Source organism: Mercurialis annua, linkage group LG8, assembly GCF_937616625.2.
Source record: "Mercurialis annua linkage group LG8, ddMerAnnu1.2, whole genome shotgun sequence".
In the NCBI taxonomy this organism is placed as follows: domain Eukaryota; kingdom Viridiplantae; phylum Streptophyta; class Magnoliopsida; order Malpighiales; family Euphorbiaceae; genus Mercurialis; species Mercurialis annua.
In genome coordinates, this window is record NC_065577.1 from 42,224,325 (window position 1) to 42,296,413 (window position 72,089).

The 72,089-nt window shown below is 31.8% G+C and overlaps 7 protein-coding genes and 1 non-coding gene across 9 annotated transcripts; 5 read left to right on the forward strand and 3 right to left on the reverse strand.

Moving 5' to 3' along the window:
• Positions 1-833: 833 nt before the first annotated feature.
• LOC126659924 (alcohol acyltransferase 9) lies at positions 834-2,278 on the reverse strand. Its single transcript, XM_050353255.1, has one exon. The coding sequence runs from the start codon at positions 2,249-2,251 to the stop codon at positions 947-949; it is 1,305 nt and encodes a 434-aa protein (XP_050209212.1). The 5' UTR covers positions 2,252-2,278; the 3' UTR covers positions 834-946.
• A 24,449-nt stretch (positions 2,279-26,727) lies between these two features.
• Positions 26,728-30,177, forward strand: LOC126659927 (trihelix transcription factor ENAP2). Of its 2 annotated transcripts, none has more exons than XM_050353259.2 (2): positions 26,728-27,586; positions 28,028-28,547. In XM_050353259.2, exons 1-2 carry the CDS (start codon positions 26,893-26,895, stop codon positions 28,033-28,035), a joined length of 702 nt encoding a protein of 233 aa, XP_050209216.1. In that variant the 5' UTR covers positions 26,728-26,892; the 3' UTR covers positions 28,036-28,547. The 2 variants fall into 2 exon arrangements, with proteins under 2 accessions (XP_050209216.1, XP_050209215.1); XM_050353258.2 differs by lacking the exon at positions 28,028-28,547 and adding an exon at positions 29,819-30,177 and having other exon boundaries at positions 26,731-27,586.
• Positions 30,178-32,078: 1,901 nt separating this feature from the next.
• Positions 32,079-33,046, reverse strand: LOC126659930 (LOB domain-containing protein 21-like). The gene has a single exon (XM_050353261.2). It carries the CDS (start codon positions 32,935-32,937, stop codon positions 32,419-32,421), a length of 519 nt encoding a protein of 172 aa, XP_050209218.1. The 5' UTR covers positions 32,938-33,046; the 3' UTR covers positions 32,079-32,418.
• Positions 33,047-33,961: 915 nt separating this feature from the next.
• Positions 33,962-34,035, forward strand: TRNAI-AAU (transfer RNA isoleucine (anticodon AAU)). The gene has a single exon. It is a non-coding gene; the product is annotated as a tRNA-Ile (tRNA).
• An 8,056-nt stretch (positions 34,036-42,091) lies between these two features.
• Positions 42,092-44,233, forward strand: LOC126659918 (U-box domain-containing protein 1-like). Its single transcript, XM_050353246.1, has one exon. It carries the CDS (start codon positions 42,092-42,094, stop codon positions 44,165-44,167), a length of 2,076 nt encoding a protein of 691 aa, XP_050209203.1. The 3' UTR covers positions 44,168-44,233.
• Positions 44,234-44,686: 453 nt separating this feature from the next.
• On the reverse strand, positions 44,687-52,448 carry LOC126659917 (UTP--glucose-1-phosphate uridylyltransferase 3, chloroplastic). Its single transcript, XM_050353245.2, has 17 exons — positions 51,580-52,448; positions 50,707-50,887; positions 50,476-50,625; positions 50,167-50,328; positions 49,911-50,083; positions 49,756-49,822; positions 49,071-49,237; positions 48,536-48,694; positions 47,735-47,826; positions 47,555-47,649; positions 47,025-47,102; positions 46,743-46,838; positions 46,352-46,426; positions 46,181-46,272; positions 45,937-46,099; positions 45,511-45,571; positions 44,687-45,086 (listed from the first exon to the last, which is right to left on the reverse strand). The coding sequence occupies exons 1-17, from the start codon at positions 52,293-52,295 to the stop codon at positions 44,974-44,976; spliced, it is 2,640 nt and encodes an 879-aa protein (XP_050209202.1). The 5' UTR covers positions 52,296-52,448; the 3' UTR covers positions 44,687-44,973.
• Positions 52,449-57,425: 4,977 nt separating this feature from the next.
• LOC126659925 (GDSL esterase/lipase At2g40250-like) lies at positions 57,426-60,107 on the forward strand. The gene is made up of 3 exons (XM_050353256.2): positions 57,426-58,108; positions 58,841-59,120; positions 59,857-60,107. The coding sequence occupies exons 1-3, from the start codon at positions 57,485-57,487 to the stop codon at positions 60,048-60,050; spliced, it is 1,098 nt and encodes a 365-aa protein (XP_050209213.1). The 5' UTR covers positions 57,426-57,484; the 3' UTR covers positions 60,051-60,107.
• A 1,793-nt stretch (positions 60,108-61,900) lies between these two features.
• On the forward strand, positions 61,901-64,332 carry LOC126659926 (GDSL esterase/lipase At2g40250-like). The gene is made up of 3 exons (XM_050353257.1): positions 61,901-62,558; positions 63,412-63,670; positions 64,053-64,332. The coding sequence occupies exons 1-3, from the start codon at positions 61,929-61,931 to the stop codon at positions 64,244-64,246; spliced, it is 1,083 nt and encodes a 360-aa protein (XP_050209214.1). The 5' UTR covers positions 61,901-61,928; the 3' UTR covers positions 64,247-64,332.
• The last annotated feature ends 7,757 nt before the right edge of the window (positions 64,333-72,089 follow it).

Below are 72,089 nucleotides of genomic sequence, written 5' to 3' on the forward strand. Positions count from 1 at the left end.
TTAATGAATTTTTCTACTTGCATATACACGTTAACGTAAAAAAATTAATTTAAAAGATCCAATTCTTTTAGATGTTTGATATTCCTCCCCAATTCATTTTAAAGATTAAGAAAATACTAAAATGCAAAAGTAAAATATTTAAAATAAACATTTATTTAGTACTTATTATAAAATTATTATAATTTATTTATTAAATATGCATTAGTCTATTTAATAGTTATACTTTAATTTAAATAAGAAAACCGAAGCAACGCGAGAGATTCGTACTAGTATTTTATAAAAAGACATGTACATATTGCAAAATAAAATTTTAATAATATTAAATTTGCACATTTTGCCAAAATATACAATGTAAGCTAAAATTTACAATGCTAAAATAGACAACAAATATAAAATATACTTTGAATCTTTAGCTTTGATCAACATATTTTTTTATTAACTTAATTTAGTGTAAAAATATGTAAATCTTTGAATTTCTCCCTTCTCATTGTAATGAAATAATATAATTAAACAAGACATGGTCCTTGAATTTATAATTCGAATTCAAATAACTCAGTCATAATTATTTTGATCAATTAAAAATATTATTATCTATAGTTAGGTTAGTTGAAGAAAAATTGTAGAATATAAATTAGTTTAATGATTACTATGATCTGATTTTATCTTTAATTGATTTAAAAAATAAAAATACCATTTTTAATTGACTTAAAAATAGAGCGTATTGTCGTAGTTGGATCAAAACCGCTAGTGATTTATTTGATTTGGAAATTGGAATTATATAGTTAGGGACTAGAATTGACTCTTAACTCAATTAAATAAACACAAAATTATAATTGAGTATGGAGAAAAGATTTGTAATGTTTTTTTCATAGAAAAAAAGGTTAAAAGTCAATGTGATATTACATCTCAACCGATGAGACAAAACTATTTTTCTTATCAAGTAATCCTAAGAGTATGAACTGTTGACTAAATTCTCATATTTGTCAACTCCACTTGCAGGAACAGCTACCATTACTTTAACATCAGCCGTCCGATCAAACACAGGCAAAATCAGACAGTATCTATCACAGCAAGTAGGTCCCACATGAATTGGTCTTCCTATACCAAAGTCAACTCTCTCTAACCCTAATCTTGACCATTGTGATATTATCAAAACACCAACTGAGTCGGGACTCGTTCTTGACACTGATTCAATCACTGATCTTATGTACTCATTATCTACCCTTTCTTTTGCTTTCTTTATCAGTAATGCTGCATGCCCTAATCCTTTCTCTGTTAATTCTTTAACGGTTGTCTGTGCACATCCGAGCACGAATGCATTGCCGTAGTAACCGTCGGGGAGACTCGGTTTGACTCGGTTACGGACATTTATGCTGAAGAGAAGCTTTAAGATTTGGTTTGATGGTAAGTTTAATGCCCCAGCCCAACTTCTCCATACATGAGCTGATATCACTTCAAAAGAAGTGAATGTTGACTCGTGATGAGTTGATGACATAGCGAGTTTTTTCAACTCATTTTGTCTTCTTTTATCAATTATAATAGTAGTGGGACTGAGTTTTTCATTTGTAAACCGAGTCAAGAACCCACAAAGATCGGGAACTCGGTTAAACTCGGGATGACTCTGTGATGAAAAAGATGGATAACTTACTGGATCAAGAAGATGTCGATCCCAAACGGGTTTAGGTTTTAAACCAGTGATAACTCGTTCTTGATCTTGACTCATAGCAAGAGAAGCAAACGAGTTAAGAAACTCAGCACTACCAATCCCATCACACACACAATGATTAAAACAAACACCCAACGTGGCACCACCATCATTAAGCCACGTAAGCTGGACTACAAGAAGTGGGGCCCCTTGAAGGACATCTGCCACGTGGAAGGACAAAAGTTTTTTCCATTGTTCAACGTAACTCGGAGCTTTATCAAAATCATTGATAGTAATATTATCAGAAATAGCTTCAATAAAAAGTGCACCTTGGGCTCGACATATTACTTCAAGACTCGAGCCATCTGGTTTAGCCCTAACTCGACCGGCTAGCGGATAATAGGGCACCAAGATATTAGCCAATGCCGATTTGACTCGAGCCGTGATCGAGCCATGGTCTAGCCCTGGGCTAGGTTTGTAAACGAAGAGATATTCTATGGTGAAACGTAGAAAAAGCTGAGAATCAAGAGCTGAGAGAGTTAAGAAACGAGTTGGAGTTGAGTTTGATGGCTTAATAACGGTAACTTCTTTCACATGAATTGCCATTATTTTGGTTTTGGGAGTTATGCAAGAAGAAGAAAGGGTTTTGGTTGTTTATATATAGGCACAAGTACAAGAAAACAAATAGGTTACTATCATTGTTTTAATAACCAAATCCGACCGTCCGGTTGGACCACAAAATCAAAAGTTAGTTCGATTCGGTTCTTCTTTAAAAAAACTTAATCTCTTACACCAAAAATACTGTAAAAATAAAAAACTATTAAACTGATATAAACCATATAAATCTTCTTGTGTTTTATTTAGTTGTTAGGTGTGAATTATTTATTAATTTTTCATTCATTTACTATCTAAACTTTTTTATATTTAAATCAAAGACAAAATGATTTCATATATTCAAAATTTTGATCATTTGAATAAATATATTTTTGACAAAATTTGAACAATATATTCCGTCAATTTATAAGATAGGATAGTTATATTTAAATTACAGCTCAATTAAAATATGAAATTTTTGCTCATTATAGAAAGACTAATCGAATAAATCTACATAAACAATTCACGTCAGATCAAATACGTATTGATATATTTGACCATATATATTGATTCAACCACCGCGGTTTGATTTAAAATATTGATTACTATTATTGGCTTGTTAATGAATTGGTTTTAATTATTAATTTTAGGCAAAGAGACCATGTGAAGGTGTAATATAATAGAAATAGGTAGATAGATTGATAGATGTATCCTTCTTTTTTCTGCCTAATATCAATGTAAAAGATTTGTGCCAAGATTCTCCGGGCATCACTTTATGGAAAAATTAATATCAAAACAAAATGTTAACAGCTTGGCTTGCTTTCTGTCTCTTTGGCAAGATTTATAGCCATGATTGGGCGGAGCAAAAGTACAGGATGGACGGTCGCTCCTAATAACCGGTGGTTACCGATTATTTTTTGATATATTTATTTTTTAATTATTTTATTTCATCGCTCTTATAATTAATTAGTAAATATCTTTATTTTTTTTATTTTTATTCTACCATCGATAATAATTTTAGAAAAAAATAGATTGTCAGATAATATATATATATATATATATATAAATATAAATATTTGGATTATTTGTATATAAAATTTCAATATCTCATATTTTGGCATCTTTTAGCATCGTTTTTTTTATTAAATGATGTTGTTTTGAGGATTTTAATGACCGTAACAACATCATTTTAATGATTTTGGAATGTAAAATGCTAAAAAGAACAAAAAAAAAGCTTTTTCTATTACTAAGTTTTACATGATGTGTCCAAACCGCTACAAATGTAAAAAGTCAAAGTTTTGTATGAAAGACATCCTAATATATTTTCTTTTTTTCTTTTCTATAAAAATGGTATTATGCACTATACTATCAATGATTTATATATTTTCAAGATAGAGAGAAAAATAATATTTAATGTGGAAAAATAAAAATTAATAAAAGAATTTTTAAATTAAATCAAATTATTAATCAAAACTTCTTCTTTTTTAAATTTTTTCTTTCAAATTTACTATAAGAGTTGAATGAGTTTGATGGACATGTATGGGGATACCTTTTTAATTCTTGTCTTTGCTTTAGTATCAATCTTAGCTAAAAAGAGGAAAATTGATTGATAAATAATACTTTAATCAACAACATAATTATTAGCTATATTATTGTTTTTTAAATCTTTTAATCGGGTTAATTTATAATTACAGTGCATACATAGTGTATCAAGAAGATGAGAACCTTTTGGGGGTTGGGTAGGGCATACATATATTTGTAATGTTTCCTTTTAGGAATTCTTATAATCAATAATTAATAATTATTGTTTTGTTAATTTGACATTTAGTGGACCCAAATATTTAGAAAGACAAAAGTTGATTTGTTATTATTTAGATCATGAAGATGCGTAGTCCTTTATTTGTTGGTTTCATAACACCAAAAAAGCGCTTAATTCATCACAACGCTTTTATACTACTAATATTTTTTATTTCATTTTAGTGTTTGATAAATAATTATATTTAAATAACTTTTTAAGTAATTATTTTAAATATTTATAATCTTTATGTGGGTAATTATAAAAAAACACATGTTTGACATAAAACAACAGTATTTTATGTTTAAAAAGATTTTATATGTACAAATAAATAATTAAATGACTATCTAAATACTAACTATTTATAAAGTCAAATGAAACAAAAATATTAGATAAAAACGGTTAATGTTACCATATATTATAATTTTTTGCTTTTTTCCGATTTAAACACAAACTATAAAATGTCTCAACTAATAATATCATATTCATTTTATGGCATATATAGAATAAATGTCTAAAACGATGTTGTTTTGGTCCAAAAATGATGTCATTTTAATGAAAAACAAAACATATATTGCATACCAAATTATAGGATAAAAAATTTAAAATTTGTGTTAGTAGATGAGACTTAATTATCATAATTAATTTGTGCTTAAACTGAAAAATAATAATAATACAAAAGTGTTTAGCTAAAAGAAAGTGGACCCTTTTTGGATCCATAATTCGGTTGAACCATTAATTACGGTTGGCTCTTCTTCTGTCTTTATTTTAGACTATTTGATCGGTATAGTTGGCCACATAGTATTATGTTAAATTTAAATATATAAATAAGTTTTAGTATTGTCAATTTTGGAAGTTATCCAAACCATCTCAATTTGACTAACTTACTAAAAATCTATTTAACTTTTTAAAATTAATCTAACGGCTAAAAATAATCATCCACACTATTCACATGATTCCGTCTCTAAAATTTAGAAGAATGTATGTTCATATATTCTCCATATGATTTTGTTTTGAACATATAATATTATATATGATTACAATAATACCTTTTATAAAATAATCATCAATGTTTTACTTATTAACTTCTAATAATTAATTGTTTTTTCTATCTATCAGCTACATAAACAATTATTAAATAAATTAATTAGATAATTTCAAGTTGTTGGAAAAAAATAGAAATTCAATTATAAATATAACAAATAAAATATCAGTGATTGTTTTATTAAGAATATATTTAGCTGTTTTTCAAATTCAAACTTTTATATATTTTATCAATTACGATTAAATTTTTCAATTTTTATAAAAATAAGACTATTTTTTTATATAAACTAAATTTTAGTCATAGTTGCAACAAATTTTTTTCAAAGGTCATGATGTAAAAATTAAAAATGTAATCATAATTGATAAAAATTAAAAAATTAGTTTTAAAAAATAATTTATAATTTAGTTATTACAACCAATGAGTTATTATTTAAATGATATACGCACTGGACAATAAATTGTTAGATAGTGAGTTTAAATTCTGCTAAAAGCACTTTTCCTCGTCAATTATATATATTGTATATATAAAAAAATTAGTTATTGCAATTTTTTAAACCCTATATATGATACATATACAAATTTATAATTACTAATTTCATTTGCTCATCTTTTTTGACATTAACAACTATTCGTCAGCATTATGAACCTTGTTGATTCTTGTTGTAGGTCTATATATTCTTGGAAAACATATAAATTATATCTTGTTGATTCGCCTAACCATTTGACTCATTTATAGTATTTCATTTCTAGGCAGATATGTTTTGTGATGTATATATAGTGAAAAAGGGTTTGATGATAATTTATAGAATTAATTAGGCCATTGTAATAGATTTTGATAATTTGATCTGGAATTTTCATTAACTTTATTAATCATTGTGTTTTACAATTTATACTAAGAAATCAATGACACTTGTCATCTTCTTACTTGATACAAAGAAATAAAGTAACAGCTGAAGGCAACGGCTATATTCATTAACAATCTGTTAACTAACTTATAACCAATTAACCCTTTCTATTCTTCTTCTTCTTAATGAATCTGAACTTCATTTAATACCCCCCTCAAGCTGGAAAATATATATCATGTATTCCCAGCTTGGAAAGAAAACTGAGAAAAGTAGAAATGGGTAAAGGCTTTGTAAAAATATCTGCTAACTGTTGAGAGGAAGAAACTGGGAATAGATGAATCAAACCACTCTGTATCTTCTGTCTGACAAGGTGACAATCCACTTCTATGTGTTTAGTTCGTTCATGGAATACAGGGTTGTGGGCTATGTGACAAGCTGACTGGTTATCACAATAGACTAAGGCTGGTGTAGCTTCTGTTATTTTAAAATCTGTAAGTAAGTAGCTCAGCCATTGAATTTCACAGGAAACATTTGCAAGAGCCCTGTATTCTGCCTCTGAACTTGACTTTGAAACAGTCACTTGTTTCTTTGTTTTCCATGAAACCAAAGAGTCCCCAATAAAAACACAGAAACCAGTTATAGACCTTCTTGTGTCTGGGCAAGTTGCCCAATCTGAATCAGAAAATGCCTTCATCTTTAAGGTAGTTTCTGCTGGAAAAAATAGACCCTGGCCTGGAGACTTTTTCAAGTACCTTAAGACTCTTCCAATTGCAGCATAATGAACTTGAGATGGACAATCCAAAAATTGTGATAGTTGCTGGACTGGAAAAGATATATCAGGCCTTGTGCTACATAAGTAAATTAGTTTTCCCACTAGTCTCCTGTAAGCTGTAACATCTTTGTAAGGATTTGTTGAGTCTTTTACTAATCTGGTTTCAGCAGTCATTGGTGTTGAAGCAGGTTTAGCTCCCAAAAAATCTGTTTCCTTGAGTAAATCCATTATGTATTTTCTTTGACACAAATTGATCCCCTTCCTTGATCTTGCTACTTCAAGTCCTAAGAAATATTTTAAATTTCCAAGGTCTTTTATCTTGAACTCTTTATCTAAGTATGCTTTTACTGCTTCAATCTCAATGATATCATCTCCTGTCAATATAACATCATCTACATATACTAATAAAGCTGTAAAAGACTTGTTAGTTTGTTTTGTAAATAAAGATGAATCTGAACTTGACTGAATAAAATCCTGAGAAAGCAATGCATCAGTTAATTTCACATTCCATTGCCTACTAGTCTGTTTTAGGCCATATAATGATTTTGTCAATCTACAAACTAAACTAGGATCAGAAACAGAAAGACCTAGTGGAAGTTTCATGTAAACTTCCTCATGTAAGTCACCATGTAAAAAAGCATTATTTATGTCTAATTGTTTTAAAAACCAATTTTTAGCAGAAGCAATAGTTAACAAAACTCTAATTGTAGTCATTTTTGCTACTGGTGAGAAGGTGTCCATGTAATCTATGCCATTTTGTTGTGTATATCCTTTTGCAACTAACCTAGCCTTATGTCTTTCCACTGTTCCATTGCTATTATATTTTGTCTTAAAAACCCATTTGCAGCCTATTGGTATTTTCCCTTCTGGTAAAGCGGTTAAATACCAAGTATTATTCATTTCTAAGGCATCTAACTCTTTTTGCATGGCTTCTTTCCAACAAGAATGCTGAACAGCATCATTATAAGTTTGAGGTTCTACATTCTGGTCCAAATTTAAAACAAAAGCCTTATGCAAACTATTTATACTATCAAAACTAGATACTTTAGAAATAACATGAGGTGTTGATTTACCAGAAACTTTAACTGATTGACAAACATAATCTTTGAAATGAACAGGTTCAGTAATTACTCTTGTTGACCTTCTTAAAGGAATAGTTGATACATCAGATACTATTGCTACATCAGACTCTAATCTAGATACATTAGTTTCTGAATTTCCTGAGTTCACATCAGAACCTAAATTGGACAAATTAGTTTCATGATTCATATGCACAGTATCTAAGTCAATATTATAATCTTCACTAGGAACATCAATTGTTGTTGGTAAAACAACTTGACTAGACTGATTATGTAAAACAGATGTATCAAGATAAGGAAACAATAACTCATAAAACCTCACATGTCTAGATATGAAAACTTTTTTAGTTTGTAAATCAAATAACCTATAACCTTTAGTGTTTGCAGGAAATCCTAAAAAAATACATTGAATAGCTCTAGGTGAAAATTTATGTCTCTCATGATTAAGAGTTGATGCATATGCTAAGCAACCAAAAACCCTCAAATTACTAAAATCAGGCAATTTATTCATTAAAACTTCATATGGTGTTTTATCTTCAATAACAGGAGAAGGAACTCTATTAATAAGATACACAGCATGAGAAACACAATCTGACCAAAAACATATAGGCAAAGAAGCCTGAAATTTTAAAGCCCTAGCAACATTAAGAATATGCTGATGTTTCCTTTCAACTACAGCATTCTGTTCAGGTGTATATATACATGTTGTTTGATGAATAATACCTTTTGATTGATAAAAATCTGGCATACAAAATTCTAGACCATTATCAGACCTAATACATTTAACCTTAGATGCAAACTGAGTATCTACATAAGTAACAAAATTCTGCACAATAAATCTTGCCTCTGATTTTAATTTTAACAAGAACAACCAAGTATACCTGCTTTTGTCATCCACTATAGTCAAAAAATATTTATGACCATACATAGATATTATTCTAGATGGACCCCATATATCAATATGTATAAGGTCAAAGCAAGCATTCACAACAGAAGTACTGAGATTAAAAGGTATCTTTTTCTGCTTAGCCATATGACAAATTCCACAATGATCATTAAGTGGCAGCTTAATAGAAGAATCAATTGACTGTAAACATTTCAGTCTTGAATTTGCCAAATGACCTAATCTATAATGCCAAGTAAAATCACTACTAACAGTCTTAGTACAAGGTTTATCAATACAAAAATTGACAAATTTACTACTAGCAGCAGTTTGTGAGCAATCAGACAAGCAATCAGATTTAGTAAGTTGATAGAGTCCTTGCACCTTTTTAGCTAATCCAATCGTCTTCCAATTGATGTGATCCTGAATTATGCAAACATCTCTATGAAGAATTACACAATACTGATAATATGTTGTTAGCTTACTGGTTGATATTAGATTGAAAAAGAAATTAGGCACAAATAAAACATCATGCAGTATAAATTTTTTACTAAAAATAACAGTTCCTATATGTGTTACCTTTATCTTTTGTGAATTTGGCAATGTAACAAATATATCATTTACAGATTTATAAGAACTAAAATTATCCAATGAACAGGTTATATGATCAGTAGCACCTGAATCTACTATCCATTTTTCATTTATTAAACTTTTAACCATTGAACAAGCAGAAAAATGCAAACCTGAGTCTTCTGTTGCATTCTGTTGAGAAAAATTAGTAGACACTATATTCACTTTTGGTGAAGAGGAAGAAGCATTTTGTTGCAAGAGATTCATTAAAAGTTTATACTGATCTTGAGTAATAACTTTCTCACTGTCTTTCACTTCTTTGTTTTCCCTTTCATTTGCTTCAGCAACTCCATTATACATTTGCACATTATTCTCATAAGAACCATTATACTGCTGATCATTATAAGCCTGTAATCCATAATTCTGCTCATTTTGATTTCCAAAAACAACCTGATTACCAATCTGATCATTCTGATTTGTATTACTATTCGGAATTCCAAAATCATAACAGTCTTCTTGTGAATAATCAGCCATATATTCCCCCACTTGATTAACAAATGACTGTGGTCTCACTCTAGGCCTAAAACCTGGTGGATATCCATGCTTTTTGAAACAGATATCTATAGTATGTCCACTAGCACCACAAAAACTACACATTGGCTTATCATTAGCTGATGAATAAAACCTCTTTTGACCTGCCTGAGGACGAAAATTAGAATTCATAGGTGGCCTATTCCCATTATAAAAAGGTCTAACTGGATTGTAATTATTATAACCAGCCACTCTCCTCTGAAAACCAGCATTTGTCTGAGCAGCAAAAACTGTAGGTTCTATATTCTGTGCATTATTCAGTCCTAATCCTAGTTGTCTTTCTTGTTGTAAAACTTTAGAAAAAACCTTATTGATATTAGGCAATGGCTCCATCATCAAGATTTGAGTCCTAGTAACTGAATAACTATCATTTAACCCCTTAAGAAACCTGATAACATGATCATTATCTTGATGACTCTTAACTACTTTTAAAGCATCACAAGAACATTGAGGAACACAAGAACAAACAGGTATAACTCTCAGATTCATAAACTCATCCCACAAAATTTTCAATTGAGTAAAATAATCCGTGACTGATAAATTGTTTTGTTTAAAAGCATACATCTCTTCTTGCAAATCTGAAATCCTACATACATCACCTTGAGAAAACCTGTCATACAGATCTTTCCACACATCAAGCGCATTATCCATCCACAAGACACTCTGTGCAATCGAAGGAGATAAGGATCGCAAAATCCATGATAACACCATTGTATTACACCTCTCCCAAATTGGATAAATCTGATCTAATTTTGAAGGTACAGAAATAGTGCCATCAACAAATTTCAATTTGTTTTTAGAAAGAAGACACATTCTCATTGATCTAAACCATGAGCTATAGTTTTGACCATTCATCAATGGAGAAACCAAAACTAAAGAAGGATTTTCATTTGGATGCAAGTAATAAGGACTGGAAGTATCATTTTCAACAGTTACAAACGCCATTGTTGAGAAATGTTAAAGAAATTAGGGTTTTCAGAGAACAGAGAATAAGAAAATGAAGGAATAATCAAGAACAAGAATGATAGAAAAAATTTAGGAAGAAAGAGAAATATAGATTGATTGATAAGATTTTATAACTGAGAATTTTAACTTTGTATTAGAAGATTATTGCGGAAGCTTTTCTTTGAAGATTAAAATGAAGAAGAAACGAGCTGTTTCTTTATGAATAATGTTGTTGCTTTGATACCATAATAGATTTTGATAATTTGATCTGGAATTTTCATTAACTTTATTAATCATTGTGTTTTACAATTTATACTAAGAAATCAATGACACTTGTCATCTTCTTACTTGATACAAAGAAATAAAGTAACAGCTGAAGGCAACGGCTATATTCATTAACAATCTGTTAACTAACTTATAACCAATTAACCCTTTCTATTCTTCTTCTTTTTAATGAATCTGAACTTCATTTAATACATTGGCTAATGTTTTGTGTTTTTAACGAGGGCAACTCCTAAGTACTTTTATTTCTTTTGTAGATATGGACTATATATGTCCCTCAAAAAAGAACCTGGTATAGATGGATTTGAAAATTTAAGTTCAAAATTATTCTCTTAATAGCACAAATTCTATTAACCCCACTCGGATTTAAATTTTCAACTTAAAAAACAAACATTTTAGAAATTTTTGTGGTTGTTTAATATGTTCTATGATGTTTGTATTTTATTAGATCTAATATATTTAAACATAAGACTTCAAGAGTTTGAAGCTTTAAAGATTGAGTGGTTTCAAGACCGTCTTTTCAATATGTGAATATAATTGTATAGGATGACCCATTTGGTGGTTTAATAAGCTTTTATCGATGACTGTTTTTTGCAGTTCTCATCATTTTATGGAATAGTTCACTTAGATGTGTTAAGGAACTGTTCATCTATGTATTTTTCGTTAATTTAATGAATTCTTTTAGCATATTATAAAAAAAGTTGCTGGATCATCAATATACAGAGCATTTATTGCAGACTCAACGTGGGGTTGGTTTTCGTCGATCACATAGTTGGTCTTTTTATATAAATTTATTTATTGATTTTTTTTGTTGAAAAAAATAAGGATTTTAGGGATTTTAAATAATTGTATATGTGGGTGAATGTTTATATTTAATATGAACATGCATTAAAAAATACTATCGACGTCCCATTCTATTTGAACATATTTTTTATTTTGGGTGTCTCATTTTAATTGACAATTTCTATTTATGGAACACTTTTCACACAATGTTTTTTTATCCTCTTCAACTAATGCATTTAGAAAACATATTTTTGAAAAGTTGTGATGCATTTAATGTATGTGAGGATATAAAAGTAAAAATATTTTATTTTTTTAAATAATGTGTAATTGGAATTTTTTCAATCAGTATGGGAGGAAAAGAGTACTATAAGATTAATGAAGAAAAACATAGGAAGTATTCATAATCTTTAAGATTGGAATCAAATGCATTTGCATTTATATCATATTCATGCATTTCTCCGCCTTTAGATTTCTTAAGGACAGTCTGGATCATTACTTTGTCTAACAACTTTCATAAAGACATACTAATATTATACTAAAATAGCCAACATCATATATTATAGGCCTAATGTCTTAAAAAAACCCCGACCTTTTAGCCCCTTTTCAATCATACCCCGACGTTGCAAATTTGTCAATTTTACCCTATTTTGCATTTTTGTGTTTCAATTGCACCCTGAAAAATTAAATTAACGTCTTTTGCGTTTGAAAATTTATTTAAAACATTCTACATGTCTCGCATATACTAATTGTATATTTTTAAAATTTATTTAAATTTAGTTAAATTAATTAAGAATTTAAATTAGTGTTAATTTGATTATGGTTTTTAGTTAGTTTTTAAAAATAAAGGACTTATTTGTACTTTTTTGAATAAAAAAGAATTTAATTTCATGTTTAGAATTAATTAATTGAATGATTTCATCATTTAAGTAAAAAAATTAACAAAAATTAAAATATTGGGGTACAATCGAAAACGGAAAATTTAAAAGTGGGTAAAATTGACAAATTTTCAACGTCGGGGTAGAATTGAAAAAAAGTTTAAAGGTGAGGGGTTTTTGAGTGATTAGGCCTATATTATATGAATAATATTTTAATTAAAATAGCCAACATCATATATTATACTAATACCATTTTAAATAGAAATAGCCAACATCATATATATGGTTGTTACAAGCATCGATCACCTACATGTAAAGAATCATACGGATTGGACCATAACAATTCAGCTAATAAAAATCCTAGGAAAAAAAGTATATTTAATAAAAAAAAGTTGAACAACCTTTTAGTTCATATATATAATTGAAAAAAATTATGAATTAAATAATAACAATTGTCGGTTGCATAAACTCCCAATGTAATTTAAATTGCAAATCTTATCAGTTTTAAAGATCAGATGGTTTGTGTGCATATAATAGCTATGTATAACAGTACAAGAGGTGCATTATGTGGATATTAAATTGAGATCCAATCGTCTAAAAATATTTCATCGTTTTGATTTTTTTTTATTAATTTTTTAAATTTTAATTGTCAATTTTACTCGGTTTCTATTTTTAATTTTAGTTATACTATCTTTTTATATTGGTATCTTCCAATTTGAACAAAGTTCAAACATAGTATCATTTATTTTGACAGTCTAATTACGTCATTGATATTTTAAAAAATTTAAAACTTGAGACCAGTATCAAATATAAAGAACACATTCAATCATTTTTTACGTGAAAAATAGTCAATTCTAAAAAATGATAGAATTAAAATTAAAAAGTATAAAATAAAATAAAATTAGTAATTTAAAAAATTTGAAATATAAACTATAAAAGTTAAAAAATATTTTTTTTACACGATTAAACTTTTAACTAATCTTGTCTACCACACTCTTGATATGAACCCCCCCACCGTAGAGAAGAAATCTATAATCAAAATCACCTTTTTTTTTTGAATCTGAACATGCGAGCTTAACTTCTCCAAGCGAACCAATCTTTTATATTTCAAAAAACAAAGAAACTAATCTTGCTTAATTCAAGATAAAAATTTAAATTAAGTATTTTCTATTATCAAAATGATATCAGAGAAATTAAATTAATAATATCATTAAATATGTGTTTTGAAATAGGGTGAACAATAGTCGGTTCGGTGATTAATGCCATAGTCATTTAATACTTCCACTAAAGTGAAATTTAACATACCGAAACAAAGAAAAAAAATTAATGTCATTAATTGATATCGATTAGCTAGCTAAATATTAGATTTGCACTGTATATAATGTAAAAAAATAGAGAAAATTACATAAAAATTAAAAAAATGACAAAAATGACAAAAATATGTATTTCCAAAAAATAATTCCCAATTGTTTTTTAAAAATACGTAATAGATTTTTACTTTTTATATACTGTATCAGAGATGTATATACCGTATTAGAGATGTATCGATAATGTATCAAATATGTATTAAAAATATATTTTTATAGTAAAATGTGTCAATATTTTTATGTAAAAATGAATTTTTTTAATTTAATACATATTCATAAAAATTAAATAATTTTTTAAATAGTTTTTTAATTACCCCAAAAAATTATATGCTAGTAGCATTAATAACATCCCATAGTATTATATAGATAATGACCGAATGACATAACACTAGATATTCCTCTTGTCAAATAAATTCCTCATCCTATCACCGCCCTAATATTAATTCGCTTACCCCATAACCAAAAATAAAAAAATCCTTGCTCTATTTGCATTCCAAATTATGTAATACAAATTGATATATCACCCGTGAGTCCTGATTTTTTGGGTCCATAGTCACTAATAGGGGTGTGCACGGTTCGGTTCGGTTCGGTTTGGAGTGCAATCTGCCATAACCGAACCAAACCATCCCTATTTAATGGAAACCAAACCACCTATTTCGGTGAACGGTTTTGTCGGTTCGGTACACCGAAATTTCGGTTTTAACCGACCGAACCGAGTCATTTAAACCGAAATTTCAAAAGCAGATCAAAGATCCAGAAAAAAATTCTCAGCAAACCTTCTACATCACTCAAAAATGGTTTTGTATGACAAGCTTATTTCTCTTTCAAAACAAAAATCTGAAATCAACAATATAATTAAGTAATAAATTCAATACAAACACTTAACGATTACAAATAGCTTCAAAAATTCAAAACAAACTTTCTATATCTACTAAAAAATTCAGAGAGAAATCGACAATCTTCTCTCTGTCAACGGCCGATCTCCACCCTACCGTCATCATCCGATCTCGCTTGGTCTTCATCCAGATACACGGGTACACAAAATCCATAAGAGGACCGGCGCCGAATAAATGAAATAGTAGGGTTTAGAGTTGATTTAGAGTAATAACAGAAGGAAAAGGGAGGATGAAGACTTAGAGTTTTGGTGAGGGTGTGCGGCTGGGTAATGAAGATTAGGGTTTGGGACTAAAAAAGTATATATAGTATCACATGTAAATGGCTAAAATAACCTTCCTTATTATTTCGGTTTTTTCGGTTCGGTTCGGTGACCGAACACTAAAACCAAACCGAAACCGAAAACCGCAAATTTTATAAATCTTAAACCAAACCAAACCGTTTTAACCACTTATTTTTCGGTTCGGTGTATTTTGGTTCGGTTTGACTCGGTTTTTCGGTTCGACTCGGTTTTTGCTCACCCCTAGTCACTAAACTCCGATCGCTAAATTTCCTTATCATAATGACGGTGCTCATTAAATTCTTTAAGACTAAAACTCGACAATTTTTTTTACAAAATAATGAAATGGCAGCAATTTTTTATGTTAGAGTCAACAAAACTCTACTTCCATTTCAGATGTCAGCGGAAAACTCAAAATATCCAAAATATTCCAATATTCAGTTTAAAAAAATTAAAAAATTAAAAAAAACCCAACTCAATTAAAGCCAACCTAATTAAATTAAACCCAACCACTCCATCCCTAACCGCCACCCACTGATGCCACCATTCTTCGGGCCGCTGTCACTCCTTTCCGCCCACCACCACCACACCGTCGCTTTAATGGCGAGTTTTTTTCCGGTCGTCTTTCTCGTTATATTCTTCGAAGGAAGAATAGATTCATTCTTCATTCGAAGACAAATTAATGTCTGTTATTCATAAGAATAAATCACCACAAGTCTGTTTTTGATGAAGAACAGACATCAATCTGTTCTTCCTTCGAAGAACAAATCAAAGAAGACGGCCAAAAAAAATTCGACCGTTCAGGCGACCGTGGTCGGAGAGCGGTGGCGGCAGTTAGGGGTGGAGTGGTTAGGTTGGATGTTTTTAATTTTTCAATTAAATTTTAGAGTATTTTGAATTTGTGCTGAGGTGTCAGCTGACATCTAACATGAGAGTAGGTTTTTGTTGGTTCTAATAAGAAACAATCACTACCACGTCATCATTTATAAAAAAAATCGCCAATTTTTAATTTTTTTTAGTAATCGTTTATAAATATCAGAGTGTTTAGTGGTCACATAATTAAAAATCAGAAGACATGTGTAATTATTAGCCCAAATATACACTATAAAATGACATTGTGTTAGCTAATTATACATCTCTTTATACTCAAAAGAGAGATATGAAACCCATTTTAATTTTTCCTTTAAGAAAACTGACTTTGCTTTACGTGCTATGAACATGATTTGTAATATAATTCGTCAATTTATTATTAAATTAATATAACTCGTTAATTAATTATATATCAATTAAATTTATTATAAATGTATTAATTTTTTTTATTTAAAATCAATATCGAACTAGTTAACTATATATGTTTGATTGGAAAATATTAATTTAGTTAGAATTTTTGTTGGATTTAAAATATTTTATGAATATTTATTACATTAATTAAATTATTATTTTTTATGTTAAGTTAGTTAGATTTTTTATTGGATTAAGACTATTAATTATATTTAAGATTAAAGTAATAATAAGAGTACTAACATAAACATGTGTCACTCTATCCGTCAATATTTTTATATATTATAATATAGATGAAAAACATAACATCACTTAAATAATAATATTGATCAAATCCATAATTATAATTTTACAAAAAATAACTTAATTAAATAATTATTACTCAAAATCAACTTTACAGTTCTTTGCTACTCTTTTAATGGAACTAGTTTCGTATTATGTGCTATGCACGTGGCGCGTAACATAACTCGTCAATGAATATATTAATAAATTTATTATAATTATATCAATTTTTTATTTATAATTTATATTAAATTAGTTAAGAATTTTTGTAAAAGTAAATATAATATATTCGATTACTTATTTTTTTCCATACTGAATTTATTCTTCTTTTGATTTATAATAACCATAATTAAATAATTAATTTTATTTTATTAATAATATCTTTAAAAATAATAAGATATAAATTTCAATAATAGTAGATTGACCAAATACAGTATTTTAATTTTGTAGTTCAATCAAATTAAAAGATAGGTATTCCTACTAATTTGGAGACAATTTAGTTATTTTTTACATACTAAAAACTAAATTGGAGATAATTTAGCTACCTATTCTAATTAGGATTTTAATTATAATAGTGATTAATTAAATAACTAATTAGTTAATTACTATAAAACCTTTATTTAGTAGTAAATTGAAAAGGATTATTCAGTAAATTTGCCTGCCCCCTGCCCCTTCCCCATCCGTGCTTTTATATATAATATAAATATAGATAGATATGTTGATGGTACGAACGTCTAATTTAAATTTAAATATTTTAAATTTTTAAATTAATAGGTTATTGGGACCAAAAGATGATACATATCTCTACATAGAAAAGTTCTGTAAAGATTGCACCTTTAAAAATGCAAAGGATGAGATAAGAAGATGTAGTAAATAGGGGATTCAACCTTTTCTTTTTGATGGATATGATATGATGATTAGTTATCTACCTTATGCTGCTTTTTCTTAGTAATTATATCAATATATAGCTTCTTTTTATCAAATCAGTTAGTATTAAAAGTGATTAATGATAAAAATTGATTGGGGATATTTTAAATTTTATTTCTGTAAGTATACATATATGAGATTAGTTGATTTAAGTTTCTAAATTCATCAACTGATTAGTTAAAAATAATAATATATCCATTAAATTAATAATTTTGAAGTTCATAACTTTTGACAAGAAAAAACACATATGTGTAGTGTAGTTATAGCTTATATGGAGACCATATTTACTTGCAAGATATTCTAATTTAATAATCTAGTATATGATTAGGTTTGTACGTAACATTAATTATGTGTGGTTTGATATACTACAAGTACCACAAAAATTTGATATAGTCTTGGGATTAATTAGTTTTGATTCAAATTCTGTAGATATTGTTGGCCACATTTCTGATCATATTATAGTCAAGTCTTAATTATTAGAGTAATCAATTTTTAGAATAAAAATTATTGAAAGTAGTCCACAAATAAAATCATTATATTTAATTTAATTATTTTTTATTCAATTTTTATTTTCAAATTAATAAATGCTAATAAAATGATCAATAGAAGGATAATTAAATAAAAATATAACGTGTATTTTTACTTATCTCAAATTTCATTAAGTTTAGGGATAAATTATCTTTAAAATTGAAATCCATATATAATTAGGGGAACGAATTTATGCATAAAAAAACTTATCCTAAACTATATAAAGCATATGGGTCCAGAAATATGACCGGAGATTTACCAAAATTCAAAATTACAAGGTGCATTATTAATTAATTATTATATATAGTCAAATAAAAAGTGATTATGTTTTCTTCTCAATCGGTGGGGTTTGAAGTTTGAAATTGAACAACTTTGTCAAATTATAACGACCTCAAGACATCGTTTTTGTGTCGCTAGTCAAATGACTTTCTGCGAAATAAAGTGATCGTGATCTTGGGAGATAATATTTTGGATAATAGGAAAATTTGAAGCACATTTCACTCACATTTATATATATATATATAAATTAACTACATATAAAATTACCATCTTTTACACGAAATTTCATAAATAATACGACCTTTAAAACGTGGCAATTCAGAGTACTTACCTTTCATTTCTTTTCAAAAACAACAGAGGCATATTTTTAATGCGTTTTTGCTGACGTGGCATGACATGAGGCACTCCCATCGGGTGTCCAAGGTAGTAAAATTTTACCTAAAAATATATGGCCATGTTATTTTTGAAAAGAAATAAAAGATGATGTCCTCAATTGACACGTTGTATAGGTTGTGTTATTTTTATAATTTCGTATAAAATTGGTAATTTATATGTAATTAACTCATATATATATACATATATATATATATATATATATATATATATATATATATATATATATGTATCGAAACTATAAAACTATCATCCTCCATAAAAACTCTATATATTTTTTCAAGTTTGGAAGTAATTAATTTTGGAAGTTATTAACTTTTTTTTTAGTTATTGATCTTCAATTTATTTTATCTTAGTGATGACATATAATTCTATAAGTCATACCATAAACCATCTAATTCAAAGAAAGTCACACGACGTAGAAAATATTGTTTTTAAAAAAAATTAAAGAAATAAGATTTCCCCCGAAAATATTAGTGTTCTTCGAAGATTTAGCAAAATTTTATATTATATAGAATATAATTTTCATACTAAAAGAGTAATACCTGAAACCTAATAATACATCAAAATCACAACACTTTAAAGATAAATCTAATAAGATTAAAATAATGAAAAGTCAAATTTTCACATAAAAGTATCAATATTGATATCTCTTAGCGAATTAGCAAAAAAAAATCGCTTTTATAATCAAATATTTCCGTGTTGTACGAGTCATGCAGCAAGCATTCCGATACATTAAAAAACATATGATATTGAATATATTTCTTTCTGGATTACGAAAAATTAGAATTTGAATCAAATTCCTAATGGCACCACACTTGAATAAATAAATTTATTTTGAGTTTGATTTGAATGTTATAACTTATAACCTTTTGCAAAGTAGTTTAGTTTGCAAACTAGATTTACGATATGCTTATTCCAATTTGCATTGAATTTACATTGTTTACAGGCCGACCCAATGATAACAAGAAAGGTATTATACATGTTTAATAGATTAATAGTTAGCTTCTGAAAAAAATCAGGTCTGGGTCTGAAGCAAAGCCGGTTAGTTGGGATCTTCTTCCTATAGATCAATTCTGATAGAGCAGACCATTCTCCAACAAACAAAGCAGCTTCCGGTGGTCTAGCGCGCAACAACAATGTGGTCTGGTTGTTTGGCTATAGCCGATACTTATGCAGATGTTCGGTTATGCAAGTGTAGCTTTGGGTGTTTTTTTTTTTTTGGATAAATGATGATTTATTAAGCACTACCACAAGAAGTGGAAGGCAAACGATCTAAAAAGATCAATCAAAACGAGGCTACAAAAATATCCAAAGATCTAAAAACATCATTTCCTTTATATGGAAAATGAGGATGAAAAGAAGAGTAAAAGAAAACCGCCTTGCTAATACACATAAAAGCTAGAGACTCATGTGAACTCTCTTGACTATTAAACACTCTATTATTCCGAGCTTTCCACAACTCCCAAATACCGAAAAACCAAATTAAACGCCAAATTTCCTTAAAAGATGAGTGCGAGAAGGAAGACCATAAGCTGAAAAAATGGTAGATCGTAGGAGGCGAGACCCATAATATATCACACTTAGCCAAAAGATATCACCAAAAATTCCAAGCAAAACGGCAATAGCAAATAATGTGCATACTAGATTCCTCCAAATTACACACTATACAACCAATAAGTTCCGGGTTTAAGATACCTCTAGCCACCAAAATTTTGTTCGAGAAAATTCTGTCATGAATAAGAAGCCAGGAGAAAAATTTAATGCGAGGAGGTAAATTCCATTTCTAAATACCTGAGAAGAAAAAAGAGTCGCCCAAGCTGAGCTGCTCTACGTTAAGTAAATTCTGCTGCATGGAAAATGAGATGTCCCTTGACTTGAACAAATTGTGTTTCCCTTTCCAGCAAATTAAATCATTACTATTGGCATTATAAGGCACTAAGGAAGCTTCCATGAGCAAAGATTGGAGCTGGGTCTGCTCACCAATTCTCAAACGCCTGTTCCAAGAAAACCGAGAAGGAGACAGCTGCTGGACCTGAGTTCCAAGAATAGTGGAAAATTGATCTTGAACTGAAATAAATTTAGATCTTGATAAAGCAAACAGACCCGGATACCTAACAACGAAGGAAGAAGAGCCAGACCAGGAATCTAACCAGAAGGACGTAGCCGAACCGTTACCGAGAATCATTGATACTCCCTCATTAAAGAAAGACCAAACAACATGATTAGAAGCACACATCTTGAAAATGCCTTTCCATAGGTGAGAAAGGTGGTTAATATTGCAATTAATAAAATCATGCCAAGAATGAATAGCACAACTATTAATCACCACATAAAACCAAAGAGAATTACCTCCCACCCGAAGCTTCCAAAGCCATTTGCAAAGAAGACTTTGATTCTTAACCCGAAAAGGAATCAAATTTAAGCCCCCTTGGTCATACGAAGACAAACTTTATTCCACGAAATCTTGCAGATACCTTTGCCCTCGGGGTTGCCACACCAAAGAAAGCGTTTCATGCAACGGTCCAAATCATAAATAATTGACTGCGGAATAACTAGAGAGCCCATATAGTAAACTGGAAAACTATGCAGAACCGCCTTAATCAAAATCAATCTGCCTGCATGAGATAGTAAATTGCCCTTCCAGAGAGCCAGTTGATCTGAAAACCTCGAGACAACAGGCTTCCATAAAGAAGCTTTAACTGGCTTAATCGAAAGCGGAAGCCCCAAATAAGTAATAGGAAACCGATCAATAGAACAATTAAGAATACCTGAAGCAGTAGCAAGAGACTCATCATCAACATTAATACCAAGAATGGAGCTCTTCTGGTAATTAATAGAAAGCCCTGAAATAATCTCGAAACATCTAAGAACTCGCAGCAAGTTCTTGATCATATCAAAGTCTCGAGGAATGAAAAGCAAAGTGTCATCCGCAAATTGAAGAATAGAAATCATGTCAGCATATCCCTCAATTCTAACTCCCTCCATCAAATTAAGCGAAATTGCTTTATTAATCATAGCCTTCAGACCCTCCACAGCTAAAACAAACAGCATATGAGATAACGGATCACCCTGTCTCACACCTTTCCCCATAGAAAAATTCTTTGTTGGGCTCCCATTGACAAGAACTGAAAGCTGAGAGGAATCAAAAAAGTCGAAATCCAATTCAACCAACAAGCATCAAAATTCATTCTCGCCATCATCTTTAGAATAAAATCCCAAGAAATACTATCAAAAGCCTTACGAAAATCAAGCTTCAGAACAAAAAGCTTCTCCTTACGTCTAAAAGCGATGTGAATAATTTCTGAAGCTATCATATGACAATCATGAATGCTCCTACCTCTAATGAAACCAAATTGATTTTCTGAGATGAGCTTGGGAAGCAAAGGAGAAAGCCTATTGGCTAACACCTTAGAAATCAATTTAAATATACCATTGATTAAGCTAATTGGCCTGAAGTCTGAGATATTAGTGGCACCTTTAACTTTCGGAATTAGAACAAGAAAAGCAATATTAATACCTGGCGGAAAGGTGCCAGAACTGTGCAAAGAATGAAAAATCTCAAGGATGTCAGCTTTAAGAATAGACCAGGCTTTCTTATAAAAATAGAAATTAAAACCATCAGGACCAGGAGCTTTATTGTCATCACAACTTAATAAAGTCCGAAAAATTTCTTCCTCAGTAAATGGAGCAGACAAATCCGTGGAATCTGAGTCAGACAAACGGTTTAACACCAAACCGTCAAGAGAGAAAGGAACACTGGAATCCCTTCTAAAAAGATCCTTATAAAACGCACAAATCTGATCCTTCACATCACAAGGCCGAACAAAGGTAGAATCATTCACCACAATCTCAGACAATAAATTACTCCTAGAATGAACTGAAGCAACCGTGTGAAAAAATTTGGTATTCCTGTCCCCAGAAAGATTCCAAGTTACTCTTGATTTTTGATGCCAAAGGGATTCTAGCTGCTTGGAAGCACAATAACTCTCAACATGGAGAGAGGAAAGACAATCTCTATCTGCAACCGATAACTCAGAGAAATCAGCGGATGACTCTAAAGAATGAATAGACCGCTGAATGCCATCCAATTTACTGTTAAGATTTCCAAAAACATTAAGATTCCAATTCTTAATCAAAGTTCGAAGATCACGCAACCTGCAAACAAAATCCCCATTGTTTGAAGCTTTAATAAGCTCCCAAGAACTCGCAACAAAAGATTTGAAATCTTTATGCTCCCACCAAGCATTAATAGACCTAAAAGGTTTAGGACCCCAGTCTATATTTACATCTGACCGAAACAAAAGCGGGATGTGATCCGAAAAATTCCTCGGCAAAGCTGATAGAAAACAATTTGGCCAAGTAGCCATGGCATCCACTGAGATAAAACACCTGTCAATTTTCGATCTAGAAGAAGAATTCTGCCAAGTAAAGAATCTACCTTGCAGAGGTGATTCAATTAGATTCGAACCCTGGACAAAATCAGCAAAAAGTTGCATAGAAGGAGAAAAAGAAGTACAGTTAAATCTCTCAGCAGGCGAGAGAACCTCATTAAAGTCGCCAATAAGAATGCAAATCTGATCTGACACTATTTTATCCATAATAAGAGGCCAAAAAGCAGCTCGCTCCTGTGAGCAATTACTCGCATATAAACAAATAAGTCTAACAGGCAAAGAATCCCATAAGAAATCCAAAACAATCCATCTATCTCCTATAGAAATAGAGACAGGGAATAATACCTGTTTATCCCAAATGCAAATGATACCTCCTGAAGCTCCATTCGATGGAGCAAAGCAATAGTCAAAATCCATGTTAGGCCAAAGCCTACGAACTAAAAAATCATCAAACTCCTCCTTTTTAGTTTCGATAAGACATATAAGAGATAAAGCATTCTTAATAACCAAAGAACGGATAGCACGTTGCTTTCTAGAAAAAGACAGACCTCCACGGCAATTCCACGAAATGCAATTAAATGTGTTCGACATAAGAAATAAATAATTCCTGGAAGAGCTGAATCCTTAAGAAGCATTCTTCGGATCTTTAAAGAATCTGTCAACAACAAACGATGTAATTTTAGATTTCTTTGCCTCTGAAAAAATCCCCATATTGAGACCAATGTTCCATGTTTTTTCCAGCTCATCTGCAAAATCTTCATGCACTGCCTTAGCTTGAATTTGAGCTGAGATAATTCTATTGCGATTAGCAATGCATTCGGTATCAAATGATGAAGAATTGTCTCTTATTAAAGAATCTGCTGACATCATAGCCTTATCATTAGAAGGTCTGTACTTTTTCCGCTGTGTAATACCCGGATGATTCAATGGGAAATCTGTAATCTGATCACTAACTACCGGTGAAGTAGTTTCTGGGATAACTTCTCTCGAGTCCACTGTAGCAGGAGTGTCACCGAACTGATCTGCAGATGAGTGCACAATCTCCAAAACTGGAGCTGAATGGAAATTGGCTGCCAAAGGTAAAATCGAGCTGCTTACCTTTGACTCCTGGGAGGATGAGAAATCTCCGCTGTTGGTGGATTCAGAATCCTCAGCAAAGGCATCTTGGTAGTCTGACATGAGAACCGGAGAGTCTGTTTCAATGATGAAAACGGGATAAGAAGTGTCTCCTATTATGATAGGAATGGAACAATCAATTCTCTCGAAACCTGCGGATATAAGAACATAAGCGGCATCCATCCTCTCCATCGAGTTGACGAAAGGGTGAACCGTAACGAAGTTCCCCAAACGATTTCCAATACATTCAAAGAAGGGTTCATTCCAAGTAACCATAGGGACCCCCATAATCTTCAGCCATACAAATCTCTCCTTTGCTACAAAATCTGGATTCCAGGAACATGAAGACTCAAGAAAATCCGAGCAATCCAAATTTAGAAAGCTCAATTTTTCTTCGTTTGAAACAAAATTAATCATAATATGATGACCACCCAGAAAAGAAGAGGATGCAAACTGGATACCTTTTCCGGTTAGGTATTTGCATGCATGAAGTATCTTGTTTATATGCTTTACACGAACAATCACAGAGTTATCAAAAGAATGTTGCACCAACGAAGCAGGTGAAATAGAGATTGGTTCAAGGTTGACAATCTGAGCGTATGATCGAGCATCTCTTATCGAGGAATGAAACGTCTTGATTGCAGAATTCTGAATGGCAGCTGGAGGAGAAGACTTTGTTGCAATTGGTCGCTGAACCTTAGGAGGAGCTGCAATGAAAGGATACCTTGATTTAAATGCCCTAATAGCATATGAACCAATATTAACTGTATTCATCTTGGCCAATGAATCTTTAAATCGAGAAGGATCTTCAATATTCAAAAACCCAAATCTGCGATTAGCCTTGTTCAATCTGCGAGCTGTTGTTACTTTTCCGTAAATCCCATATTTTGCAAAAGCTTTCTGAAGATCCGAGAATTTCCAGAATTGAGGAAAATTCTCAAAGTAAATCACCACCGGACGAGAGTCTGGAGCTTGAGAGCGGGTTAGGTTTGGTAGTTGACGAGCATGGCTATGGAAGGAAGAAGGATTTTGGCTAGGGTTAAGGTTAGGGTTTTGGTGAGGTGTTTTTGACGGTCTTGAGTTTGTGTGCAACTGAGGATATGCGAATGTTATTCTCGAGATGGATAGTAAATTGGCAGTAAAACCGCTCTTAAATAGTACTATCAAAATTAATACAAATATTAGCCTGTTGTGTGCAATTTAGAATTTTTTTTAGAGGACGGTGGAATGTGTGTATTCATCATACATATAGAGAAGGTAACCGGTGTTATTTCACATTAATTTCAAAAATCAAAAAAATAAAATTATTATACATGCTAATTTTGCTAATTTCAAAACAATGCGTGTATTCGTCATGCATGCTAATTTAGCTAATATTCAAAAATCAGGGAGGGCCAAAGCCATCTCCGGCCTACTTCTCCTTCCATCATTGGGTGTAAGGAATAATTATATCAGCAGGATTAAGGTAGTAGTTAAATTTTCAGGTAGTAGTTAAATTTTCAATTATTCTAAAAATTACATTAGACTTTGTTTTAATGGGTGAAATTATTGGTTAATAGTGTAAGTAGTGGCAGACTCATAAACTTTTAATAAGGTGGACAAGTGTCCCTTATAAATTCTTCTTAAGTCTCCCTTAAATGCAAGTAAGGTGAATTAGGTTGATAGATTTTACGATTTCGACTCAATTAAAGTTCAAATATTCAAAAAATAAATAAATTTTATTTTTCAGTTTGTACACAATTTGAGGAGATTTTAGATTTTTTTTCGAATTTAACTTAAATTTTTAGTATATGTTTTAACATTTAAAATAAATAGATAAATTTAACTTGAATATAAATTCCTTTATCTCATAATAATTTTAAAATGTAAGCATACAAAAAAAAATAGCTTAATTAGTTTTGCGGATTTTAGAGTGAAATCCATTCGATTACCTCCTCAAATTACTAAGGCACTGTTTACATTAAGCAAAATTTTATATAAATTGTAAATGTAAATAAAAGTGAACATTTAATAGAATACAAAATTATAAAAATTCATATACTTTTTAAAAAATTATCGTCTAAAATTTATCATTTGAATTTTCAACTCCTGATTTTTTTATTTCTAAAAATAATAAACTATTTAAAATCTTATAATTTCAAAAACATTTAAGAATCTTATGTTCATTTGAATAATAAAATTTATAAGTTTATGGATTTTAAATTCATAATTTTCGAAAGAAAAATTCAATACAAATAGTTCCTAGAATTAATTTTATTAATATAGATCAAACTAATTTTTTTTTAAACGAATACCTAAACATTTCTCCGAACCAAACAACCACAAATATGGGAGAAATGACGTCACCGCCGGTCACAGTGCACGGCCAATTATCCATTACCTTACACACTCCTCTCGTCTTTTTTCCTTTCCACTTATACCCCTCCCTCCATCTCTCTCCCCTTCCTCATGGAAGCCACCAATAAGAGCGGCGGCAGCAGCGGCGGAGGCGGCCGAGAAGAGTGTTGGAGCGAAGGCGCGACGGCGACGTTAATCGAAGCCTGGGGAGACCGTTACGTGTCTCTAAACAGAGGAAATCTCCGTCAAAAAGACTGGAAAGACGTCGCCGACGCCGTTAACTATCGTGAAGACGGTGTTAAATCAAAGAAAACAGACATCCAATGCAAGAATCGAGTGGACACGTTAAAGAAGAAGCACAAAATCGAAAAAGCTAAACCGCCGCCGTCGAAATGGCCGTTTTATTACCGTTTAGATTCACTCATCGGCGTTAAGACAACAAATAAAAGAAAACCTAACGCCGTTAAATCAAACGTGAATTCGACGGAAACGACGTCGTTTGACTACAATGAAGACGAGGATGTAGGGTTTGATGAGAGAGTGATAAAGAAAGAGCATAGAATGGAGGATGTAGATTGTTCAGATGGAGCTGCGTGTAGGGAATTAGCGAGGGCAATTTTGAGATTTGGGGAGATTTATGAGAGAATTGAGAGTTCAAAACAGCAGCAAATGGTGGAGTTGGAGAAGCAGAGAATGGAGTTTACTAAAGAAGTTGAGTTTGAGAAGTTGAATATGTTAATGGATGCTCAATTAGAGCTTGAAAAGCAAGCTTTTAGAGCTAAATTTGCATCTTCTGGTAGCTCAGGTTAGGTCAATTTCTGCTTAATTTTGCTAAATGTTTATGTTTTTCTATTTTGATGTCATGTTTTTCAGCTAGGTGGCACGGACATTTCATTCAATTAACGTGTCCTAAAAAGTTTCGGAACTTCGGACACTTCACTTTTTGGATACAGAACTTCCCGTTCCGCCGTGTCCAAGTGTCCAGTTTTTCCGTGTCCGTGTTTGTACTTGCTAGGTTTTGAGTATTGAATTTGGTTTATGTGTGAAATTTTGATGTGTGTATTTTACTTGTAATTTAAAGATCATATCTTTGATGTGAATAATAATTTGGATAATAAAATTTTGATATGGTTTGGTATTTTTGATAGGTTCTTTGTTTCTAGGGTAATTAGTGTATAATGGCTATTTTTGTTAAGTTGTAGATATGGTCTGTTTTCTCCAAGTGAATTCGAGTTGTATTGCGCAGTAAGATGAAGTTGGCTTTCTTAAGAATGGAATTGTGCTGATGGCTAATTTATGTGTGCGTTTGGAGGTGCAAGTGAATGAAGGAACTAAAAAAATTGGGGATTTCAATTTTTTGAGAACATGATTTGAAACTTATGAAGGTCCGAGTGTTTTTCCTTATTGGGACTTGAGGGACTAATAAGGTTGAACTAAAATGGTGCAAGTACGCGGGTGTCCAATGTTTATTCCTTAAGATTTTACGATGAGGTTATGCCTACCTCTGCTCATGGTTGACTGCAACTTAGACTTATCCGCATAGCCTTGGCTCGGAAGACTGTAAAAACAACTTATAGTTTATTTTGCATATTTCTGGTTTACAAACATTGCAATGTGAGATGCGGTTGGGAATGGACTTTTGCTGATGGATCATGTATGTGTGCATTTGGAGGTGTAAGTGAAGGAAGGAACAAATCTTTGGGACATTTCCATTATTTGATGTAGTGACTTTTGTGTTAATTTGAATATAGATGTAGTTTGAAGCAGGATAGGTGCATCTTATGATTGTCCGCATTCTTATTTTACTTGCTTTTGGGGAAATTCGAGAATGTAATGGTGCAAGTACGCCGGTGTTGAATGTTTATATACAGGATAAAATGATGATATTATGCATACTGTTGCTCATGGTTGACCGAAACTTAGACTTATCTACATAGCCATGGCTCGGCAGACTGTAAATACAACTTGGAGTTGTGGTTTGCATGTTTCTCGTTTACACCTACTGTATCATGAGATGCGGTTGGGTTTACAGTGAGAAAATTCCGCTCCTCTGTTGTTGGTGTTTTATTTCTAATTGCCTAAAAAATGTCACAGCTGATCTTATTCGTGAGAAGTTCTCCTAGGGGATGATTCTTAAGAGCTTAAGAATCACATTCATTACTTCTCTATTTTCCAAACTGTAGACAATCACATAAGTAATGTGGCTAGTTTACTTTTGTTTTTAAAAACACCTTAGTGAGGGAGAGAGCTCAGACCAGGCTAAGAGAGTTAAATGTTTGTGATGTGTTAATCTTTTGTTTTTAGGGCCAGGATATTTGTTGTCATCGGTGATGCATCATTCCTGTGAAGTTAAATAATTTGAAAATCATTGATCTCAGATCTTGTGTGATCTAAGAGTTATGCTTTAAGTCGGAAGACAGTTGCATTTCGAGAGTGATTTGTTTGTGAACACATATCAAATCATTCTTGAGCACAATTTTTGTGGTTTCATAAGATAAAACCATTAAAGGTTCATTTCGCCCTTTCAACTTGGTACAAAATATCAAAAGTGTCCAAGTTCGTGTCTTTGGTCTAAAACACCCACAATTTATCAATTTTTGATTAGTTTACACCTTTGACCATCATGACTGACGTCAAACTAGGGTATAAACTGACCCAAAACTAAGAAGTTGTGGTTTTTTTGGTCCAAAACTACAAACTTGAACTCTTTTAATCCTTTGTGCCGAGTTAGAGGGACGGAATGATCCTTTGTTGAAGATTGAACATATGACTTAGTTGCACATTCCTTCTCTTTCTTTAAGCTGCACATGCTTTTCTCATCACATAGCCATGCGTGTGCATATGGGTCGCTGCATATATGCTGTATCGTTTAAGTTATGGACTTGTCATTATCCCTAGTCCAGTATTATAATTGAATCTTGAACAATGGCGCGATTGCTATTCATGTAATGCCTGTAAAGTTATTGTTGCAATCTTTAGTTTGCATTTCCAGTCGAAGTCGAATACGCGCTTAATGAATATTGTTTGCTTTGAACAGGGAAGAAATTATAGCTGAGATCAAACATTCAAGCCAATTCCGAAGGTGTTCTCCTCTACACAGATCTCTGCAAACGCCCTGTTCTTGTCACTAACTCGAGAACGGAAGTTTTCTGTCACATCATCTGGAGACTGTTACGCCGTCAACAGCTTCAGATGTGAAGCTTTTGCAGATGATTAGTGTGCAGTGTATGAACTGTTGTAGAATTGTTCAATGTAAATTATCAAATTCCTCCACAAATTGTGTACTTCCTGATATTGTAGAACAGTAACGCATGCTCTTACTTTCTTAGGCATCTTATAGTTATCCCCAGGTTAGAAACTGATGAATGTTATAAAGTTGGATCTCCTTTCCGATTAGGAGTGCAAAAATTAAATCAAACCAAATAATCGAATTGAACTGAGAAATTAAGTTTGTTTTCTGGTTTGACATTTTAAAAAATTGATTTTCCGGTTCAGTTCGCTTTTGAAAGTATGAATTAAGTTCTAGTACACTTAAAACTGAAAAAATTAATCTGTTTTTTACTTTTTTATTGAAATATTTTAAAATCTTCTACTTTGGTTTGATTTGGTTTATAAGGAATCAATATTGTTTTTGTTTGGTGGAGTTGAATGTACATGTTTTATTTCTGAGTGATGTTTGTAAGTTAGCATTTGTACAGATTCAAATGAACAAAGTAATTCGACTTTTTACTCCGACTTTCTATTTATTTGGCTAGTTGCAACCAGAAACCTTTAACAGACTTTTCAGGTCGACAGACAAGTTAGGGTTCAGATTAACACAGAAGTTTAGGGTAGGGGTGTAAGCGAGTCAAGACTCACGAGCTGTTCGAAATTCGACTCGATAAAATTGACCCGAGTTTGATTTTTTGAAGCTTGTTAGCAAACGAGTCAAAGAGAATTGATAAATTCAGTTTGGTTTGAATTAAAAAAAAAATAGTTTGTGTTCGATTTGATTTTATGAATAAGAAAATTCAAATTATTGTTGATACAAATCAAATCGAAAGAAATCAAACTAACCAGAATTGACTCGTTCCATTTATTCTAAAATTTAAACTTTTTCAACGGAATTAGTTCGGTTTTGTTTTGGAGTTGAAAACAAAATTATGATTCAGTTCGGTTCGATTTGAATCAAAAGCACACCCTAAGGAACTTTGTATGGATACACTCGGCCACTGAACTACTATACTAATGATGATCATATTCACTTGGAACAAGACAAGGTAGTGCTTTAGGGTTGACAAAGCCTTATGAAATTGTATTATAAGTAATTGGATTCTCGTTGGACTAAAATAAAAGGGAATTGTTATCATTAACCAAATGCTCTTATTGCAAGGTACTGCATTTATAGATGTGCAAGGTAGGATTTGGTTTGGTAAAATCTAACCCAAAATCATTTTACAAGTAATAAAATAAAAATCAAATCATGCTATATATTCATGTAAAATTTTGCTTCAATTAATCAAAATCTATAAAAGAAATTTGTTACTATTTAGGCCAAATTACATATGATACTAAATTATTACATGTTAATATACGTATATCAAAGGCCAAATGTCGTAAAAAGGTCAGACTTTTCATAAAAGTTTCATAAAAATCCTGACCTTTCAATTTTGTCGATTTTGGCCAAAAACAGATTATTTGGTTTCAATTGTGGCTAGCTCTCAATTTGATTTCAATTTGCCTACGTGGCGCCTACGTGGCATGCACATATATTAAGAGGTCAGGATTTTTGTGAAACCAAATAATCCATTTTTGGCCAGAATCGACAAAATTGAAAGGTCATGACTTTTGTGAAACCAAACAATCAACTTTTGGCCAAAATCGACAAAATTAAAAGGTCATGACTTTTATGAAACTTTTGTAAAAGGTTTGGCCTTTTTACGACATTTGGCCTATATCAAAAGTACATTCTCTTGATGTCGGATTTTTGACCGATTTGGTAAACCAATTATAAAATTAAAACTAAATTTTTCTACTCATTCACAACCATACCGATTTTTTTAGTCTTTTTCAATGAATCATAATTAATTTCAATTAACTTAAAAAATAGTTTAATTGGGGAAGAACGGTCATTATCACTTTGCTAACTGAACTTTCATTTTTACAATAACATGAAATTAATATAACACTTTCGGTCAAAAATTACTTATATGACAACATACATGTTAGATACCGTACAGTTTTTATTGTCATTTAAATAATATTTGGCATGAATTGCTATAATAACCTTCCGTGGATATTAACAAATGATACGATGATAATCGACAATTTGTAAAAAGAATATTGTTCATTAACTTTAACAAATTTTAACCCTTCCTCTCCCATTAAACAAGCTTAATGATATATCACCAAAACAAGAAGCAATTCTAGTGGGCTATAGAACATGGAAAAATAATTTCCATAACATGAACTAGACTGAAGAAACTTCAATCATTCAGCTCTATCTACACATAAAAACATCAATTATTCAACTAATTTCCCAAAAATACTATAAAACATAAACCAGATTCCAAGTCCTTAATATCATAATTAACATTAGAGATAGACAAGAGAAAAACAAAGAGTATTTATTTAACACTTAATCATAAACTAAAACCATCAAATTAAATATGGAAAATTACTAAAATCACCAATAATTCCATCTTGGCTAAGCTCAGATGAACTAGGACTAAAACTGTCAATAACCAATCCACCACAAGCAGGAAACTCATTCAAAACAGCAGAATTCAAACTCGAACTCAAACTCAAACCCGAATTCGAATTATTCGGAGTATTATACCGAGCAAGACGAGCTTTAGCAATGGCGAGATCAATCTGCAAATCAACCATTTTCCTCTGCAACAAAACTATAGCACCAATACATCCGTAAACAGGGTCTTTAAGCCGCGCTTCGGCTTCATAAGCTAGAGAATTTACAGTGTCTTCACGTTGTTCTTCAGGAACTTCGATCAAAATCTTGCTTACATTGCTTGCGCCGAAAACTTTGTGAACTTTGGCGAATTTTTTGGGCTCATCGGACCGGAAATACGGTGCGAATATACAGTTTGGTATGCATCTTCTTTTTAGGAATTTGCAGGCTGCACATGATGAGCTTGAACGAGGTTCATTGCTTCTCATTTTTGGTTATCTAGTTAGCTTGTTTTTGTGTTGTTTATATTTCTTTTCTGTCTAATCACCTTGTATAAATAGGTGAAGAGTAAAGGGTTATTTTGATCCTTGAATTTATAGACCGAGTTTATATAGATTAAAATTGGTAATTTATGCTATTTCCGAGCTATCTTATGGTGTTATTTCACACGGTTACTATCAATTTTAATGACTTGACATGCCATTTAATTAGAGTTCTATTCATATAGATTTTAAAATTCCAGAATCTTCTGCGCCGTGTAGTAAATTTTGATGTTTATATAACACTCTAGTTGGCACGCCATATCAATAAAATTAGCAAACATAGCGCGTGGAAAACATATAGGTTGATCTTGTCTATTGCTTTTCCTTTGTGCCTACTTCGCCTTGGGGAGTTGATTTACCGGTACTACCTTTGTAATGTCATGGTATTTTCATGGATTGGCTACAATGACAACCAAAATAATGGTTAAATAAAAATTTAAAAACAATTGACATACAAATTAAAAATTAAGGAAAGTTTGAAAAGAAATGATAGTTTTGGAGCAAGTAAAATAAATTACTCAATACTCTCCAAAATAAGATTGATTTATCAACTCCTATATTTTTAAAGCAAATAGAAAGTAACCGTGAAGATATTTTTACTTAATGTTTTATATCAGTTTTAACATACTTATAACTTTTATGTTAATTTTAATATGTTTGTGTTTAATATCTTAACTGTTGTTTTGATGCGTTCTAAAAATACATAATTAGTCTTATCGAAGAATAATCGATTAGATTATGAAACTATATTAAATTTAATTTATATAAATCTTATTTCATATCAGGTCATTACAAATGATTATATCATTTCTAAATTCTTATACATATAATTATTCATTATTATTAATGAAAGATTATTTGATTATGAAAAAAAAATCTATGAGTCTCTTTCATAAACTCAAGGGTTGAAGTAACACTATGCCCAGTCGGTAAAATGTGAATAATTACTATCAAGGATTGAGTGCGTATTGGCCTATTAGCTCAGCTGGTTAGAGCGTCGTGCTAATAACGCGAAGGTCGCAGGTTCGAGACCTGCATGGGCCATTCATTTTTGTTTTTCTTGATATGCAGGTATTTCGATTATGCTGTTTTTCTTTTTTGGCTTAATTATTTAAAAAGCCCCATCTTCAATTTTTTTTCATTTATACTCCGACTTTAAAAAACAGTTATTTATACCTAATTTTGTGTTTTTATGTCCCCACCCAAAAATATTAAATTTGTCGTGAAAAAAAGTTTAAGATACTCCTTCAATTTATATTTATATACTAATTAGACGTAATGATATAACCTTTTATTTAATTATTTTTAAATTTTTTATTTTTTTTAATTTATTAAATTGTCAATTATATTCTTGTATTGGATAGAAATGAAACCTAAAAATCCAAAATTGGGTACAAATGACTTTTTTACAAAATCAGGGTATAATCGGAAAAAAAATTCAAGATGAGTTTCTTTAAATAATTAAGACTTCTTTTTTTAATTTTATATCATTTAAATTCTCTTATAGGGGATATCAGATATTGCATACTTTGATATCATGGCAAACTTTTATTATTAGAAAACATAGAGAAAATAATAACTTCAACCTAATATTGTAGGAACAACTTTCACTCATTTGCTTGATAAACTTTCACTACAAGAACTTGAAGTGTAGATATTTTGAGTTGATTGCCACTAAATATGATTATATGAGCAACATTGGGATTTCTAAAATTTTAGAAGACGGAGTAGAATTTGATTCATTCTCCCGTCATTAATTTGACCAACTAGTACTAGTTATAAGCAAATTATGTACCAATTTTAAACTAAGCAATGAGAAATCAAGATAATTAAAGAAAAATATATACTTACAATTAAAAGAATTAGAATTTTTTGTTTATTATTATTTGTAATAGAAAACCTCACCTTTTTTTATATCTATTTTCGCACTTTTAGCTTCACATATGAAAGTTACTAAATAATAATGACTAAATCCATATAGAGGTGCCTGTACTTTACACTTTTTTCCAAAGATTGTATTTCTTTTTTTGTATTAGCTGGTCCCTCTATTTACCAATTTTTTGTTTTTCAGGTTCTTTTTGAATTTTTTCCTGTCTTTTTGTGTGTCTTGAGGAAAAAAATTGTAAGTAAAGGGACCGGAAAAAATTTAAAAAGGATCTGAAAATCAAAAATAGGCAAATAGAGGGACCAGATAATACAAAAATAAAGTATAAGGATCTAGGAAAAAAGTGTAAAGTACATGGATCTCTAAATGGGTTAAGCCAATAATAATCCAACTTCTCATTTTTTTCCCGACAATTTCTAGCCAAAATCAATTTTTTTTATCATCAGACGATGTCGTTTTTGGCAGATTTACCATACGCCGGGCTAGAATTTACAAATAAAATGAAAAATTATTTACACGTGGAGTTTAAAACGCTAAAATAGATAAAAGTGGAGTTTTTTTTATACAAATAAATCTTTTAATTTCCAATGGAGGAAATAAGGGATGGGTCCAAATAATTGACCATGTGGACAACACTAAATGCATTGGTGATTTTCAGACGAGACATGAGAGTTCATCAATAAAAAAGGATGGGATATTTCATTACACTTCATTGAAAAGAAACTTCACAAGAAAAAGCAAAACAAAGCCCCTTCAAGAGAGTTGATCCCTATCCACAAACTTGAAATTGGAAGGTGAAAATTTAATATATTAAAAGAAATTGAAAAGACTACATCAATTAATGGAGGGCTTAATACATAATTTGATCCCTGAACTTGTGCCCTTTTACTCATCTAACCCTTAAATTTAACGTCTCACCTATCGAACCTCTGAAGTTGTTAAATAATCCGATTTAACCCCTGAACTTGATAAATATGTAAGTATTGAACCCTTCATGTCCACCTGTCACTTGAAACGTTCTAGAAGAAATTGTGTACGGAGGGGTTAAATGTTTACGTATTTATCAAGTTTGGGGGTCAAATCGGGTTATTTAACAAGTTCAGGGGTTCGATAGGTGAGATGTTAAGTTCGGAGGTTAGATGGATAAAAGGGTACAAGTTTAGGGGTCAAACTATGTATTCAGCCATTAATGGAGCTACTCATAAATCATAACACTATCCTTCAATTGGGTTGTTTCTTTCTCATTCCCTCTACAAGAGATTTAACTTTTTTGTGGAATGTAGCATAATTTTTCCAATTTCCATCCAATTATATGTGCATTCTTTTAATGTCTAATCAATTTTAAAATCTAGCCCTAATTAGGGAACTTTGCTTTTAAAATGGATTGCTAAATAACCAATTATATACTCAAGTCAAGTTAAGATACTGTTAAAAAATTCGACTTGAATTTGATAAAACTAGAATTTTAGAGCTCAAACTCTATTTCAACATAACAAAAAGATACTCATATGCAACTCAGTTGGATTCTGTTAAATTTATTTTATTCTTAAACTCAAACAGTAAATTTTAAATACATATCAATATTAATGATAAATTACTAAATTATCTTAAAATTAATTAATCTTCCAAAACTAACAAATTAACTCGAATAGTTCGAGATCAAACTCACCTATATTAACAAGTTGGATTAAAGTAATTTCAATTCAAACTCGACTAGATCACGAGTTCTCTCGACTTGATTACACCCCTTAAACCATATATTTCTTCTTCAAATAATTAAGCCTATAGTAGCACTATAAAACAATGAAGTGAAAAAACCGTTTGATATGCCTAGTCCATCTCAAACCCAATCTAAGTTTTTGACATTTTATGATTGAATTGTTCTTACAAATCGTCTTAATGAACTAATCATTTTGAAAAGTGGATTAGGGTTTTAGTTAAAAGTAATAAACTGAGATAGTCAAATTAAATAAGTTTATAATCTAATAGGATTAGGTGGGTCTTTGATATTAAATTCTGATTTTTTTTTATCTATCAAATCAAAGAAAATGGTCACTTCAAACATTTTCTGTGGAAGGGAGTGGCTAAGGACAGTGATGATAATGCTTCAAATTGGTCCTTGAAAAGGTCCACTTGTTTTAAATGCGCCATCGTTTTCCCATTATTAAAACACCATCCTCCAAAGGGTGCAAGTTTGAAAAAGTATGAACAATGGTGAAACTAGAATTTAATTGCTTAATTGAACTATAAATTCAATTCTAGATAAATCAAGTCGAATCGAGTTAGAATAGAATACTAAATTTTCGTATTCGATTTATATTGTATTTTTAGTGAGCTCAATTTAAGCTCTAATTGAAATGAAAATCTAAAGAAAATCTTGGTGTTACTAATTCAATTTGTTGTATTGTTTGTACGATATGGTTAATTGTAAACTAAACTATGAATTTTAGTGTATTTTACGATTATAATACGTATATTAAATTTTAATGATGCCAGACATGAATTATTGAAAATAACGACCAATTATATGATGAAAAACTGCTTATGTAAATGCCAGAGTATATATTTTGATGTCCATATTGATATTTTTATCCAAATAATATTCAATGTTTTGAATCGTAAAAATTTAAGTATATATATATATATATATATGATATTATTAAAATTTAAAGTTCGTATTATAATAAAAAACTATACTAAATTTTATGATTTAGTTTATATTTACTTCCTATGAATATGATGTTGTTTATTCACTAAAGCTTGACTTTGATAATACTAAAAACAGAGATGATGGAAACCCCAAGACGTAGATGAGTTGGTAAGGCGCTCTTCTAGCTTAAGTGAGGTCGCGGGTTTGAACCGTAATCATGTATGCAGCCGTTTAAAACTTGAGGCCAGAATTTGCCTCCCCCAAGAGACCTACACGGCTCGAGTGGAATTAGTCTGAATGTGAAAGGCTTAAAGGTGCCGTTTCATAATTGAGACCCGTTCAGAAAATCTCATGGACCCTGTATCCAAAAAAAACAGAGATGATGGATAAATAATTTTTTTTTTCATAAAGTGAGAAAAATATATAAAGTAAAAAATAAAAATAAAACATTTTATTGTAATTCTATGAAAACAAAACCTAAGAAGATTTAGTATAGATAAAATAAAATTATTAAATAATATTTTAATAAAAATATTTATAAATTAAAGGTTTTTTTATAGAAAAATTAAAGTTATAAAGTGAATAATCAACCATACACTTTATGTAAGTCCCTCGTACATGATTAAAACATCCCACCATGCTTCTCCATTTAAAGAAATATATTTACACGTTTCAAAATTTAACTTGTGAAGAGTTGCAAGTTTTTTGTTTTTTGTTTTTGAAAAGAAGAGTTTCTTATATTGAAATCTTTTATAACATGTTAACGTATGATCAATCTTATTCTAAAAAAGTGAATTCTTACAAAAACAAACAAAAAATTTACAGTTTCGAGGCTAAAAACCATCCATCTACCCCTTTTATTTAATTATTAATCAATAGAAATTTTAGTTAATAAAGTTTTTTTTTTATATAATTTTTTTCTATATTTATGCATATTGAAGTTAAGGTCTTTTGATTTCCATGTAAATAATTTCTAGCTTCATCAATTTTTTTGAGGCAGTAAAAATTGTAACAGGCGTGCCCGACGCTATTTTTATAATAGGATCGCCTTTGGTAGAGTTATTATGCGGAAGTGCTAGTGTAGGACAATCCACTTTGACTCGTTTTTATAGTTTACATACTTTATCACAAGTAAGATCGGTTCAGGATCATGGGATCCTTTTCTATCAGATAGGACGGGCTGTTGCACAAAATGTATTTTTTTTGAATTATATGTTGAAATTTTTTTTGACTGGCCTATATTATAAAGTTAATGATAAAATTATTTTGATATTTAAATAAATGTTTGGTTGTTTTATCTTAAAGAGATTTATTGCTAATTTGTTCCGATGAATATGAATCTATAACGGATCAAGTTCCACAGTGGTTTTGTTGAGTGAGATTAGTAATTAACTTTCTCGCTCCAACAGAACTTTATTCATGGGTGGCCTCCTAGGTAGCACGGAAACGGAAACGGGAAACGGAAACGATACGAAACGGACACGGGGAAACGAAATTTTTTCAAAATGAAGGACACGAAACGTGGGGGAAACGTGTAAATAAAAAAATATAGGGATATTTATAAAAATATTATCTAAATATTTATCATAATTAACAAAATAATTCATTTTAATATACTAAATATTTAAAAATTTATAAATATATATAAAAAATATAATATAATTCAACACAAATAAGTATATTTTATGTATTGTGGGCAATACGAATGTAAAATTTATGGGTAACTAGTTAGATTTTTTTTATTTGTGGGTAATAATTTTAATTTTTTTTATAAATTTTTAATTTTTATTATTTACGGAAACGGCCCGAAACGTTTCGTACGGGTGTTCAAGAGTTTCCGGTTTCCAAAACGTTTCCGAAACGGAAAACGCAAATTTGTCGAAATTTCCGTGCTTCTTAGGTGGCCTCTTATGGTATTTCGTGAGATCCACACAATAAATCAAGTTATGGATCTCAATTATGAGCGGATCAAAACTTTTGCAAAACCAGAAGCTAATTGGTTAAATTTTAATGGAAGTTCAAAAAAGTTAATCCAAATCCGTATAAATTAACATATTGACTAAATTTAAATAGTAAACACTAAATTTGAACCGAGTTTGAACTCAAATTTTTTAAAAATCAAATTAAATTAGACCTGATCTGAATCCGCCCAAATTCAGCTCATGGACAATTTATTCGCCAATTATTTTTGTTTTATTTTGCATTTTTTTCTTTGATTTTTTGATTTCTCCATGGATTATCCATAATAGGAGTTTGAAATTACATTTTAAAAAATTAAATTAAATTAGACCCGATCCAAATTCGCCCAAACTCAGCGTATGAACAGTTTTATTTGTCAACCATTTTTGTTTTATCTCACATTTTCTTAATTTGATTTTTTGATTTTCTTATTTGGCCATGGAACAAATAATAGGAGCTACCACATAAAATTGACCTTAAAAAAATGTGGGAAGCCAAATTCCAGAATCTATCTCTTTCTCAATGTTGTTTATGAACCGGTAAAATTACAAATTGCATTATTATAATATGAAATAGTTTTAAATTATCATTATATATTTATATATTTATTTCAAGTTTTCTGTCCTTTTGGGAATGTTGGTTTATACATATTGTCTTACATATTATCACCTACTCCTAATTTAGATTTGTAGTTTGAAATTTTCAATTTATTAAGTAGTTGTGGAGGCTAGATAAACTACTTAATTTATTTACATATATTTGTATCTTACACCAATGTTATACAAAGAAAAAGTCAATAATTTGTATCATCTCATAATACATATATTTCATCGAATGAGCTACTTTTTAGACCTAATAGATACAAAAATTTAAATCTTTTGAACTTTTTGGCAACTTTAAACCAAAATTATTAATTGTAACCCAATTTTAAGAGTTGATAGCATTAATATAGTTCATTTTCAAAAATTATTTAATTAGTATGTGACATGATATCTTAAAAAAATTAATTCAAGAATGTGTATAAATACAAAAATAAACTGAAACTTTTTAAAATATATCTATACAATTTTTTTTAATTCATCATTTTATATATTTGTTTGGCTTTTGAAAATATCCATTTCGCTCTTATATTAATGTCAAGAGTCCCATACCATGTTGGTGGCGTTGCACTACTCAGCATAATGCAATGAAAAATTATTGCACACAACCGTTGCGCCATGTCATTCGTGCAACAAACCAATTGTGCGTTAGCCATGTGGAAAATTGAATGATAAAAAAAATAAGTATTAATTAAAAGATTCCCTATCGCAAATGCTCATTGGCTTGATGTAAAAATGACGTGGCGCAACGGTTGCATGGGATAAACACTCTAATGCAAAACTTCCAACTTCTAATATACTAATTTAGCTCATGTTTAGTTAAAGTATTTATTATTTGGATTCGTAAATTAATGTTGTAGTACATTTAATTTGCTCAATTAGTACTCAAACACATTATAAATTTAAATCAAATAAATTTAATTTTTCAAATTCAAGATTAAATATTCAAATTGAAATGAAATAATAAAAGAAATTGAATTTATTTAACATAAAATTATAAAATCTTATCTTAATAGATGAAACTAAACTTAATTAAAACACACAATTTTATGGATCAAAACGACCTTTCATTCATTTCCAATTTTTTTGGTTAAATGACATTTCCAAATAGTTGAATTAAGTCTTTTTATCTAACCATCATAAATGGACAAAATTATTTTAATTTTATAGCCACAGAAGACACCCTCATTTGATCTGTTAATTAAGACAACAACATAAACGCACCCGTGCAAACAATCCAGCATTCAATTCAATTTTTTTGATTCTATTAGATAATCAAAAAATACAATAAGATTTTCACACCATTTCACCAAATTGAATATGATTCTTCTTGTAAAGCTGGAATACATGTAGAGTAGGAAAAACAAAAACAAATTCACCAATACTTTTTTTTTCTTCCAAAGATAGATTATAGTAAGATAGATAGTGAGATATATTGTAAACCCATTGATCTTGAAAAAAAAAAACCAAATAATTAATGTATTTGAGAAAACAAAACAACAAATTGAAATTTTCAAATAATATTTTAACGTTTATGGATATATTTATCAAGTGACACGAATTTTCTGACACCATTTATATTTTCAAAATTTCATCATATTTTCAGTACCCAAATAGTTTTAAAAAATCTACTAATGAGACTATATTATAAATTGGATCAACTCACTTTGTTGGCTTGTTCAAAGCAACTTAACCTCATTTGGAAAAGTCCCATTTTCAATATAAAGAAACATATAAAAAAAAGCTTAGAACATAAACTATAAACCCATAGAATCAGCAAATTCCTCCAAATGGCAGAATGTCATGAAGTCCTCAGTATTATTTTCACATATTATCTTCTTGTCTTTTAGGATAACTATCCAATAGGAAAGAGTCAAATTTCCATGCAAATAAATTATTAATTATAAATAAATTATTAATTTATCAAGCCCTAACAAATTAAACTTAGACTTGTTAAGAACCAAATTAACAGAAACAAACTCAATACAGTAACCTGAAAAAATAAACATGAATATCATGATTTCTTCATCTTCTTCAGGTATTTTGCCAATTGGGTCCTTATTAGAGTCACTAATTCAATTATTCAATGAAGTTTCATCAATGGATAACAAAATTCCATTATTACAAGTAAGAAATATTTCAACAATCATAAGAAGAATAAAGCTTTTATCTTCTTTATTTGATGATTTACAAGAAACAAATACAATTTCTCTACCTCCATCTTCAATTTTATGTCTTACTGAGCTTCTTTCTGTAATTAAAGGAGTGAAAATTTTAATTCAAGGGTGTAAAAATGGAAGTTTTCTTTGGAATTTGATGCAAACTGAAATTATTTCAAATCAATTTTATGTTCTTGTTAAAGAAATGGGGAGAGCTCTTGATATTTTGCCTTTAAGTTTGCTTAATTTAACAGCTGATACTAGAGAACAAGTTGAGTTACTTCACAAGCAAGCAAAGAGAGTTGAGTTGTTGATTGATCCTCAAGAGCTTCAAAAAAGAGACGAGCTTTTAAAAATTATGGCTTATAAAAATGAAAAGATCAGCAAGAGTAAAGGGTTTATTGATGTTGGTAGAGTGAAAGAAGTTTTTAGCAGCATTGGATTGCGAAATTCGGCTGATTATGATGAAGAAATCTCGAAGCTTGAAGCCGAAGCAATAAAGCAGGCCGGAACTGGAGGGTTAATTGTCGTTTCGAATATAAACAATATTATATCAATTCTTAAACATTCCAAGTCAATGATTTTCAGCCCTGAAGAGAATAGAAAGATCAAAGAAGATTCCAGACCTCAGTCGACTGCGTCAGCGGATATCCGAAACATAGAAGTTTCTTCGATCTCTCAGTCGATGATTATGAGCGTTCCTGATGAATTTCGCTGCCCAATTTCTTTAGACCTGATGAAAGATCCGGTGATAGTAGCATCCGGGCATAGTTATGACCGGAATTCAATTGCGCAATGGATCAATGCCGGTCATCATACTTGTCCGAAAAGCGGGCAGAGATTAATTCATATGGCATTGATACCTAATTACGCACTAAAGAGTTTAGTGCAGCAATGGCGTGAAGATAATAATATTCCATTAGTTGACGAGTGTTCTTCTTCATCGACTACGGAACAATTACAGAGAAGTAACAGCAAGAAGAAACCGTATGATAAAGCTATCGATCACATCTCCGCTACAAAAGCTGCTTCGGATGCTGTTAAAATGACAGCAGAGTTTTTAGTCGGAAAACTGGCGATGGGGTCTCCGGAAATTCAAAGGCAGGCAGCATATGAGCTCCGGTTACTGGCGAAAACCGGCATGGATAATCGCAGGATTATAGCGGAGGCAGGAGCGTTACCATTTCTAGTAACGTTACTGAGTTCGAAAGATCCGAGGATTCAAGAAAATTCCGTCACTGCCTTACTTAACCTTTCGATATTCGACAACAACAAGATTCTGATAATGGCAGCCGGAGCAATCGACAGCATCGTCAACGTCCTGGAAACGGGAAAAACAATGGAAGCAAGAGAAAATGCAGCAGCAGCAATCTTCAGCCTATCAATAATTAACGACAGTAAGGCGACTATCGGAAGTCGCCCGCGAGCAATTCCAGCCTTGGTCGGATTACTAAGAGAAGGGACAACAGCAGGGAAACGAGATGCTGCAAGTGCACTATTCAATCTAGCAGTCTATAATGCTAATAAAGAGAGTGTAGTACTTGCCGGAGCAATTCCACTGCTGATCCAGTTGCTGATGGACGACAAGGCAGGCATAACAGACGACGCCTTAGCCGTTCTGTCGCTGTTGTTGGGTTGCTCGGAAGGACTCGAAGAGATACGGAAGAGTAGAGTTCTGGTACCTCTTCTTATTGATCTCTTAAGATTCGGATCTGCCAAGGGGAAGGAAAATTCTATAACTCTTCTGCTGGGTCTGTGTAAAGATGGAGATGAAGTTGCTCGACGTCTGTTGATTAATCCGAGGAGTATTCCTTCGCTACAGAGCTTGTCTGCTGATGGATCGTTGAAAGCCAGACGAAAAGCCGATGCCTTACTTAAATTGCTCAATAGATGCTGCTCACAGTCCCATAATCCTGTTAGATAACAAAATAGCAGGAAAATGTACAATTGTGGAAATAATTTAAATATCAATTTACCCTTTAAACTTCCACGCCATGAGCAATTTCCACCAAAATTGTGTTTTTTTACCAACTAGTCCCATTAACTTGTTAGTTTTTATCAATTTGCCCACGATTAACTCCCTATAGAAAGGTCTAATCAATAAGAATTAGTTTTTAATTGATAAAAAAAAGTTAAATATATTGCTGGTTACCGATAGCATGGAAATTCAAGGACCAAATTGATATTTGAGAAAATTAACTTAAATGATACTGTGTAATTTGATAATTAACAAAATACTTCAGAATAAGTAAATCTTTACATGAAAACTGTTGATGAAGTTCACATCTATGTTACTTTGTTCATCGACTGGAGCTCCGGATGGTCCCAAGTGTAATCTGATTCCTGCAATATATCAGTAGAAATAATTAAAAAAGACCAATCAGTAGCTTTAATTAAAAGAGAACTATGCTTATAACTTTTAAGAATAGACAAATCAAATAGCTTAAGAAACAAATTGAAATGGCAAATTTTATTGCTTCCGACACTTTACAAATGTTTCGATACTGGATTTACATAGACAGCTCCAAAAAGAAAAAGGATAAGTTACAAGAACTAGCCGTAATCATAGCCATTCTACGAGGCTCTAACTGAACATATTTAGTACAGGTAAATAATGAATCTAGATGTATATGGTTTAACTTATGTTACAACCAATTATACTACAGAGATGAGCATGAGATCTTAATATGTGAACCATGATTCACATAGTGAAGTTTATAAGTCAATGTTTCACAACTCGTTCAGTTCCAACTGAATGTGTGTGCCGTTAATCTTGTAGTTCCAGAACCAGCTTCCGCTATCCATCATGTTTGGTTCTATGGGGTTGAGCTGGATATCCAAGCCTGTTCAAATGTGAAGAACGCCGAGTTAGCAATGATGTTTCATTCAGCATATCATCAAGGATGCATTCGCAAATACAAGGTACAACTATTAGGGGTGTGTAAAAATGGAAACAAACCGAGCGGTTTGGTTAGTTTGGTTTTGGACTTAAACTTCTTTTAGTAAAGTTATAATACAAACCGAACCAAAATAACTGAAATGAACCGAACAAATTGACTGAACCAACTAGATCAGTGTGGTTCAGTTTGAAAATTTTGGTTTGTTTGAAAAATACCAAATTTTTGGTTCGGTTTAGTTTTGTTTGAACCAAATGCACACCCCTAGCAACTTTTACATATATGTTTACGATGTAACAGAAACGTGAAGCCATTGGAATGCATGCTTACATTATACATATACTATATTTGGAGATCAATAACAGCATACCTAAATGTCCTGAAGTGATCTTCATTTTGTAACCATCTGGAACTTCAAATACTTGATTACCCTGACCAAAAATAAAATAAAGATAAATTCATTAAAAGGTTTTAATAAGCTAGCCAAATATCATAATAACCAGATGAAGAATAACAAATATTTCCGGAATGAGGAAGAAGGTTCATGGTTAATCATCTGATTTCTCTGAGAAAAAAAATTCATTTGGACAAGCACTTTAGTGAGCGATGCTAGAGTAGTGTAGCCACGAGCGCAAGAATTGAGATTTTGGTTTGGTTTGGTTTGGTTGGGTTAGTTTACACCCCTAAATTCTAGGTTGCAATGATTCCTGACTGAGCATCTAGGTAATTCCTTTCCAGCAAAATTAATAATTCAATTTAAGTTGTGCAGAATAATTGTTCATTTTGCCAATCTAACCTCCAAAATAACGTTGTTGGCCTCAAATTCAGCATTTCCATGCAGGATAACTTTAACTGCCTCAAACCGCTGTACATGGTGCTTCCAGTAGACATTTTCTCCAGAACTCCAGTCAATCCCTTGATTGAGAACTTTGACATTCTGCAGTTTACATCTTCCACACCTATGCAAACAAACTGTTATCAGAACTTAATGTATTAATCAAAACAGTTCAGGAATTTGAAAGAACATGATTATTTTGCACCTGTGCCCATACTGCAATATGGCTTCTCCATTTGAATTAATCATGGTTGAGCCGATGGCATTTTCAGCAATAATAATTAAGCTCCCATGTAGCTGGAACCAGAAAACAATATAAGCATAGAAGAGCAATAATATGCATTCCTTAATTGACTACAAACCCAAGTGTTATAACCTCAACGTTCCTCCACAAGAACTCGGCGACCTCAACCTGTAGCTCAGAGCCCTTGGAAATGGATCCTCCACTAAACTGTAAAGCAGAAATTTTTTAATTACATTAGTTTTTTTTTTTGTGTGTGAAAATCCAATAAACATTTGTTTGAGAGGGATATTTTGATAAAGAAAAAATTCTATTCAGCTAAACGAATGCTTAAAAAAGACACTTTAGCATGGTGAAAGACTAAGAGCCAAACTGCTTCTGAGGAATTATACGACAGAAAAACCTACAAGCTTTAAAAGACAATGAATTGTGTCGAATGACTAGTACACAAAAATCAACAATGAAATTGAACATCAATTTACTTGCAATCAAACTACGGAATGCAAATCACTCATAGCAAGATTACCTTCTGTCTTGTGACTTCCCAAAGTGGGCCAAGAGCAGGATGCAGAATGATTAGAAATGGAGGTCCAGAATCAACATATCTGTCATTACCTTCAATCTTAAAATAATAGATAGAAACTATTAATAAATCACATCATAAAAATATTGAGAGATAATGCAGTGCTTGCAAATGAACATAAAAGAATAACATCAGCAATATTGATATGAAATATAAATCAATATTAATCACAATCATAAGAGACAAATTTGGTAATGATATTGTGCGTGACCAGAGAAAAAATACCTCCGGAAGTTCAACATCACAATGGGAAAGAAGATCATAGGCATTCCGCAAGATATCCAACAGTGAACCATCTGGAGTCTACACATGAATCCAAAGTTAAATTTAACATCAGAGAAAATTGTCGATACTAATCAGACAATTACTAGTGCTGTATACTGGTAGCTTCAAGTTAGGTTGCAGTCTAAGTCCCATTGCAGAAATTCTGGATGAAATTTTACATTCAAACAGTAACAGAATTTTTGGTGCTTTGAACTCTAAATTTCAGTTATTCAATTCAAATGTAATAAAACCCCAACCCACAAGGATGTTCAAACAGTCAACCAAAGGTATAACAATTTTGAGAAACCATCTAATGAAACTAACAGTGATTCTGAAGTTTAAATGCCTGAGGCAGAAAAGCCTATAAACTGGGAAAATATGGTGATGGACATGGTGAAAAATGACCAAATTAAGATCTAAACTTAAAAAAAATACATATCAGAATGTATTACTTTTGGTCCTGGTATAAGGGTTTTACAGAAAATTATTACCTGGTGCAATGAGTTATCCCCTTGTTTTCTTTTCTTTTTAGCTGATGATGTAACCTTTCTTCGTTCATTATAAACAATGAAGGTATCCAGATTATCTGAAGACATAGGCAGGCATATAATTGTATCAACGTGATGGATGTTACAAGCATTGACTATGATGCAAACAAGACAATGCTTTACCTTCTACTTCCTGGTAACATCTGGATCTATATGTATTTAAAAAATTATCGGCAATATTTTGCATAGTGCATTCCAGGCGACCACCAAAGACACTGCCAAGTTAAATAGAATATTGTCAGTGTAAATACATCTATGGAAATCAACTGCCAAGTAACACAAGATTGAAAGAAAAATCAACACATGATAGATGGTAATCATTAATGTTACACTGTCAGTCCAAATGAAACAGACAAGTCAAAACAACTTTTCATTCCTGCCTTTCCATCTCCTGGTCCTCAAATGGATAGACATGTGCGTAAACATAAGCACCGACATTAAATTTCTAAGCAGCAAATAATACCTTTAGACTAAATATGTAAAGGAAAAGGCCTTAAAACTCATAATTCTGTTTGGCTATTATCCCAATTGCCAAAAATCAAAATCATATTGCATTACTGCCTTTAAATAAGAAATTCTAACACAATGTACCTACATAAAATATTCCCCTAAATTTCCTCCTTGTCCATAATGTATATGCCCACTAAGTCAAATTGCTGCACTTAAAACTGAAAGCCAAATAATGATGACTTAAATGATACACTATTTCCTTTTTCTCACTTGTGTATATACACAGAAAATTACTGATAAGAAAGTTGAAATTTAACAAATTATCTTCAGTAATATTTAATTCACTTTATGTGAATACAGATGTCCCATGCAGGACATGCATTTAGGTCATTGAATATGGATAGTACAGCATTTACGTGGATGAAAAGTAGGAAAATAGAAATAATAAATCCCTGACTAAGCAAAACCATATACCTGTGTTGGTTCCCAAAATGATCCATATACACAACTGGTTTTTTTGTGTTCAATACCATCCCTGGTAAACTCTTTCCATTCTTACTTGATGCAATTGACTCCACAGAAGGTAAATCCACATACATAATGTTAGTATTGGCAGGGAAGTCTGCCTGCAAACTTTAAAGGAAAAAACCTGTTATATGGCACATTTATGAAACCTTGCAATATAAACACAGCTTTTTGACTTGCAAGCTAAAAGTAAAAGAGATGTCTGGGAAGGCACTAAATTCATTGAAGTACTTCACAAAAATAGTGTGGTCCTCCAAGTAGTTCCTTATCGTACGTAAATGAGCATTGCAATTTATGGATAATATGTGTAATAGCAGCTAATGAAACATGTTAAATTTGTAAATATCAAGTTTGAGCCAGTTTTGCTCTTTCAAAACACCTGATTCCAAACAGTCATTAAGATCCAAGAGTATGTAGAGCCATGAGTAATTCAAAATATAAAGAAACTTTAAGATAAAATTTTCAAAGAAATATGAATATTTACCTGTTAGAAGAACATGGTCCACTTGGGATTCCAAACTTATCAAACTCTGTGTACTCAATGCATGAAAAACCATAAGCCCACTTCCCATCAAGAGTCCTCTTCTCAACAAGGACATTGATTCCTTCTGTAGCCCCTGAGTTACGCTTACAAGATGCAAACCCCAGTTTCTGTTGCATGCACAATTGTAATATGACTTAGCAAAGTTGAGAAATTTAGGGGTCTATATAAAACTACATGATATTTTTTCCATTTCTTAAAAATAATCCTTTAATCAATGTCAATAGGAGATACAACCAGCAGTCCACATACAACTTACATAAATGACAACAAAGAAAAAGAAAAAAAATATCTTCTTTTGTTCTACAGTCTACTTGGGAAGTTTTGGCTTCTAGTATGCTGAGTAGCAGGACATGAGTTAGGTAAAATAATATTTGGCATGGTGACATATAACAGGAGCCACAGTACACATTATACAAAAATAGGTCTCTTATGACAGAAGGTCAAGAAGCAAAGTAATGTTAGATCCCTCAATTTGAAATTGCCTATTATTGTTAATATACCAAGAAGCATTCTTTGTGGTGGCAATCCCGTGCATGTCATTAAGGGTGGAAGAGAGGGACAGAGAGCAACAATGCATTGTCAAATATGAAAAATGAATAATTAAAATTTTCAATCTTAAAATTACCTTTCCACAGCGTAAACCAATCCCTGCCAATGCCAAAAGGGTCAAGTCCGTAGCTGCCACAACATTACTGCAGAATGACCAGTTCAATATAAAGATAAATATACAATGCTTACTATAGGAAAGATAGAACTTCAAGCTGCAAGATTGTAGCTAACCTCACTTGTCGGACAGTTGCACCTTTTCTTCCATGATGATAAAACCACTCAAAGATGCCTTTGTCATAAGCAAGCTTCCAGATAACACCATGTCCACCAGGCTTAGAAACAGGAGCAAATGGTTTTGTGATCAACCATTGTCCATCTTCCGCATCAACAGCAGGAACAAGTGGCTGGAAATTGATAAATTTTGCTCTCAAAAAAACAACTAACTAACAACGAAAGAATCGAGCACACAACATATCCTGATTTAAACCTGCTCAAATAGCTGGAAACTGGAACGGCTCCTTCCAAACCAGCTGAGTCTTTCACAAAGAGAAGTTATATGATTATGATTATTCTTAGCGGAACTTGTCATGATGGCAACAGGGGTGATGCATTGTTTTCCATACAACTTAAAGTACAAGAACTCCCTAGCCTTGCAATCACAAAAACAAAGATGGATTTCAGTGTACAGCACACATTTAACATCATTTTCCATTACAAGACATATAACGCTGGCTTCCTCTCTTTGACAAAGATTGACAACAAACACTTCCATAATTTGTAAATAGAAATATTGTACCTGAAGATCTCTTACAAGACCTTCCAGTAAGGTCTTTCCACAATAAGGAAGCATAGCAGCAGGAAGACATTCACCTGTGTCTGGATCAACTAAACCAAGCCGGTCTGCCGAACCACCTAGAGGATATATTTCTCCTAAATCTGGCAAGCCCTAAAAGGATAAGATCTTATTATTCTAGAAAAATTCAAGTATGTGTAGCTCAATAACGGATGATAAATTTTAGGAACTGACCTCGATTCCCCAGAGAGCCGCTTGAGATGCATAGTCTGTATTTTTTGAGAGGTCAACTACATTAGGCGTATGAATTTCCAAGAACTGGCAATCCATTGATTCTTTTAGATGTTGAGACCAATTTGTAGTTTGTTTCTCATAAGTTGACTGGGAAAGAAGCTCCAGCACCATTATCTGATATCTACACGAAGTATCTCCATTTCAATATTTATGTATTATAATACTTACACAGCCGCAGTTTATCTTTCAAGTTTCAAGAAGCAAAAATTAGGATGAATGGACAAATGCAAACTATTTTGAAGGCTTAATAAGAGGCATGTCATCTAAGAGCTCAAGTAACTTTTTTAGGACCTTAGAAATAACAACATATAATCTTAAAGAATTTTTGGCAGATCTGCAACTACTCATCCCCATAACTGGGATCCCCCATTTATGGACATTGTCTAATGAACTTGTCCATTCATGGTAATGTATCTAATCTGATGCTACAATCACTTCATTTGGCAAAAAATAACTCAAATACTCATCAAAATCCAAACCCTATACTCAGAATTACAAACAACAAGTTACAGCTCTATTCCAATTATTACAATTTATCAATTCTTCAACGGTTCAACTATTACAAAAATCACAGATAATTGTATTTCTTGAGCAATCCCTTCTAATGTGCATTATTTTTCAAAAGTTCAAAGAATTAAATCCTATCAAGTTATCTTTCTTAACATAAGAACTGACTAAACAGAGTCCAATTTTTTTATATTTCTAGCATTTTCAGACTTTCCAGAAGCTATCTAATCCAGGAATAATTATTACAAATTCAGCAATTAAAAAACTTAAATTCAATAATAAAACTAAAAAATAACAGTAACTCACCCAATAATACCTCCAATGCAGTCATAAAACTGTTCAATCTCATCTAAAATCCTCAACAGCTTCCTCAAATCCTCAATTTCATCTTCTCTCAAACCTAAACCATCACTATTAGTATTACTATAAACATTAGTTTCACTTCCACTAAAATCAAACCTCTCAATCATCTCCACCAATGCATAAAGCGCACTCTTCACATTACTCCTCGTCGACATCTTCGTCGTTGTTTCACCTTCATTAAACTCAAACCCTAACCTAATCACGTGCTCTTGACCAGCAGCAACTAAACATTTAAGCAAGAACAACTCACCTGACTCCAATTTCAGCGAATTTAAAACCTTAGAATTGAAAAATAACTTAACTCGAGAATCGGAGTTAATCACTGTTAGCTTCTGACTCAGCGTACTACAGTCAACGAGGTTTGACCGGAGTGATTTAAGGCGGGAGATTTCTTTACTGAATGTATTATTATCATTATTATTATTAGAGTCGGGCGGAGGTAGCGCGTAGTCTAACGGAGCGGTGGTTACGCGCGTCGAAGTGAGAAACGATGACCGGTAAGGAGAGGGAATGAGAAGAAGCGGTTTGTTGAAGGCAAAACGCAGCGTTTTGGAAGTGAAAGAACAGAGCAATGTATTACTATTATTAGTGTTGAAGTGAGGAGATGAGAGATTGCTTGGAGAAGAAGGAAGTGTGATTGAGTTAGCCATTGATGACATTTTGAGAAAGAAATTGAAAATTTTAGAGAGAGAAAGTGGGAGGTGGTTCTAGAGAGAGAAAATGGAGTTTGATTTTAAGGGAGAGGAGATGCTTGGAGTATATACCAAAGCACCTCATCTTTGGAAATGGCTATCAAAATTGAGAGTTTGGATTGGTTGTTTTGAATTTTATGTTGTTTTTTGGATGGATTTTTGTGGAGGGTGTCAATTCATAGAGACACAAGAAAACATTACGGCCTATTTTTTTACCTTCTAATAAAAATAAAAATCTATTTATTTATTTTAACTAATGTAATTAACTATATATATAAATTACTGATGAGTTATAGTTCAAGTAATATAAACACTCGACAACATTCTACTATAATTGTAGGTTCACTTTTTTCTCCAAGCGCTCTCCTTATCCGAATGATAAAGAAACTATAAATAAATTAGTTTAGACACATTTTTTTGCATCTTATTTAAATATTTTATTTTTAAAAATATTATAAAATAAAATTACTATTTTTTACTTTTTATTATATTTTTTAAATAAAATTAGTATTATTTTAAATATTAATTATAAGATAATTATTATTAAAATATATATATATATATATATATATAAAAACTTTTTTTAATATGCAAATATATTAAAAAAAAATTAAAATATGACTAGAGTATTAAAAATATTAGAGTAGTTATTATGAAGATGTATAACTATAAGTGAATAAAACATTAAAATTCAGATATAAAAATACATATTTGGTAACTTTTAGTATTATTATTATTATGTGTTGAGATATTTAAATTTATGTTCTTTTCGTTCTATTTGAGTTGTCTTATTTTAATTTATATATAATTTAAGAAGACATAAATTTATATTACATGTTTATTTTTATTAATTGTCGGAATTCTACTTGATAATTAATTATTTTATAAATTATGTTCAAACATTAAAATAAGAAAATGAATAAAAAAAATAAGTTAAAAATGTAATATAAATTTTATAGGTGAGATGTTTGTAAAAAAAATGAGACTATTTAAATGAGATGATTTACTAAAAGAATAATGGGATGAATGAAAAAAAAAAACTTAAATTTAAATTATATTGAATTTACCATAGTTGTATAGTATCATCATGTCTCCAACACATAATTTAATGGTAATACAACATGAATTTGTATTTTTGGACTTTGTAGAAAATTGAGATGGGCTTGTATTTGACATGGATTTGGATGATGACATTCTTGTTTATCTTATTGGAACTACTTGGGGTTTGTTTGTCAACAAGATTTTGAAGGCCAGAACCATCTCAAAGCCCTGGACTTTAATTTATTTTTCAAATTTTACCTTTATATTTTTTTTTCGGTCAAAAATAACATACTCTAATTATTAGCGGAGGTTAGCGGGAGTTAATGCTAGACATTTTTTAAACTGCCCGTGAGTGTTGAGGGCCGAATCCTCAACCTCATACACATATTATTAGAAGTTAGCCAACTGGACTAAGCCTTGAAGTGTAATTTTACTTTTATATAGTCTATGTGTTTAATTTATTTTTAAGTTTGAAGTTTTGTTTGGAGGGAAAAGAGTGGGCATCACATTCATCATAAAACACACGTGGAATCGAATATTATTGTCCATCTAACTCGACATGCTGAATGGGACACAACATCATATTTAAAGAGAGATCAAATAAATAAAAAATTAAAATGTACATGGACCTATTAAATTAAAAAAAATCAATTAAATAAAAAATTTAAGATATAAGGATCTTTTATATTCATAAAAAAGGATCTTTTATCATTTTCTATGTAAAAATTATTATTTACTTGACGGCAACTAAATGACACGTTTGCGACTTTCATCTATAAAAGGAATTTTTAATTAAAAATAACAAACAATATAAAGACTTGTTGGATAACAAATTTTTATAAGATGCCAACTTATAGCATATAATTTCCTTGTACAATTGTTCCTATTATATTGTTACTAAATGAATCAAATAAGATGATTAAACTATAATTAGTTTCCTTTAAAATTGTTACTATTTATTTGTACATTCAAAATAGATGCACGATAGTTAATGAAATTTATAATTTAATCATCTTTTTAATGTCATGCATGACCTTTTTTAATTTCATGTAATTTCGTACAATCTGTGTCTAATGTGGCCAATCACCACTACATATACTATGTACACAGCTTCTTCTCTGATTAAATACATTAATTTCGTATGGCATGATTGCATGACAATGTAAATCGAAAGGCCATGCATGAAATTATAAAAAGAAAAAATTAGCCCCTTTACTGTGTTGAACAAACTTAATTTAAAATTTACAGTCACCAAGTATGTTTTAGATTTTTATTGTTATCAATTTTTTCTTTTAAATAACAACTTTTCAATTACACAAATACATTTTTTAAATTAAACAAAAACTATGCCGTTATTTTTGGTAACTCCTACAATCTACATGCATATCTCTTTTCAAATATATCTTTCCTAAATTCTCTCTCTCAATCTTTAACTCCTATCATTAAGAAAATATTCCCAATTTGAATAGAAATTAGGTTGCATTTTCCTCTAAAAAATGGCGAAAACAAGGGCTGCTAAACACACAACCACCGACCGAGAAATCTCCAATAAAGAAAAACATATGATGGCGGTCGCGGAAGAGCTGGAAGATTCGATGACGGACGTGGAGGTCGGCGGGAGGTCGTGGCGGTGGTGGGTTATTTTTCTTCTTCTACAATTTAATTTTAAAGTTTTTGAATCGTCTTCATTTTTTTATATTGAAGTTCATGTAGAAGAAGAAGGGAGTGACAATGATTTCGAGAATTTCTCTGTCAATATCGTGAAAAAGAACAAACTGATTGCTCCTCCCCCCGTTAATGTTGAGGTAATTGTTCTAAAAATTCCTTATATGTTATTGTTTTTAGAGTTCAGAATTCTGCATCGTCTTTAATTAAAATTCATTTGATCTCATCTTATAGTAAACAACAATCTTCAACGTTATCAGAGCCGGCCTTAGAAAAAGCGAGGTCCTAGGCGGTAATATATATAAATTATATATTAATTTTTATGATAATTAATAATATATTTCATTACGAATAATAAAATTGCATAATGTAAAATTATACATTACCTTTTTGAATTTTTTTTATTAATTAGCTTATAGAAATAATTTATAACATGCTAAATTAATAATTAAAAAATAAAAATAATGAATAACTAGAAACAATGGTTTGGAAAAAAGATAATAAATCTAGAGAAAAATTATGAGACTTTAAAACATTTAAGAAATATTGTAATTTGTCAGATAAAAAGAATTTATAGAATATTTTTGAAAAGTTATTAAGATAATTTTAGTTTGAATACTTAAAAAAATTTGTTGCTCAAAATCAAATGATTTGGCAAAAAATTTAGGTAAATAAAAAAATTTTGGTTTAATTGAGAGTTTGTTAATATTATTGTATATGAAGATTGGTTGAATAATATTTTATTTTACTTTTCTAATTAGTATCGTTGACTCTTTAATATTAGTGCAGTATAATCAATAGTTTCAAACTAAGGAATACATCTAGGAAAAAAAACCTAAGGAATACGTAGTTAAAATATTTTGAGGCCCTCATATTTCTGAAGCCCTAGGCCTAGGCCTTAGTGGCCTAGGCCTAGGACCGGGCCTGAACGTTATCATTTCTGTATTTTAAAAAAATAATTACTGTCAGTATCCATGTTAGTTAACCATTAGGTAACTATTAGTACACAATTAGTTAACTTAACAGAAACTTTAATTCTGCATGCATTTCTAAATTTTTTGAATCGTCTTTGTTGTTTTTTATATTGCAGTTTTTTTCTGTCAAACTGATGAAAAAAACGAGCAGATCTGCTCGCTTCCCATGGAAGACGAGTAGACTCGTCTTCCCGAGGAAGACGAGTCTGCTCGTCTTCCCCATGGAGGACGAGCAACAACTCGTCTTCCATGGGGTAGACAAGCAGCTCGTCCTCCCATGGAGGACGAGCGACGGTAGGTTGACAGTGGGTGGTGGCGGGATGAGAAAGATGACGGGTTGAGCGGGTGGGTCGGATACGTTTAGGTATTTTCTTATTTAGTGGAAAAGATGGTATATTTGAATATGTTTTAAATTAAAGGGATTCTTTAAATTTGTCCATACAATAAAAAGTATAATATAGCCCTTAATTTTAGTTGTTTTAAATAATTTCATCCTTATAATAATGAAATTGTTTAATTTTTTCAATTTAGGGTGCTATTAAAATGAAATACAAAAAAGGGTGCTATTGAACTTTTTGCAAGGTCAGAATGCTATTGAATTTTTTTTGAAAGGTAAGTAATTTTTGAGTCTATTTACCTTTAATTTTTGTATCAATGTTTTTTTTATAAATTTACATATCAAACCAGCGTTATTAACAATTTTTCGGTCATAAATGTGCTAAAAAAATAACTTTATTTTTTTATCTAAAATTATGTGTCATATCAGTAAAAAATATGACTATTGTGTATGCAATAATACACTATATATGTAATCAAAATGGTAATTTATATCAGCAAATTTAAATATTATTGCTGGCTTTGTTAGTAGTATGGTAATAAACAAATGAATAAAAATAGTCATTTGATATATTTTTAAAAGTTGAAAAGCTAATACGAAAGAAATAAAAGTTCAAACATCAAAATAGAAGATTTGGAAACGTCCATACGCCGTTGGTGTTATTTCTCCTTTTATTATTAACAATTACTACAAATTATCCTGAAAATTAGACATTTGAGTCGTGATTAAATTCAAAATCTTGATAGAAACAAAATCTCTACTTTGCATATAAAACATATAATTAAATTGCCATAAATTCATAAAAGTTACCTTCTTAATCACGATTCACTATTCTATTAATTTGTTCTTTAATCAAAATAGCTAAAATCACATATGTAAATGAAAATAATTCTCCTAATCTAGTAAAATTATTACCTATATCGAATTTATATATACATTATTTATTGGATAACTAATATAATTTTTGTACTATATGTAAATTATTACCATCAATATACTACTTAATAGACGATTAAATATTCAATAAAATAATATTATATAGTAGTTTCATTTCATTATAACACAAACATCTATGTTCACACTACATATTATTTATTTATTTTGTGTAAAATATCATAAAATTTTACGTAATCATAAACATGAACTCTAATAAACCCCTAACTTGCATCTTCAGCATTCTCTTCTCCATTGTTATCTTCGTTTCTTTACCATCTTTAATCACCGCTTCATCATCGGTAACGGCAGTTTTTGCTTTCGGAGACTCGACAATCGATGCAGGCAACAACAACGGCCTCCCGACGCTTTTTCGCAGCGATCATGCCCCATATGGCAAAGATTTTCCAAACCAACTCGCTACGGGGAGATTTAGTAACGGAAAATTATCGACGGATTTTATGGTATCATCATTAGGTCTAAAAGATCAATTACCCGCTTATTTTAACCCTAATATCACCGATTCCGACTTATTAACGGGTGTTACTTTTGCGTCCGCCGGTTGCGGATTAGATGATATTACGGTAAATTTGGCAGAAGTGTTTTCTATGTCAAGGCAATTAGATTATTTTGATGAAGCTGTGATGAGGATAATGAAATTAGTTGGTGAAGAAAAGGGTAAGATTATAGTGGAAAATTCTATTTATGTTATTAGTGTTGGTACTAATGATATGGTGGATAATTTTTATGAGTTGCCAACGAGAAGATTACAATTTTCTCTTTCGGATTATCAAGATTTTCTGCTTCATCAACTCGAATCTGTTGTGCAGGTATATCATTCGATGTCAACTATATCAACTAATTTATTATATATATAAATATACAATATATTAAATAATTAGATTTTTTTTTATTTTTAATAGTTAAACTGTTCATATTTATTTATAATGTAAATATAATTGATATACATCTCTTTCTTTTGGACCAAATTGATATAAATTTTATTTTGATCATAATTATATTTTCGTGTATGAATATAATTAAGTCAAGTCAACTCACGAGCTACACCGAATTGACTCTAAAAATACTTAACATTGACTTGTTATTAATCGACTCGAGCTACTCGAGTTAATTACTGAGGCGAGTATAGTCATCAAAATATTCAATTCATACTCAAATCAATAAGCTTGCAATTTTAATGGAGCTTTAGTTAATTTATTTTTGATAATTATGTATATTTACAATATTATCTTTATTTTTGAATTAAAACTTAATTTAAAAATATTTCTATAATTATTAGTTCGAGTCTCACTTATTAGTTCGCATTTGGAATTTAATTATTTTTACCGAGTTGGAGTTCAAGTTTCTAAAATGAAACTCGGTCGAACTCTATTCGAGTTTCTAACTTTACATTTTACCATCCAATTAAATTTTCCAGCTTTTTAACTCGGCTCGATTATATTCTTATTTTTTATATCAATTTCTTTACTATATGTTTGTTTTTGCTCATATTGAAAAAAGAAAATAGAAAAAATCTTTTGAGTTATTTTACATTATTGCAGAGATTATACAAAGCAGGAGGCCGGAAGTTTATATTTGTAGGTCTACCGCCGATAGGGTGCTTGCCAGTGCAAGTGACACTTGGCAGTATTGTACCGAGCGGACATATGTTTCAAAGGGTGTGTGTGGAGCAGCAGAATACTGACTCCATTGCTTACAACATGAAGCTTCAAACCCTAGCCACAGGATTGGAAACTAGCAATGATCTCAAGGGTGCCAAAGTTGCTTATTTGAATGTTTATGATTCCATGATGGACATGATTAATAATCCAGCTAAATATGGTAAATATATATTTCTATTTCAAATATTATTTTCTATTGATTTGAAATTGATTTATAGGATGTGGATACTGAAAGTTTGGTGTCGTCAACCAATATTAGGATATAATATAATTTTGGATTAAAAATAAAATATTTATTATACTACTAAAAACAAAACTAAAAATATTTTGAGATTTTAGATCGTAATTATTATTTCTTTCCAATTTATTAATATCTATGTTACCTAATTATGTTAGTTGATTTGGCTAAAGAATATAATTATAAAAAAATATTTAGATATTTTTTTATTTTAATTTTTATCAAATTCATTATAACCTCATTCTTTAGTTGATTTGGCTACAAGATCTTATTGCCAAAAATCAATTTTAGTTTAATCCCTAAACTTTTTTTCCCAATAAAATTAATAAATTCAAAATTAAAATCTCCAATGTGAAAGTGTTTTTTCACTTGAGTCGAGTGTTTTTTATAAGGTGTATATATTTCTAAAAGAAATTAATTAAAATGAAATTTGTATTGGCTTATTTCAGTTTGAATATTTAATTTTAATATATTTCATTTATAATCAGATCAAAATTATTAGAAGGTAATATAACTGTTTTCCTTCCTTTCTATGTTTTTTCATTCTCGTTACTTAACAATCTTAATTTTTATTCTAATAATGTGTAATATTAATTATAAATTTAATACAATCAAGCTAAAATTAATTGGTATTTTTTTGGTGATTTTGTTTTTGAAGGATTGACTCGGACGCTTGAAGGTTGCTGTGGATCGGGAGTAGTGGAAATGGGGCCATTGTGCAATTCTATGGAAGCAATTTGTGGTGATGCATCCAAATATATGTTTTGGGATGCTGTTCATCCTACACAACCTGCTTATTATGTTATTTCCCAACTAGCTATTCAAACTGTTTTCCCACACCTCCTTGCTTAAATTAAATTAATTCAAATGAATTAGCATAATTTAATAATTGTGAAATATTTTTTTAATTTGTTTAATTGATTTTGAAGATTATCGTACTTATTTTGAATTAGTGATTGTATTTTAGTTTGTTTCGACTTGGTTACTATTATCTACGATTTCAATGACATAGGATATTTTTAATTGATTTTTGGTGAAATTATATATATGTATACGTCAATTTTTTTTTCATACCTTATATTTTATGTACACGTTTAATCAACAAAAAAATACTCGATAAATTTTGTTTGGTGACTGAAAATTCTTGTCAAAATAAAATCATAATTTAGTCATCAAAATAAAACAAACAAAAAAGGTAACTAAAACGAAAAACAAGATAATTAGACTGATTCCATAATCAATTACCCATAGACTTATTGATACTGTCTTTTTCGGGACGAATCTGAGCATTAATTTAAGATTCAAGTTCGGCGAGTTCGGAACATTTATAAGGATTTAGTATGTATATTACTAATATTGACTTTCTCTAAAAATCTTCAAAGGTTTTTTAGTTATGGATTAGTTAACTAATCCATAACTAAAAATAAATACTTTATTTGTACTCCAAAACTCTATCCAAAACTTTAATTAAACCCTAAAACTTCAAATCATAAATTTTAAATTCTAAGCCATTTTTTTATCATAAAAATTAAATTACAACACATTTTAAACCCCTATTCTTATCGAGAAAAGAAACGAGAAAAATCGAAATCCTCCTAAAAAAATCATGTGTATATTCTACATCATAAAAAAATGAGAAGCAATATAGTTTGTTGGGTTATAACTTATAAAGCATGTTACTTTTTTTTATCAATCAAACCGTATAACTAAAATATATGGCAAAATGCTAATAATATATTCTAGCTGAAATATTTATATGTTACCTTTTAAAATTAATTTGCATATGTAGCTTTGTCTTTTCGTACACATTTGTGCACTATGAGTTAGGCAGATTGACATTCGTTGCATCAAATTTTAGGTAGGGGGACCTTAGTAGCTAATTAGATTTCGATACACCCTAGAATAAGATGTGGTTGAAATAAATTCTACCAAATTTAGTGAAAAAATTATAAAAAAGTATAAATCAAACTATAGAATAAAAGTTAGTCTTAAATTTGAATTGAGCTAAATTTAATTAATTTATATATTAAAAATAATAGAACATTCCACTATTTAAAAATTAAAACCAAATAAGTTAAAAGGTAAACCCCTCAGAGGAAGTAAGATTAGGAACTAGGTGAAAAGGCCTAACCCCCTAATTATTTAATGTGTATATGCAACTTTTCTATATATATTTTAAATTATATTCAATTGTAATAAATATAATTTTAAAATATCTTGTTTCAATTGACAATTTTTTTTATTTATGATATATTTTAAATTAATTTAATATCTTTACCATCTTTAGTTAATTTTTCAATGAAATGTGAAGTATTTGATGGATAAACGAGTATGAAAACAAAAATATATTTCATTTATTGCATTATAGTAATAATATATGAATATTTTTATCAGTTATAATAGGAAACATACATGTATTAATTTTTGTACTTTAATTTGTTTCATTTTTATAATTAAACTATAAAGTTTTTTTATCAATAAGAATGATTTTTTAGTAATTAAAAAAATATTAGTTGATATTTGATTGATTTTGTGCATATAATTTAGTAAAAAAAAAAAAATCAAAAACGCATTGCCATATACACGTAATTTAACCGGAAATCACGTATTCGTGTAATCGTAGTTCAATAATCAACTAAAACGAATTAACAAAATATCACCGTACTAATTTAAAATAAGTGAAAAACTATAAAAAAATGGGAGCACAAGACACCATTGATCAAATTATCGATGGAGCCTAAAATTAACATCAATATCCTTCACCTATTTCTCTCTATTTCCTTCTTCATACTCTCGTCATCAGCTTCAATAATTATCAATCCTTCTCATTCAAATATAACCGCCATTTTCGGTTTCGGAGACTCAACGATCGATACAGGCAACAACAACTATCTAAACACAACTTCCCGTTCCAACCGTCCGCCTTACGGGAGAGATTTTCCTTTCGGTATAGCTACCGGAAGATTCAGTAATGGAAAATTACCCATTGACTTTATCATAGAAAATTTACGGCTCAAAAAGCTCCTACCACCGTATCTTAAGCCACAAGTAACCGCTTTTGAGTTGCTAACCGGAGTCAGCTTCGGTTCGGCCAGCGCCGGATTAGATAATTTGACTTCACAATCGGCTAATGTTCTTACTGTGGCTGATCAGATAAAATTGTTTGATCAAGCAGTGGTTAGGATTAGAAGATTAGTTGGTGAAGAAAGGGCTAAATTTATAGTGAAAAATGCATTGTTTTTCTTTAGTATTGGCACTAATGATATCACTAATTATTATGATATAGGTCAAAGGGCCAATGAGTTTGATATTTCAGGTTATCAAGATTTTATATTACAGAAATATGAAGAAGCCATTCGGGTGAGTAATTGGAGAATCATGAAAATTTATAAGGCATATAATCATAAAAAAATTAAATATGTTTAGTTTTTGTTAATTTTAATTTTTTAGTGTAATTAAATTTGAAATATTTTATTCTATATGTAGTCATATGCATCAAACGAGTCTGGATTTTTTTACGTGATATCCGTTGGATGATTGTCATTTATAGTCAAGCTCATCCAATTAAATCAAGAGAAAAAAATAATAGAAGAGACTCAATAGTTGCTATATGTGGAATATTTTATATTAGATTTTCACGGTCACTAAATTTTTGTGTTATTTTATTTTGGTCATGAAATATGAATCTATTTCAATTTAGACACCGAATTTTATATTTACAAGCAACAAAATGTTTTGGGTGATTTTAGTCCAAATTGAGTCTATATGGCATTCAGGTCTTGCTCCAAGTTTCTTTATATCAATAATGATTATTAAATTTCCACAGCCAATAATCTTGTTTTGTTTAAATTTTTATTGTTCTTGTGTCAAAATATGTTTGCACCAGTATAGATTGACATGAATTACTATGAGACTTTTTGTTGCTATAATAATTTTAAAATTTAATCTCTAAATTAACATTATTAACATTTTTTTTAAGATAAAAAAAAAAAGCAATACAAAGATTTAGCAATTCGGAAAATTTAACATCCGAGCAAAATCATTAGTCAATTGTTTTAGTCAAGCGAAGTAATAAAATTGAAAATATAAAATTCTTAAATGTCATATTATAACTATCGAAATTAACATATTTAAGTTATATTGATAAATAAAGCAAATATTTATATTTTTGAAGGGTTAAAATTATTACACATCCATTTTGATTGTTTTTCAGATTTTATATTTTAAAGGAGCCCGGAAATTTACGGCGACAAGCTTATCGTCCGTCGGGTGCTTACCGATACAAATAACAATAAACAACATTACAAATCCACGACGGTGTGTTGAGCAGCAAAGCATTGACACCATGGCTTATAATGTAAAGCTTCAACAATTAGTCACAAAATTGGAATCTCAGCTCCAAGGCGTCAGAATTGCATATTATGATGTTTATGATACCTTGTTGGACTTGATCAATAATCCAGCTAAGTATGGTAAGTAGTTCATTAATCTACAATTTTGAATACAAGCTCGAAACTTATTAGGGTCGGTTCTGATCTAATATATACTATCGTAGTTTCACCTAAATCTAATATATACTATCGACTTAATGCTTGAGAGTCTATCATGCAGATCAGATTATAATTCGATCTTATCCTTGCTAGAGTCAACGAACCCACAAATCTTATCGAGGCTAAGAATCAATATTCATAATTAATTAAAAATAAAAATTCAAGTCCGAATATAAAAATGAAGTATCTAATATTCAATTAAAATTATCAAAACTAAAAATATATAGCTAATTTATAACAAATAAAAAAAGGATTTTTTTTGTATCTATTATTTAAGTTCTTATTTGTTGTGATTAAATTGAAGGATTTGAAGAGACGCTTAAAGGATGTTGCGGAACGGGTTTATTTGAATTTGGACCGACGTGTACTCCGACTACGCCAACGTGTCCTGATGCCTCAAAATATGTATTCTGGGATGCTGTACACCCAAGTCTAGCCTCGTATAAAGTTTTCGCGGATTTAGCTATACGAACTGTAATTCCATATGTTACTTCTTAATTTGCCATTACAAATTAGGATACATAATATGCAAAATGGATGGATCAAAACATCATATACCATATATAATAATTACTACTTGTTTACACTGGCCCAAAAAGAGCTTATATGGGCTAACTCGGGTTTTTGAGCCCAAAAGCCATCAATTATCTTTTTATGCTTATCTTAGTTTAGTAGTTATCTTTTTTAGTCATTATCTTATTTTTAGTCATTATCTTATTGTTCGCAGGAAAAATTTCCATACTCAAATCTTTGAATTTATAGATGGGTACTGTGTGGATCGATGCTTTAACCGGTTCGGTCCGAAAAGTTGAACAGGGTTTGATTTATCTAAATTAAAACATTAATCTGGAGGTTAAGAAACCCAGGCGAGATTATCGTTTGAACTACTCCTACTCCTAAGTTAACCAACCGCGGAGGTTGAGGATAGAAAAGCGCAGGGCTTTAAAGTTGTATTTGTTGATTGATTTGAGTTGTGGCTAATACAAACCTAAAACTAGCTATTTATAGAGGACAAACCCTAAAATAGAAAACCTAGTCTAATGAGATACAATCTCTTATTTAGATAAATACTAAACTAAATAAATAAGATAATGACTAAAAATAAGATAATGACTAAAAAAGATAACTACTAAACTAAGATAAGCATAAAAAGATAATTGATGGCTTTTGGGCTCAAAAACCCGAGTTAGCCCATATAAGCTCTTTTTGGGCCAGTGTAAACAATGCCCCCCACGTCTTTTTAGCTGGATGTCAAGAAAGGTGAAAAGACGTAATTTTATCGTGTGTCAAAAATCATTTGATAATCGGTCACTTAGACCGAAAAATTTAATATTCGACATTTATTTTGGGTGATCAAATTTTTTATAACAGTATGTATAATTGATCGGCCTCTGAGTTATAAAATTTGAGAATAATAAATATTTGGCCGATCAAAATATTTGTTAACCAGCACATAAAATTGATCGGCCCCAATTATTATAAAACTTCGGCCGATCATAGGTGCAAGCCACGCCATTGTCTAATTATACTGCTCACCCATTAATTCTTTGCCTTCTTATTCATGATGACCCGCTCTTTTTTTTTTTTTTCAATCCTTCCATGTACAAATGCACATTACTCCATACTTCTACTTTATTCAACCATTTGGAGGGCCACACGTTGTGTGATGGAGCTTTTAATAAATTCGCCCACCAACCATACAAAAATCTACAAGCACCGATCAAAATATTTTACCAACTGTTTTATATGATCGCCATACTAACTGCTTGTCCACCTTAATCGGACATGATATTGTTCATGAAAGTTCCGAAATTTTAATAAATCCCGCTTGGAAAACATGTCTTCATCCATCTGATTCATCGCAATGATCAATAACCGCCGATTTTTCTGGGCTACCTCATTACGCATGGTTATGAAATCGGCACGTGATAGAGGCGAGTGGGAGGTAGGTTGCAGACAATCATTCGTCTCATCCTCATATACTTGGTTCGGATTTTTGACGCTGAAGTCGACGGTCGTTTTTCCAGCGGAGGGTACGTCGGTCCCTTTTTGCAGCTGTAACTCGACGGTCATTGTCCCAGCGGAGGGTGCGTAGATCCCTTTTGCAGCTGTAACCCTGACTTGTCGCCCATTGTCGTGATCGTCTTCAAGTCTGAGTCTGAATCGCCTAACGATGTGCAACCTACTTCGGATTGGGCTCGGCTACGTGAATGAGTGCACCTGTAACTTTTCTTCGTCGTTCCGGTTTTTGTGCTCACCATAAACAAACGTGTCTCGCGAGGCGAACGTGTCTCGCGAGGCGAACGTGTTCCGCGAGGCGAACGTGTGCCGCGAGGCGAACCTGTTCCGCGAGACGAACCTGTTCCGCGAGACGAACATGTTCCGCGAGGGAACCTGTTCCGCAAACGTGTTCCGCAAACGGAACAAAAGTAACCAGCTAAACTAAATCTAACAGTATCGATCCGGAGGTTAAGGAACCTAAGCGGGATTGATGTCCATCTTTAATTGAGATTGTTGTGAGCATAATCTTGTTGAACGATCAGCCAAACAAGAGTGTTTTGTGCAAAGATCGACATCTTTAATTAAGATTGTTGTGAGCATAATCTTGTTGATCGATCGGCGGCCGATGGGTACTGTGTGGATCGATGCTTTAACCGGTTCGGTCCGAAAAAGTTGAACAGGGTTTGATTTATCTAAATTAAAACATTAATCTGGAGGGGGGGGGGCATTGTTTACACCAGCCCAAAAATAGACTTTAAGACGATGGACTGTCAGTTAGAATGGAGCATAGCGGGCTGAATTGGGATTGGGCCCATAATAGCCATTTTTATTATTGTTTTTTTATTTAGCCGAGTCAAAGACGTTTAGTCTTATCAGGTTAGAATTAAGTTAAGTCATTGAGTCTTAGTTATTTTCTTTTTCCTATTATTAGGGGATTTGTCCCTATAAATAGTTATTTTTTCAGATTAATAAAGGCACTACACAAATCAATCAACAAAAACACAACTTCAAAGCCCTGTGCTTTTCTATCCCCAACCCCTGCGGTTGGTTAATTTAGGAGTAGATGGACATCAATCCCGCTTAGGTTCCTTAACCTCCGGATCGATACTGTTAGATTTAGTTTAGCTGGTTACTTTTGTTCCGTTTGCGGAACACGTTTGCGGAACAGGTTCCCTCGCGGAACATGTTCGTCTCGCGGAACAGGTTCGTCTCGCGGAACAGGTTCGCCTCGCGGCACACGTTCGCCTCGCGGAACACGTTCGCCTCGCGAGACACGTTCGCCTCGCGAGACACGTTTGTTTGCGAGACATGTTCGCCTCGCGAGACACGTTTGTTTGCGAGACATGTTCGCCTCGCGAGACACGTTTGTTTGCGAGACATGTTTGTTTGCGAGACAAGTTTGCAAACATCGGAGGAGATCAGCTCATCGAGCCATTTGGCCGATCGGCGGATCATGACAAGTTTGCAAGACCTGTTTTGCGAGACTTGATCGACTTGACCGATTAAAGCATCAAACCAAAACAGATCCCAATCATAAATTCAAAGATTCGAGTGGCGGATTATTTCCACGCGAACATCTTTTGGCGACTCCACTGGGGACATGTTTATGGTTAGCACAAAAATCGGTACTAAAGAGCTAAAAGATATACACGCTCAATGAGTCGATCAAGCTTATTCGAAGGAAGCGAGACGCCATGAGATTTAGACTCTGATTTGGAAGCGATCATGACCAAGAGAGACAAGAACCAACTGTCGCACGAGGGAACTACTATACCTCCCACAGAAGGGAAATCGGTCGATATTAGAGTCAAAAATTTCAACCAATTCGAAGATGACGATTCGAGTGACGATAATCGTTTCCTATCCCCAAATCCTTCAACATTATCAATGGCCGATTCCATAACCATGAGGAATAAGATCACGCATGAAAATCGGCCAAGATATTATGAAGGAGACCAATTAGCGAGAGCCATGAAGACCGTACTTGACAAAAAAATGACTGTTCAAAGAGAGATAAGGTCGAACATAGGAAGAAGCCTATTAAGAATAAACGATATTATGTCAAAAGTCATGGCTCGACAAAACATCGCCGAGACTACCATCAAGATGGTTGATCTTGGCTACACACCAGCACGGATCGGCTCGCAAAGAGGGACTGCCGATCAGACGCAACCGATCAATCAATCTGGTATGAAGTACGATGCTGCAGATCACAGAAATGATGTGAGACACATGGAGTATTGTGTGGCCAATCACAATAATGCTTCAAGCCATATACATAATGGTGCAGTTGATCACAATAATGCTTCAAAACACATGAAGTATGGTGTGGCCGATCATTTGGTGGATCAAATCCAAACACCGAAAGAGATCAGCTCATCGAGCCATTTGGCCGATCTGATCCAAATGTCGGAGGAGATCACCTCGCCGAATCATTCGGTCGATCTGATCAAAAAGCCGGAGGAAATCATCTATATGAATCATTTGGTCGATGTGATCAAAACACTGGAGATCACCTCGTCGAGGTGTTTGGCCGATCTAATCCAAAACGGAGAAGGAGATCAGCATTCGGGTTCATTGGCGGGACGACTTCTTGAAGATCGGTCCGATATAATGGTGATCATCTTTACAAAGGAGATCAGATTATCAAGTATATTTTGTCGCGCCTTTATGTGAGATCAGATTGTCAAAAAGGCGATAAGGCATATGACTCATTTTTAAGAACGAATCAAGACGCTGGGGGGGCAAGGCCGACTTGGTGTATATGGATGTCAAGGAACAAGTAATTTGATATCGCCGATCGAAAAGATGAAGAATTGAGTAAGCTCATTCGGCGTTCTACTAGTGAGACATGATCATTTTAGTTCGCTAGTGAGACTTGATCACTTTGTTCCGCTAGTAAGGTATTTGATTATTTCGGAAACATGGTGTTCAAGATTATGGTTTTTCACAAAATCACAATATGACGGTATTCTTGTCGATCATATACTTTTTGCCGAGTCCAATCCGAAGTAGCCGAGTCCAATCCGAAGTAGGCTGCACATCGTCACGCGATTCATACACAGACTTGGAATAGATCATGACAAAAGGCGACAAGTCAGGGTTACAACCGCAAAAGGGGACCGACGTACCCTCCGTTGTAACAACGACCGTCGAGTTTCAGCTGCAAAAGGGGATCGACGCACCCCCGCTGGGACGACGACCGCATAGTCAAGCATCCGAACCAAGTGCATGGAAGGAGACAAATGATTATGTCTGCAACCTACCTCCCACTCGCCTCACACTATCACGTGTTGATTTCCTAACTGTACATGATTTGGCCTAAGAAAACTCCGGTTGAAGATCAGCCTAAGAAAGCTCTGGTTCTCAGAAAAAACACACATGCCATGGTCGCACACAAGGTTACACCTACTGCGATCTTCAAAAATGGTACGACGACCATGATCGCCAACAATGGTTTACCCATCACGGATGTCAAGAACGGTAAATACAGGAGAACAGTGTTTGAGAGAATTTATGAAGTACGTTGCCCAATGTGCAAAACATGCTTCAAGACGGAGCAATATGTGTGCCGTCAACATTCGAAAACTTTCAAGCCAAAATCTGATCCGCCAGTGACAGTCACACTCGGGGGCAAGAGTCGATCATCCATAATGCAAAAATCCGATGATTAGTAAATACAAGTCGATCAGGGAGAAAGTTTGCATACTTCCCGAAAATGGTGCGATACGATCAACGAAATGCATTTACGAGCAAGACCCTACATGAGTGTTTCGTGGAAAGATCGGCATATTTACTTAAGAGTGTTGTCAGCATAATCTTGTTGATCGATCGGCGGCCAATCATTGGTTGTTCACACTTGTGATAAAACGCAATGATCGACCAAACAAGAGTGTTTTGTGCAAAGATCGACATCTTTAATTAAGATTGTTGTGAGCATAATCTTGTTGAACGATCAGCCAAACAAGAGTGTTTTGTGCAAAGATCGACATCTTTAATTAAGATTGTTGTGAGCATAATCTTGTTGATCGATCGGCGGCCGATCATTGGTTGTTCACACTTGTGATAAAAAGCAATGATCGGCCAAATAAGAGTGTTTTGTGCAAAGATCGACATTTTTAATTAAGATTGTTGTGAGTATAATCTTGTTGATCGATCGGCGGCCGATCATTGGTTGTTCACACTTGTGATAAAACGCAATGATCGACCAAACAAGAGTGTTTTGTGCAAAGATCGACATCTTTAATTGAGATTGTTGTGAGCATAATCTTGTTGAACGATCAGCCAAACAAGAGTGTTTTGTGCAAAGATCGACATCTTTAATTAAGATTGTTGTGAGCATAATCTTGTTGATCGATCGGCGGCCGATCATTGGTTGTTCACACTTGTGATAAAAAGCAATGATCGGCCAAATAAGAGTGTTTTGTGCAAAGATCGACATCTTTAATTAAGATTGTTGTGAGTATAATCTTGTTGATCGATCGGTGGCCGATCATTGGTTGTTCATACTTGTGATAAAACGCAATGATCGGCCAAACAAGAGTGTTTCGTGCAAAGATTGACATCTTTACTTAAGATTGCTGTGAGCAAAATCTTGTTACTAGCTGTTTTGAACAAGAAAATTAAACAAACTTCGGCAAAATATGTCGATCAAAAAAGCAAAAATAGATGTTTATGCCGATCCACATGCCATAAAATAAGCCCAAACATGCCGATCTTGTCGAGAAATAAAAATGTCTCACTAAAAATTACGTCTCTTCATCTTACTTGACATTCAACTAAAAAGACGTGGGGGACATTGTTTACACCAGCCCAAAAATAGACTTTAAGACGATGGACTGTCAGTTAGAATGGAGCATAGCGGGCTGAATTGGGATTGGGCCCATAATAGCCATTTTTATTATTGTTTTTTTATTTAGCCGAGTCAAAGACGTTTAGTCTTATCAGGTTAGAATTAAGTTAAGTCATTGAGTCTTAGTTATTTTCTTTTTCCTATTATTAGGGGATTTGTCCCTATAAATAGTTATTTTTTCAGATTAATAAAGGCACTACACAAATCAATCAACAAAAACACAACTTCAAAGCCCTGTGCTTTTCTATCCCCAACCCCTGCGGTTGGTTAATTTAGGAGTAGATGGACATCAATCCCGCTTAGGTTCCTTAACCTCCGGATCGATACTGTTAGATTTAGTTTAGCTGGTTACTTTTGTTCCGTTTGCGGAACACGTTTGCGGAACAGGTTCCCTCGCGGAACATGTTCGTCTCGCGGAACAGGTTCGTCTCGCGGAACAGGTTCGCCTCGCGGCACACGTTCGCCTCGCGGAACACGTTCGCCTCGCGAGACACGTTCGCCTCGCGAGACACGTTTGTTTGCGAGACATGTTCGCCTCGCGAGACACGTTTGTTTGCGAGACATGTTCGCCTCGCGAGACACGTTTGTTTGCGAGACATGTTTGTTTGCGAGACAAGTTTGCAAACATCGGAGGAGATCAGCTCATCGAGCCATTTGGCCGATCGGCGGATCATGACAAGTTTGCAAGACCTGTTTTGCGAGACTTGATCGACTTGACCGATTAAAGCATCAAACCAAAACAGATCCCAATCATAAATTCAAAGATTCGAGTGGCGGATTATTTCCACGCGAACATCTTTTAAAAGATGTTCGCAGGAAAAACTTCCAAACTCAAATCTTTGAATTTGATAATGGGAACTGTTTCGGTTTGATGCTTTAATCGAAACTCGAATTTCGACCAGGTCACGCAAAAGAACAATAGTAACAAACTAAACTAAAATTATCAGTATCGCTCCGGAGGTTAAGGAACCTAAGCGGGATTGATTTCCAACTACTCCTAAGTTAAGGGTTTAATCCGGAGATTAAGATAGAAAAGCCTGAGCTTTGATTTGTGTTTTTTGATAAATTGTGTAGACTTTATTAATTTGATAGCAATCACTATTTATAGGGACAAATCCCCTAATAATAGGAAGAAGAAGCGAATTAAAACTAAAACACTTAATTAAACCCTAATCTGATAAGACTAAAATAAAAAAAGACAATAAAAAATAGCTAATATGGGCCCGGTCCCATTGCAGCCCATTATGCTCTCTTCCTTGGCAGCCCATCACTTGATAGTCATATTTTGGGCCGATGTCAACAATGCCCCCAACAAGCCTATATTGTTTAAATTGTAGGCTTGTTCTCAAAAGAGGCCCATGTCCAAATACTTCTTTCCTCTTATGATTCTCCATCACTCTCATTTTTGGTTATAAAAGGAAACTTCTAACTCTTTGCATTCTTCAAACCCTAAACTCAATAAACAAATGATGATTGCCGATTTGCAAT

Excerpts from the sequence above, each read along its gene's own strand:
- LOC126659924 (XM_050353255.1), bottom strand. The coding sequence starts at position 2,251 with ATGGCAATTCATGTGAAAGAAGTTACCGTTATTAAGCCATCAAACTCA.
- LOC126659927 (XM_050353258.2), top strand. The coding sequence starts at position 26,893 with ATGGAAGCCACCAATAAGAGCGGCGGCAGCAGCGGCGGAGGCGGCCGA.
- LOC126659930 (XM_050353261.2), bottom strand. The coding sequence starts at position 32,937 with ATGAGAAGCAATGAACCTCGTTCAAGCTCATCATGTGCAGCCTGCAAA.
- LOC126659918 (XM_050353246.1), top strand. The coding sequence starts at position 42,092 with ATGAATATCATGATTTCTTCATCTTCTTCAGGTATTTTGCCAATTGGG.
- LOC126659917 (XM_050353245.2), bottom strand. The coding sequence starts at position 52,295 with ATGTCATCAATGGCTAACTCAATCACACTTCCTTCTTCTCCAAGCAAT. Across the intron at positions 50,626-50,706 it reads CGGCTCTCTGGGGAATCGAG|GGCTTGCCAGATTTAGGAGA; the intron begins GTCAGTTCCTAA and ends TTATCCTTTTAG. Across the intron at positions 46,427-46,742 it reads GGGAAGTCACAAGACAGAAG|TTTAGTGGAGGATCCATTTC; the intron begins GTAATCTTGCTA and ends TCTGCTTTACAG.
- LOC126659925 (XM_050353256.2), top strand. The coding sequence starts at position 57,485 with ATGAACTCTAATAAACCCCTAACTTGCATCTTCAGCATTCTCTTCTCC. Across the intron at positions 58,109-58,840 it reads AACTCGAATCTGTTGTGCAG|AGATTATACAAAGCAGGAGG; the intron begins GTATATCATTCG and ends ACATTATTGCAG. Across the intron at positions 59,121-59,856 it reads TAATAATCCAGCTAAATATG|GATTGACTCGGACGCTTGAA; the intron begins GTAAATATATAT and ends TTGTTTTTGAAG.
- LOC126659926 (XM_050353257.1), top strand. The coding sequence starts at position 61,929 with ATGGAGCCTAAAATTAACATCAATATCCTTCACCTATTTCTCTCTATT. Across the intron at positions 62,559-63,411 it reads AATATGAAGAAGCCATTCGG|ATTTTATATTTTAAAGGAGC; the intron begins GTGAGTAATTGG and ends ATTGTTTTTCAG. Across the intron at positions 63,671-64,052 it reads CAATAATCCAGCTAAGTATG|GATTTGAAGAGACGCTTAAA; the intron begins GTAAGTAGTTCA and ends ATTAAATTGAAG.